The 60,948-nt window shown below is 32.8% G+C and overlaps 1 protein-coding gene across 1 annotated transcript; it reads right to left on the bottom strand.

The window, feature by feature from the left end:
• Window positions 1-381: 381 nt before the first annotated feature.
• On the bottom strand, window positions 382-60,063 carry LOC102803706 (uncharacterized). Its single transcript, XM_085495511.1, has 7 exons — window positions 59,961-60,063; window positions 42,351-42,476; window positions 32,189-32,358; window positions 6,096-6,162; window positions 5,501-5,608; window positions 4,204-4,290; window positions 382-3,437 (listed from the first exon to the last, which is right to left on the bottom strand). Exons 2-7 carry the CDS (start codon window positions 42,405-42,407, stop codon window positions 2,406-2,408), a joined length of 1,521 nt encoding a protein of 506 aa, XP_085351637.1. The 5' UTR covers window positions 42,408-42,476; window positions 59,961-60,063; the 3' UTR covers window positions 382-2,405.
• Window positions 60,064-60,948: the final 885 nt, after the last annotated feature.

Below are 60,948 nucleotides of genomic sequence, written 5' to 3'. Positions count from 1 at the left end.
AACAATATCAGGATTTCTGTTGGTCTGTGCATGTACACCAGATTGAATCATTCTAACAATTGTGAAACCACTGCACGTTATTTACATGTAATCAAACACACACAGACACATGTAAAATGTTATTTTTTTACTAAAAATTTTATAAGAAGGCCAATATAATTTTTTTTAACAAAGCAAAATCTGCTGATGCAGCAGATTTAAAACAAAACAAAACAACAATGTTATAGAGCTGGATGTTTCAGAGAAGTATAGGGATGTACATAGCAGAGTTAAATCCAGGGTCCATAAAGAGACCATGTCAATTCACAATCAAATCTTGTAATTCCATTTACATGTTACAATATCGGCAATATTAGTAATTACCCACAATGCACCTTGAACAACATTTTTCATTTGTCCAGTGACAATGTATTATTTGCATCAAAATAAAACACAATCTGCTCTTTTCATCTCACATCAAAGTTTACAATATATTTTTTCACCGTTGTTTAATCCAGACTCTCCTCAATTTTATAAAAAGCTATCTTCTAATGCATGGACGTCAATCAACAATGAAAACAAATTGACTGTTGAATAATTAAACACTGGTGATGAAAAACGACAAATGTATGACTGTAAGAGACACTCATGTGACTAAAACATTGAACGAATAAACTAAAAAGAACCTGACATAAATCTTGTCTTCATCTGAGTACCATGGCAGCTTTATTCAGTAAAGAGAATGCACAATATCTGTCCACACTGGTGAATCATGGAATTATTTCTCTTGACAAACTAAATACAGCTGCAAATATTTGCTGTTCTCAAGACGAATTGTCCTAAATTGGATCAAAATCCAACTGTGTGTTGGCTTATAACTTATACCTGTCATTATACTTCTCACAAAAATACTGCTGTGACCCCCCCCCCCCCCAACCCCTCCAAACATATGTATGTTAGATAATAAGATTCAGTTTGATCAGAGGAATCAGGTTTTTTGGAACTAGCATGGTAATACTGAAATTAACAAATACATTAGAGAATCACATCTTATAAACATGTGAAAAAAAAAATACTACACTGAAATAACTATTGGTAAACTAGGGTGCCAAAGAAAACCACTTAAGTAGTTAAGAATTAAAATTAACATTGAAATTGCATTGTAAATATTACATTTTAACTTTATTAACAATCAACAAACCAGCTGCCTAAGAGAAACAAAAACACTGATAAAAAATCCCTGATTGAGCAATTACAATTCTTACTAGTATTTTTTCCACAGAATGTAATAATATTAATGTTGTCATGGTGAGCAAATATGTACATATAAACTGGTCTCTTGATTTTGCATCCACGTGAGGTAAACACAGTCATCAGGATTTGTTTACAACCATAACAAAAAATATTCCTGCACTTGCATAAATGTATGTACTGCCACCTAGAGTTTCAATAGAACAATTCAAGCTTATGAACATGAATCATAACACCATTGTTTGGGAGCACCAACAGTCAATTCAGTACTATGAGATTATGAGTATTCACAAAGGCAGTACAGTGATTTTATCGAACGTTATGTAGCAGAAGTTGATGCAATCACGTACTGCCTGAATGCATATTTTGATGCATTCTCATAACCTTATTATTATACATTTTTTCCTGCTTGTACCAATAATTTAATAAGATATAACAGCCAAAATAGGAACAAAGAACGTTTTGCACTGTTCCTAACACTTTTCAGCACGTCTAGTGCTTTACAGACAAATAAATTCTATTGTTTTTAATGTCATGTATAGCGATGATAAATATTCAAAGCTTTGTCAAGAATTTAGAAAACACCTAATAATGATTTAAAAACAAAAAAAAACACCAAAACAAAACCAGATAGACATCAATTTGAATTATACCGGTAATTGTTCTTCTTCATAATATGTGTACCCTGTTTTTCATCATAGATATTGGCATTTTGTATCCTTCATTTTAAATGCTCAACAAGCTACAAGATAAATGTAAAATTCAAATCTTTCAGAAAATGAAATAACAATCCAAGGAGATATGAACAAAATTCAAAAGTATCCATAACAACATGTGCACAATTGAATGCAAATGAAAAAACTGAATTTGTAAATCATAACAATGACATTATGGATAGATTATTGATTTATAAAACAGATTCTGAAGCTAGAGAAGCATTAAGTGGTAAATGAAAATGAAAAAAATTTCATCTACTTCCTATTAAAATTGGAGAACCTCAATTGAGTACTGATAATTTAAGTACATGTACCGTCAATGGGTTTTATAAAGTTGCTGAAAATACATATCAAAATTATTCGATAACTAGAGGGGATATAAAAAAGTTGAACGAGGGACTTCCCACATCATTTATGAATTCAAATAATTTCTTTATATAAGTATATGGCAATATAAATCTAAACATCTGTTTGGGTACTAATTTTGTTGACTATATTAGGGTGTCCAGGGGAGGCTGGTGGAGTGTTATAATGCATCCTAACACCACCAACACCACCAGGATGATTCTGATGATGTGCAGCAAACATTCCAGGTTTCATTGGTCCACGAGCTTTACCAATCTGTCCTGGACCTCCCCCTCGGGTATGAAATTTAAAGGGTTGATAATGAGATGTGGTCGGCGGAGGGGATGCTTGGATTAAATCCGGTCCGTATTCCATTTCTCGGCTACTATGCCTGCCTATCCGCTGTTTATTAGTGTTCAGCACATTGTGGGAGTCTGACTTGCGATTCTGCGAAGAAGAGCTGCTATGGTTGGAACTAGAGCTACTACGCCTACTGTTGATCCCACCTACTATGCTATCAGAATTACTCTCAGTGCTGCTTCTACGAGATGAATTTCTGGAAGTCTGTGATGGGTGACTATTGCTAATGACACTTTCATTTACAGAAACATCATTACTTTGTGAGGAAGGCTGCGAAAAATCAATCAAATCAACAATGTCGTCTAACAGATTTGGAGGCGGTGAAGAAGGTGTTGTACGTTGAGGTGAACGATGACTGGGTGAAAGGCGTTTACCATTTATGTTGCTAGGTATATCACTATCATTGCCAGTCTCAGTCCCTTCAATACAATTTTCAAGAGACTCTTTACCCAGGTCTGCCTGAATGCCTCGATCATTAGTCACACTATTTCGCCTTGTTTTTGCAGACAGTGATCCCTGATAAGGCTGAATTGTCTGTGTTCCTATATTGCTCAAATCTTTTTTAATAATGGTTGCAGGCACACATTTGTTGTTTTGTGTATCGTCTTCTCTCATTTTCATGGCCCTCGCAATCACCGCTGTTGACACTCTGTCGTAAACGCGACCAGCTAAATTTGGTGCATCTTCATTGGGAGTATAAAGGAGAGGTTCTACTGTGTCTGGACTTGGTGTGGTGAACTCCTCCGCCATTACTTTATGAACTCTGTACTGTAGATCATGGGGTAACTACCAATGAAATAATAATAGAAAACATTTAGTATTGGACACAATACAACCATAACACTATAAACATTGCCTGTGATTACCTACAATGCTATGTGGTTTGTCATACTGTAAAATACTTTTTTAGCTGGAATAAATTTTCGCTGAAAAGACTTTTTGGGTGTTTTGTATGGAATATATTTTCATTGATTTTAGATAAGTTGAATGTAAAATATAGGAAAAAAAGGTATATTTGCTGGATTTTATTTTTACTGAATCATTCCTTTGGTGAAAATAAAGTATTTTACAGTAACAGATATTGGTTGGTTTAGTGAATGTCACCTGTACACTCATCAAAATATTGAATTCATGTGTTTTTAAAATTATTACTTTTCATACTTGTATATTCTTAAATCATCAAACTGCAAAAATTTAACATAACCCTGGTAGTTTGTAGACTATGGACACAAATGTACACAATTTTAATACTAATCACCCATTGCCAGTATGTATGTATGTATGTATGTAAGACACAATATTGAATGTGTTCATGTAATGAGATTTAATGATATTCAGAACTATTAGCCAGCCATATTCAATCAGAGCACTGAGGAAATTGATGCATATATATGCAATTATATATTGTCCGTTTTACAAAATAAGAAGTAAACTGTCAATTAATATTGGAATGACCAATAAAAATATTCTCAAATATTTAGAATAAGTACTTGTGATGATTCGAAAAACTCATGATAGCATTAGAGGAATACAATTGACCTTTGACCCATACCATGCTGACTTTGTGTGTTAGGTAGTTGGATGCAGGTGCACATTGTAGTAACTGGACTGATAATTCACAATCTTTTTTTAGACGTGCCTGTAAATAAACAAGAAATATGCTTTAAGTGAGATATACGTAATGGAATAAATTGTCTCAACATTCTGCCCATGTTTATTTCGTCTATATTGATGTTATGTACCTTCAAACTAAAAATCAACTGTAATTCCATCCACACCATCTATTACTGTGATTTTGTTCTCTTAATGTTATTGCTTTATTTGTATGTGTATGTGAAACAACAAATTATTTTTGAGAAATAAACTTCAGAATATAAAGTAAAAAAAATACATCTGGTAGGCATATAAACAGGATTATTAGAATAAATTTATATGAATTTGAAACTATAACTATGTATGAAATTTCATTTATTTGTACTAATTACTAATGTTACTTGCCTAATTAGGACTGCTTGTTACTGCCTAATTAGGACTGCTCGTTACTGCCTAATTAGGACTGCTCGTTACTACCTACCGGTAATAACCCCTATCAAACTTAAATAGCCACCTTGGGGTTCATGATCACCTCAACATTTCAAAACTGACATTCAAGACTTTGTATTTTATTTTAGGCGCACATTTTGGAACATTGTAATTTTTCCTGATACCTAAAATAGAGTTAATGCATATTCAAGAATACACAGTCTTATGTTGTGTAGCCATCAACGACATTTAAAAATTCCTGAGTATGGTCGGCTGGCATAATCAAACATTCTGATTGGTTTATAAGCAGCTTTTTCTGTCAGATCAAAAGACTTTGCTTCAGGTCCACTCGTGCATGGCGGATACCTTTTTGCATTGAGTATTTGTATACAGCCAAGACATTTGCTTTCAATGAAACTAAGTTGAGTTTTACTGTCATTTCATAAGAAATCAATGATTTGATTATTATAATCATTAATCAATCTGGTAACTTCTTGAAAATAAGTTTGTTTGCATAAACAAATAACATTACAGTAATCATTGCGTTCATATTTTTTTGATTTGAAAGTAGTTCTACACAAATCATTAGATACAAAATTAAAACCACTGTATAGTATTTTTTTGTAATCACATAAAAACACCAATATTTGGGCTATAAACTTATCAATATTTGTGACGCTAGACTTAGAACCAAACTGAAACTTTTCACTCTCACCTAAATTCGAGTAATGTCTCAATTAGAAAAGTTATGCTAAATATAATATATGCACTTGTGCTGCAGATACCCTTCAAAAGATATACTTTTCCAACCATTACTTAGATCTTACATTTTCATCTTCTTTTTGGTTAAGTTTGCATCTGACATCGACCAATCTTGATGTCAAAGTCATCATTTCTTTACCAAGGAACTGTTTCTCTTTCTCATTGGTAGCAGCCTACATAATAAATACATATATCATACAAGTTACTACCTCCAATTAATTTATGTACAATAATACATCAACATTGTTTGAGTTCACAGAATGTAATTCTGATACTCTTGACAAATGGAATTATGCAAGATGTTTGCAGGTCATCATTGAGGTCATTGTCCTGTGACACCATCTATATATGTACATTACAAGATTGTCTCTAGAACTGTCAAGCATTGAGATGCATGGATGCATACCTTGTTACATTGATGGCCAATTAGTATCCACTGGAGCATTTCTAATATCGATTGAGATCACATCAATGTACATTATTTATTCAGTTTTAAATTAACTACACATGATTGCATGATTTTGTCACACCTAGAATGCTAGCCATTAATTACAATTCTTGTATTGTCACCAACAACATATGTTACGTATTTTACAAGATATTTGATATTCTAAGAATATATTATACATGTAACAATCAATTGATTTGTGACTTCCTTACCACTTGTAGTAATTTTTCTTCTATGGTTTGGTTAGTTTTCTGTAATGCTGAATGACTATCTTCCAGTCTAAAAAAAAAATCAATTAATTAATTAATTAATTAAAGCATTGTGCATGAGCGACATTTGTGTTTACAAACATTCATTTTCCACAATCTAATTTGCTCTCCTAATGGCAAACACAGATTATACCCTGGGATTGATGTGCATGAAATATTGATTTTTGACTCCTTGGGAATATTTGTCAATGCCTTCCATTCATGACAGAAATCACCTAGCTAAACCCAAGTAACATTTTATCTTTGTACACATAGGACCCATATCTCGTGCATATGTAGTGCGATGACCACTGCCCTTTAATAAATAAATGATATACTTTTAGTCAGAATAAAATATCGCGAACAAGTAAACAATTGTAAGTATCAAAATACCACTAATGATGTCTAAACAATTGTAAGTATCAAAATACCACTAATGATGTCTAAACAATTGTAAGTATCAAAATACCACTAATGATATCTAAACAATTGTAAGTATCAAAATATCACTAATGATGTCTAAACAATTGTAAGTATCAAAATACCACTAATGATATCTAAACAATTGTAAGTATCAAAATATCACTAATGATGTCTAAACAATTGTAAGTATCAAAATATCACTAATGATGTCTAAACAATTGTAAGTATCAAAATACCACTAATGATGTCTAAACAATTGTAAGTATCAAAATACCACTGATGATGTCTAAACAATTGTAAGTATCAAAATACCACTAATGATGTCTAAACAATTGTAAGTATCAAAATACCACTAATGATGTCTAAACAATTGTAAGTATCAAAATACCACTAATGATGTCTAAACAATTGTAAGTATCAAAATACCACTAATGATGTCTAAACAATTGTAAGTATCAAAATACCACTAATGATGTCTAAACAATTGTAAGTATCAAAATACCACTAACGATGTCTAAACAATTGTAAGTATCAAAATACCACTAATGTTGTCTAAACAATTGTAAGTATCAAAATACCACTAATGATGTATAAACAATTGTAAGTATCAAAATACCACTAATGATATCTAAACAATTGTAAGTATCAAAATATCACTAATGATATCTAAACAATTGTAAGTATCAAAATACCACTAATGATGTCTAAACAATTGTAAGTATCAAAATATCACTAATGATGTCTAAACAATTGTAAGTATCAAAATATCACTAATGATATCTAAACAATTGTAAGTATCAAAATATCACTAATGTCTAAACAATTGTAAGTATCAAAATACCACTAACGATGTCTAAACAATTGTAACTATCAAAATATCACTAATGATGTCTAAACAATTGTAAGTATCAAAATACCACTAATGATGTCTAAACAATTGTAAGTATCAAAATACCACTAATGATGTCTAAACAATTGTAAGTATCAAAATACCACTAATGATGTCTAAACAATTGTAAGTATCAAAATACCACTAATGATGTCTAAACAATTGTAAGTATCAAAATACCACTAATGATATCTAAACAATTGTAAGTATCAAAATACCACTAATGATGTCTAAACAATTGTAAGTATCAAAATACCACTAATGATATCTAAACAATTGTAAGTATCAAAATATCACTAATGATGTCTAAACAATTGTAAGTATCAAAATACCACTAATGATGTCTAAACAATTGTAAGTATCAAAATACCACTAATGATATCTAAACAATTGTAAGTATCAAAATATCACTAATGATGTCTAAACAATTGTAAGTATCAAAATATCACTAATGATGTCTAAACAATTGTAAGTATCAAAATACCACTAATGATGTCTAAACAATTGTAAGTATCAAAATACCACTAATGATGTCTAAACAATTGTAAGTATCAAAATACCACTAATGATGTCTAAACAATTGTAAGTATCAAAATACCACTAATGATGTCTAAACAATTGTAAGTATCAAAATACCACTAATGATGTCTAAACAATTGTAAGTATCAAAATACCACTAATGATGTCTAAACAATTGTAAGTATCAAAATACCACTAATGATGTCTAAACAATTGTAAGTATCAAAATACCACTAATGATGTCTAAACAATTGTAAGTATCAAAATACCACTAATGATGTCTAAACTATTGTAAGTATCAAAATACCACTAATGATGTCTAAACAATTGTAAGTATCAAAATACCACTAATGATGTCTAAACAATTGTAAGTATCAAAATACCACTAATGATGTCTAAACTATTGTAAGTATCAAAATACCACTAATGATGTCTAAACAATTGTAAGTATCAAAATACCACTAATGATGTCTAAACAATTGTAAGTATCAAAATACCACTAATGATGTCTAAACAATTGTAAGTATCAAAATACCACTAATGATATCTAAACAATTGTAAGTATCAAAATACCACTAATGATGTCTAAACAATTGAAAGTATCAAAATACCACTAATGATGTCTAAACAATTGTAAGTATCAAAATATCACTAATGATGTCTAAACAATTGTAAGTATCAAAATATCACTAATGATGTCTAAACAATTGTAAGTATCAAAATACCACTATTTATGATGTCTAAACAATTGTAAGTATCAAAATACCACTAATGATGTCTAAACAATTGTAAGTATCAAAATACCACTAATGATATCTAAACAATTGTAAGTATCAAAATACCACTAATGATGTCTAAACAATTGTAAGTATCAAAATACCACTAATGATATCTAAACAATTGTAAGTATCAAAATACCACTAATGATGTCTAAACAATTGTAAGTATCAAAATACCACTAATGATGTCTAAACAATTGTAAGTATCAAAATACCACTAATGATATCTAAACAATTGTAAGTATCAAAATACCATTAATGATGTCTAAACAATTGTAAGTATCAAAATACCACTAATGATGTCTAAACAATTGTAAGTATCAAAATATCACTAATGATGTCTAAACAATTGTAAGTATCAAAATACCACTAATGATGTCTAAACAATTGTAAGTATCAAAATACCACTAATGATGTCTAAACAATTGTAAGTATCAAAATACCACTAATGATGTCTAAACAATTGTAAGTATCAAAATACCACTAACGATGTCTAAACAATTGTAAGTATCAAAATATCACTAATGATGTCTAAACAATTGTAAGTATCAAAATACCACTAATGATGTCTAAACAATTGTAAGTATCAAAATACCACTAATGATATCTAAACAATTGTAAGTATCAAAATACCACTAATGATGTCTAAACAATTGTAAGTATCAAAATACCACTAATGATGTCTAAACAATTGTAAGTATCAAAATACCACTAATGATATCTAAACAATTGTAAGTATCAAAATACCACTAATGATGTCTAAACAATTGTAAGTATCAAAATACCACTAATGATATCTAAACAATTGTAAGTATCAAAATACCACTAATGATGTCTAAACAATTGTAAGTATCAAAGTACCACTAATGATGTCTAAACAATTGTAAGTATAAAAATACCACTAATGATATCTAAACAATTGTAAGTATCAAAATACCACTAATGATGTCTAAACAATTGTAAGTATCAAAATACCACTAATGATGTCTAAACAATTGTAAGTATCAAAATACCACTAATGATGTCTAAACAATTGTAAGTATCAAAATACCACTAATGATGTCTAAACAATTGTAAGTATCAAAATACCACTAATGATGTCTAAACAATTGTAAGTATCAAAATATCACTAATGATATCTAAACAATTGTAAGTATCAAAATACCACTAATGATATCTAAACAATTGTAAGTATCAAAATACCACTAATGATATCTAAACAATTGTAAGTATCAAAATACCACTAATGATGTCTAAACAATTGTAAGTATCAAAATACCACTAATGATGTCTAAACAATTGTAAGTATCAAAATACCACTAATGATGTCTAAACAATTGTAAGTATCAAAATACCACTAATGATGTCTAAACAATTGTAAGTATCAAAATACCACTAATGATGTCTAAACAATTGTAAGTATCAAAATACCACTAATGATGTCTAAACAATTGTAAGTATCAAAATACCACTAATGATGTCTAAACAATTGTAAGTATCAAAATACCACTAATGATGTCTAAACAATTGTAAGTATCAAAATACCACTAATGATATCTAAACAATTGTAAGTATCAAAATACCACTAATGATGTCTAAACAATTGTAAGTATCAAAATACCACTAATGATGTCTAAACAATTGTAAGTATCAAAATACCACTAACGATGTCTAAACAATTGTAAGTATCAAAATACCACTAATGTTGTCTAAACAATTGTAAGTATCAAAATACCACTGATGATGTCTAAACAATTGTAAGTATCAAAATACCACTAATGTTGTCTAAACAATTGTAAGTATCAAAATACCACTAATGATGTCTAAACAATTGTAAGTATCAAAATACCACTAATGATATCTAAACAATTGTAAGTATCAAAATACCACTAATGATGTCTAAACAATTGTAAGTATCAAAATACCACTAATGATGTCTAAACAATTGTAAGTATCAAAATACCACTAATGATGTCTAAACAATTGTAAATATCAAAATATCACTAATGATGTCTAAACAATTGTAAGTATCAAAATACCACTAATGATGTCTAAACAATTGTAAGTATCAAAATACCACTAATGATATCTAAACAATTGTAAGTATCAAAATACCACTAATGATGTCTAAACAATTGTAAGTATCAAAATACCACTAATGATGTCTAAACAATTGTAAGTATCAAAATACCACTAATGATGTCTAAACAATTGTAAGTATCAAAATACCACTAATGATGTCTAAACAATTGTAAGTATCAAAATACCACTAATGATATCTAAACAATTGTAAGTATCAAAATACCACTAATGATGTCTAAACAATTGTAAGTATCAAAATACCACTAATGATATCTAAACAATTGTAAGTATCAAAATACCACTAATGATGTCTAAACAATTGTAAGTATCAAAATACCACTAATGATGTCTAAACAATTGTAAGTATCAAAATACCACTAATGATATCTAAACAATTGTAAGTATCAAAATACCACTAATGATGTCTAAACAATTGTAAGTATCAAAATACCACTAATGATGTCTAAACAATTGTAAGTATCAAAATATCACTAATGATGTCTAAACAATTGTAAGTATCAAAATACCACTAATGATGTCTAAACAATTGTAAGTATCAAAATACCACTAATGATGTCTAAACAATTGTAAGTATCAAAATACCACTAATGATGTCTAAACAATTGTAAGTATCAAAATACCACTAATGATGTCTAAACAATTGTAAGTATCAAAATACCACTAATGATATCTAAACAAATGTAAGTATCAAAATACCACTAATGATATCTAAACAATTGTAAGTATCAAAATACCACTAATGATGTCTAAACAATTGTAAGTATCAAAATACCACTAACGATGTCTAAACAATTGTAAGTATCAAAATATCACTAATGATGTCTAAACAATTGTAAGTATCAAAATACCACTAATGATGTCTAAACAATTGTAAGTATCAAAATACCACTAATGATATCTAAACAATTGTAAGTATCAAAATACCACTAATGATGTCTAAACAATTGTAAGTATCAAAATACCACTAATGATGTCTAAACAATTGTAAGTATCAAAATACCACTAATGATATCTAAACAATTGTAAGTATCAAAATACCACTAATGATGTCTAAACAATTGTAAGTATCAAAATACCACTAATGATATCTAAACAATTGTAAGTATCAAAATACCACTAATGATGTCTAAACAATTGTAAGTATCAAAGTACCACTAATGATGTCTAAACAATTGTAAGTATAAAAATACCACTAATGATATCTAAACAATTGTAAGTATCAAAATACCACTAATGATGTCTAAACAATTGTAAGTATCAAAATACCACTAATGATGTCTAAACAATTGTAAGTATCAAAATACCACTAATGATGTCTAAACAATTGTAAGTATCAAAATACCACTAATGATGTCTAAACAATTGTAAGTATCAAAATATCACTAATGATATCTAAACAATTGTAAGTATCAAAATACCACTAATGATATCTAAACAAATGTAAGTATCAAAATACCACTAATGATATCTAAACAATTGTAAGTATCAAAATACCACTAATGATGTCTAAACAATTGTAAGTATCAAAATACCACTAATGATGTCTAAACAATTGTAAGTATCAAAATATCACTAATGATGTCTAAACAATTGTAAGTATCAAAATATCACTAATGATGTCTAAACAATTGTAAGTATCAAAATACCACTAATGATGTCTAAACAATTGTAAGTATCAAAATACCATTAATGATGTCTAAACAATTGTAAGTATCAAAATACCACTAATGATGTCTAAACAATTGTAAGTATCAAAATACCACTAATGATGTCTAAACAATTGTAAGTATCAAAATATCACTAATGATGTCTAAACAATTGTAAGTATCAAAATACCACTAATGATGTCTAAACAATTGTAAGTATCAAAATACCATTAATGATGTCTAAACAATTGTAAGTATCAAAATACCACTAATGATGTCTAAACAATTGTAAGTATCAAAATACCACTAATGATGTCTAAACAATTGTAAGTATCAAAATACCACTAATGATGTCTAAACAATTGTAAGTATCAAAATATCACTAATGATGTCTAAACAATTGTAAGTAACAAAATACCACTAATGATGTCTAAACTATTGTAAGTATCAAAATATCACTAATGATGTCTAAACAATTGTAAGTATCAAAATATCACTAATGATGTCTAAACAATTGTAAGTATCAAAATACCACTAATGATGTCTAAACAATTGTAAGTATCAAAATACCACTAATGATGTCTAAACAATTGTAAGTATCAAAATACCACTAATGATGTCTAAACAATTGTAAGTATCAAAATATCACTAATGATATCTAAACAATTGTAAGTATCAAAATACCACTAATGATATCTAAACAATTGTAAGTATCAAAATACCACTAATGATATCTAAACAATTGTAAGTATCAAAATACCACTAATGATGTCTAAACAATTGTAAGTATCAAAATACCACTAATGATGTCTAAACAATTGTAAGTATCAAAATACCACTAATGATGTCTAAACAATTGTAAGTATCAAAATACCACTAATGATGTCTAAACAATTGTAAGTATCAAAATACCACTAATGATGTCTAAACAATTGTAAGTATCAAAATACCACTAATGATGTCTAAACAATTGTAAGTATCAAAATACCACTAATGATGTCTAAACAATTGTAAGTATCAAAATACCACTAATGATGTCTAAACAATTGTAAGTATCAAAATACCACTAATGATATCTAAACAATTGTAAGTATCAAAATACCACTAATGATGTCTAAACAATTGTAAGTATCAAAATACCACTAATGATGTCTAAACAATTGTAAGTATCAAAATACCACTAACGATGTCTAAACAATTGTAAGTATCAAAATACCACTAATGTTGTCTAAACAATTGTAAGTATCAAAATACCACTGATGATGTCTAAACAATTGTAAGTATCAAAATACCACTAATGTTGTCTAAACAATTGTAAGTATCAAAATACCACTAATGATGTCTAAACAATTGTAAGTATCAAAATACCACTAATGATATCTAAACAATTGTAAGTATCAAAATACCACTAATGATGTCTAAACAATTGTAAGTATCAAAATACCACTAATGATGTCTAAACAATTGTAAGTATCAAAATACCACTAATGATGTCTAAACAATTGTAAATATCAAAATATCACTAATGATGTCTAAACAATTGTAAGTATCAAAATACCACTAATGATGTCTAAACAATTGTAAGTATCAAAATACCACTAATGATATCTAAACAATTGTAAGTATCAAAATACCACTAATGATGTCTAAACAATTGTAAGTATCAAAATACCACTAATGATGTCTAAACAATTGTAAGTATCAAAATACCACTAATGATGTCTAAACAATTGTAAGTATCAAAATACCACTAATGATGTCTAAACAATTGTAAGTATCAAAATACCACTAATGATATCTAAACAATTGTAAGTATCAAAATACCACTAATGATGTCTAAACAATTGTAAGTATCAAAATACCACTAATGATATCTAAACAATTGTAAGTATCAAAATACCACTAATGATGTCTAAACAATTGTAAGTATCAAAATACCACTAATGATGTCTAAACAATTGTAAGTATCAAAATACCACTAATGATATCTAAACAATTGTAAGTATCAAAATACCACTAATGATGTCTAAACAATTGTAAGTATCAAAATACCACTAATGATGTCTAAACAATTGTAAGTATCAAAATATCACTAATGATGTCTAAACAATTGTAAGTATCAAAATACCACTAATGATGTCTAAACAATTGTAAGTATCAAAATACCACTAATGATGTCTAAACAATTGTAAGTATCAAAATACCACTAATGATGTCTAAACAATTGTAAGTATCAAAATACCACTAATGATGTCTAAACAATTGTAAGTATCAAAATACCACTAATGATATCTAAACAATTGTAAGTATCAAAATACCACTAATGATGTCTAAACAATTGTAAGTATCAAAATACCACTAATGATGTCTAAACAATTGTAAGTATCAAAATACCACTAATGATGTCTAAACAATTGTAAGTATAAAAATACCACTAATGATGTCTAAACAATTGTAAGTATCAAAATACCACTAATGATGTCTAAACAATTGTAAGTATCAAAATATCACTAATGATGTCTAAACAATTGTAAGTATCAAAATACCACTAATGATGTCTAAACTATTGTAAGTATCAAAATATCACTAATGATGTCTAAACAATTGTAAGTATCAAAATATCACTAATGATGTCTAAACAATTGTAAGTATCAAAATACCACTAATGATGTCTAAACAATTGTAAGTATCAAAATACCACTAATGATGTCTAAACAATTGTAAGTATCAAAATACCACTAATGATGTCTAAACAATTGTAAGTATCAAAATACCACTAATGATGTCTAAACAATTGTAAGTATCAAAATACCACTAATGATGTCTAAACAATTGTAAGTATCAAAATACCACTAATGATGTCTAAACAATTGTAAGTATCAAAATACCATTAATGATGTCTAAACAATTGTAAGTATCAAAATACCACTAATGATGTCTAAACAATTGTAAGTATCAAAATACCACTAATGATGTCTAAACAATTGTAAGTATCAAAATACCACTAATGATGTCTAAACAATTGTAAGTATCAAAATACCACTAATGATGTCTAAACAATTGTAAGTATCAAAATACCACTAATGATGTCTAAACAATTGTAAGTATCAAAATACCACTAATGATATCTAAACAATTGTAAGTATCAAAATACCACTAATGATGTCTAAACAATTGTAAGTATCAAAATACCACTAATGATGTCTAAACAATTGTAAGTATCAAAATATCACTAATGATGTCTAAACAATTGTAAGTATCAAAATACCACTAATGATGTCTAAACTATTGTAAGTATCAAAATATCACTAATGATGTCTAAACAATTGTAAGTATCAAAATATCACTAATGATGTCTAAACAATTGTAAGTATCAAAATACCACTAATGATGTCTAAACAATTGTAAGTATCAAAATACCACTAATGATGTCTAAACAATTGTAAGTATCAAAATACCACTAATGATGTCTAAACAATTGTAAGTATCAAAATACCACTAATGATATCTAAACAATTGTAAGTATCAAAATATCACTAATGATGTCTAAACAATTGTAAGTATCAAAATATCACTAATGATGTCTAAACAATTGTAAGTATCAAAATATCACTAATGATGTCTAAACAATTGTAAGTATCAAAATACCACTAATGATGTCTAAACAATTGTAAGTATCAAAATACCACTAATGATGTCTAAACAATTGTAAGTATCAAAATACCACTAATGATGTCTAAACAATTGTAAGTATCAAAATACCACTAATGATGTCTAAACAATTGTAAGTATCAAAATACCACTAATGATGTCTAAACAATTGTAAGTATCAAAATATCACTAATGATGTCTAAACAATTGTAAGTATCAAAATATCACTAATGATGTCTAAACAATTGTAAGTATCAAAATATCACTAATGATGTCTAAACAATTGTAAGTATCAAAATACCACTAATGATGTCTAAACAATTGTAAGTATCAAAATACCACTAATGATATCTAAACAATTGTAAGTATCAAAATACCACTAATGATGTCTAAACAATTGTAAGTATAAAAATACCACTAATGATGTCTAAACAATTGTAAGTATCAAAATACCACTAATGATGTCTAAACAATTGTAAGTATCAAAATATCACTAATGATGTCTAAACAATTGTAAGTATCAAAATACCACTAATGATGTCTAAACTATTGTAAGTATCAAAATATCACTAATGATGTCTAAACAATTGTAAGTATCAAAATATCACTAATGATGTCTAAACAATTGTAAGTATCAAAATACCACTAATGATGTCTAAACAATTGTAAGTATCAAAATACCACTAATGATGTCTAAACAATTGTAAGTATCAAAATACCACTAATGATGTCTAAACAATTGTAAGTATCAAAATACCACTAATGATGTCTAAACAATTGTAAGTATCAAAATACCACTAATGATGTCTAAACAATTGTAAGTATCAAAATACCACTAATGATGTCTAAACAATTGTAAGTATCAAAATACCACTAATGATGTCTAAACAATTGTAAGTATCAAAATACCACTAATGATGTCTAAACAATTGTAAGTATCAAAATATCACTAATGATGTCTAAACAATTGTAAGTATCAAAATATCACTAATGATGTCTAAACAATTGTAAGTATCAAAATATCACTAATGATGTCTAAACAATTGTAAGTATCAAAATACCACTAATGTTGTCTAAACAATTGTAAGTATCAAAATATCACTAATGATGTCTAAACAATTTTAAGTATCAAAATATCACTAATGATGTCTAAACTGTAAGTAAATATAATAAAGAAAGATAACATCAACCAATGTGACCTGCACATGTTACATGAAAACGATGAGTTTGATGCAAGTAGTGTTTTCTTGATACATTTCCTCCTGGAGTGGTCTATTGCATATAAAAACATAATACTGATTTTTTCTATAGCAAGAACAACTCAGACCCATTTTGCACACTAATTTACAAGTCTCAGCCTACAATACAAGTTAAGACATGGGTTAATTCTATGAATTTGCAAAAACAATCTGTGTAGTAAATATAATTGCAAAGTTATGAATTTTTCAACTTGGTCAATTATAATATTATTTTGAGTGCAGCATACGATGCAAAAAGAATTCCACCACTGAATACAAACAGATTGTAAACTAAAATTACAGGTTATTATCACTCACTAAAGTTAGGACTGCAATGAGGAAACAATATATAATAAAGTTATCATGAGGACACTGCAAAATATGCAGCCTGGCAGTACAGGATTGCATCAACCAATGTTTCATTCAATACAGTCAGCACACTGCTTTGTTGTATATTTATAACCTAATTATCTAATGAGAGGTGTACCTTATAAGGAATAAAAACTAATGTAACAGTAGAACAGACTCGAGTGAAACATAGTACATATATACACCATGATAAGTGATCTGTTATATTATCCCAAAGTCAAATCTATTTTACTAATAGTATGTGCCGTTTGATAATAGTTCGCCTAAAGCAAATAACACCATTATGCTTAAATATGCAATTAGTTAACATGGTTATATGCAACAAATATGGTCACTTAAAGAGAAAGTGCCTGAGACCATTTCAACATACAGTAGATAAGCTTCATCTGCCACAGAGCAAATAGTAAACCATAAAGTACAAGACATCTATTTTTATAGCTCTAAAACTCTAAAATTGGTTGAGACTATGTGATGAATTGCAAGACGTCCCACAGTGTGTATTTACTTATATGCTGTATCCCTTGATGGGAGGGAGATTTATAACCAACCACTATAATCACTTTATTCTGTCGCAGGTAATCTTAATTAATCATTCAGGTTTATGAGCCATAAATCATCTTTATCTACAGATAGGATGGAATTCTGCACTGATATTTTACAAGGGAATTAAGTATTACTGGTAGCCTATTTTCAGTTTCCTTAATTTGTGTTTTTTTTTTTTACTAGGATTAATTCTCACTCCACATCCTTTGAGGATTGTGCAGATAGACACAGCTGAGGTAAATGAGGCATAGTAAACAACATTCAGTCCATTATTAATATAGGCAATTCAGCAAAGGGTTGTCAGTCAGCCATCTTGTATAGGATCATGACAATGTGCAACTACATGTAGATTGCGACATTATGAATTTGAGATATAGCAGAATTATGCAAAAAAAAAGATGAAAATTATAGATTTTTGTTAAATAAAATGGCTGCCAGGCACTGAAATATAGATTAACTTCATTTGAGGTGCTAGCATACAATTGTCTACATATATACCAAATATGGACGGGACCCACTTGGACAGTGATAATTTGAAATTTATGTATAATTGTGCACAAAAAAAACTGTTGTCAAACAATACAATGCCTTTGCACCATATTTGAATAAATTTAGTGATTGTATTCTCAATCAGGCTGCTAGTCACCAATTTCAAACAAATCCTAAATAATATTACCGGTAGATACATTTTCTTGAGCGAAAATGTTCGACTAATATCAATATTCCATGTTTGAACAGATTTGGTCTGCACAACACTATTTTTAGATTAAATATGATAACCAGTCAGCCATTTTTAATCAAATAAAAAAAATGTGAGCATATGTACATTTTGTATATCATCCTGTTTCAATTATGTAACAATTGAATATTGCATGTACAGGTCCCGTAAGATGTCAAGTGCTGTGGGTGAACAGAGTTCAATATTTGAACAAGAATCCCCACAACCTGATTGGTTCATTTAAGCAGATTGACCTTTTGACATCATGGCTGACTATATGTCAATATCTCAAGACGTTTGTAGTTTTACACAATATTTCTTAAATTTTTATGAATATTTCTGGTAGTTTCAGATGTCAATTAAAACATGTATGCATATATTTGACAAGTCATTTCAAATTCTTCCAACCTTACCTTCTTTACTAAGGTATATTTTCCAAGAATTTAAAAATATGTTAAAGGGATGATTTTGGTCATTACGGTATATAGAAAATTGCCAATGAACAAAGAAAAAATAATAAAATGTTGTCTGTCAAAAAAATAGTTATCTGTTAAGTTGATAGGGTAACTGGTAGCTTACTAATACACTGTCACTCACAGAATTTCACAAATTGTAAAGAGATCACGGTTTGAAATGTGACACCAAAATTAGTAATTATGTTACCAATGCAAAGGACACTCTACTGAGATTGTGGGTGAAATGACAGTGTGCAGGTCCTATACAATTTAAGATGTACATGTACATGCAAAGCACATTCCAGTACATGTATTCATGGAATATAAAGTGCAGCGTACTGCCACTCAATGTATGCTAGACAAAATATCAATGAACACATACCATCACATTACATTGACCCAGTAACTGCAGCTCTCACGACACCATCACATTACATTGACCCAGTAACTGCAGCTCTCACTTACGACACCACCACATTACATTGACCCAGTAACTGCAGCTCTCACTTACAACATCATCACATTACATTGACACGGTAACTGCAACTCTCACTTACAACATCATCACAGTACATTGACCCAGTAACTGCAGCTCTCACTTACGACACCACCACATTACATTGACCCAGTAACTGCAGCTCTCACTTACAACACCATCACATTACATTGACCCAGTAACTGCCGCTCTCACTTACGACACCATCACATTACATTGACCCAGTAACTGCAGCTCTCACTTACGACACCATCACATTACATTGACCCAGTAACTGCAGCTCTCACTTACGACACCATCACATTACATTGACCCAGTAACTGCAGCTCTCACTTACGACACCACCACATTACATTGACCCAGTAACTGCCGCTCTCACTTACGACACCATCACATTACATTGACCCAGTAACTGCCGCTCTCACTTACGACACCATCACATTACATTGACCCAGTAACTGCAGCTCTCACTTACGACACCATCACATTACATTGACCCAGTAACTGCAGCTCTCACTTACGACACCACCACATTACATTGACCCAGTAACTGCCGCTCTCACTTACGACACCATCACATTACATTGACCCAGTAACTGCCGCTCTCACTTACGACACCATCACATTACATTGACCCAGTAACTGCAGCTCTCACTTACAACATCATCACATTACATTGACACAGTAACTGCAGCTCTCACTTATGACACCACCACATTACATTGACACGGTAACTGCAACTCTCACTTACAACACCACCACATTACATTGACACGGTAACTGCAACTCTCACTTACGACACCACCACATTACATTGACCCAGTAACTGCAGCTCTCACTTACGACACCACCACATTACATTGACACGGTAACTGCAACTCTCACTTACGACACCACCACATTACATTGACCCAGTAACTGCAGCTCTCACTTATGACACCATCACATTACATTGACCCAGTAACTGCAGCTCTCACTTACGACACCATCACATTACATTGACCCAGTAACTGCAGCTCTCCCTTACGACACTACCACATTACATTGACCCAGTAACTGCAGCTCTCACTTACGACACCACCACATTACATTGACACGGTAACTGCAACTCTCACTTACGACACCACCACATTACATTGACCCAGTAACTGCAGCTCTCACTTACGACATCATCACATTACATTGACCCAGTAACTGCAGCTCTCACTTACGACACCACCACATTACATTGACCCAGTAACTGCAGCTCTCCCTTACGACACCATCACATTACATTGACCCAGTAACTGCAGCTCTCACTTACGACACCACCACATTACATTGACCCAGTAACTGCAGCTCTCCCTTACGACACCATCACATTACATTGACCCAGTAACTGCAGCTCTCACTTACGACACTACCACATTACATTGACCCAATAACTGCAGCTCTCACTCACGACACCATCACATTACATTGACCAGTAACTGCAACTCTCCCTTACGACACCACCACATTACATTGACCCAGTAACTGCAGCTCTCACTCACGACACCATCACATTACATTGACCAAGTAACTGCAGCTCTCACTTACGACACTACCACATTACATTGACCCAGTAACTGCAGCTCTCACTCACGACACCATCACATTACATTGACCAAGTAACTGCAGCTCTCACTTACGACACTACCACATTACATTGACCCAGTAACTGCAACTCTCACTTACGACACCACCACATTACATTGACCCAGTAACTGCAGCTCTCACTCACGACACCATCACATTACATTGACCAAGTAACTGCAGCTCTCACTTACGACACTACAACATTACATTGACCCAGTAACTGCAGCTCTCACGACACCATCACATTACATTGACCCAGTAACTGCAGCTCTCACTTACGACACTACCACATTACATTGACCCAGTAACTGCAGCTCTCACTCACGACACCATCACATTACATTGACCAAGTAACTGCAGCTCTCACTTACGACACTACCACATTACATTGACCCAGTAACTGCAAATCTCACTTACGACACCACCACATTACATTGACCCAGTAACTGCAGCTCTCACTCACGACACCATCACATTACATTGACCAAGTAACTGCAGCTCTCACTTACGACACTACCACATTACATTGACCCAGTAACTGCAGCTCTCACTTACGACACCATCACATTACATTGACCCAGTAACTGCAGCTCTCACTTACGACACTACCACATTACATTGACCCAGTAACTGCAGCTCTCACTTACGACACCACCACATTACATTGACCCAGTAACTGCCGCTCTCACTTACGACACCATCACATTACATTGACCCAGTAACTGCCGCTCTCACTTACGACACCATCACATTACATTGACCCAGTAACTGCAGCTCTCACTTACGACACCATCACATTACATTGACCCAGTAACTGCAGCTCTCACTTACGACACCACCACATTACATTGACCCAGTAACTGCCGCTCTCACTTACGACACCATCACATTACATTGACCCAGTAACTGCCGCTCTCACTTACGACACCATCACATTACATTGACCCAGTAACTGCAGCTCTCACTTACAACATCATCACATTACATTGACACAGTAACTGCAGCTCTCACTTATGACACCACCACATTACATTGACACGGTAACTGCAACTCTCACTTACAACACCACCACATTACATTGACACGGTAACTGCAACTCTCACTTACGACACCACCACATTACATTGACCCAGTAACTGCAGCTCTCACTTACGACACCACCACATTACATTGACACGGTAACTGCAACTCTCACTTACGACACCACCACATTACATTGACCCAGTAACTGCAGCTCTCACTTATGACACCATCACATTACATTGACCCAGTAACTGCAGCTCTCACTTACGACACCATCACATTACATTGACCCAGTAACTGCAGCTCTCCCTTACGACACTACCACATTACATTGACCCAGTAACTGCAGCTCTCACTTACGACACCACCACATTACATTGACACGGTAACTGCAACTCTCACTTACGACACCACCACATTACATTGACCCAGTAACTGCAGCTCTCACTTACGACATCATCACATTACATTGACCCAGTAACTGCAGCTCTCACTTACGACACCACCACATTACATTGACCCAGTAACTGCAGCTCTCCCTTACGACACCATCACATTACATTGACCCAGTAACTGCAGCTCTCACTTACGACACCACCACATTACATTGACCCAGTAACTGCAGCTCTCCCTTACGACACCATCACATTACATTGACCCAGTAACTGCAGCTCTCACTTACGACACTACCACATTACATTGACCCAATAACTGCAGCTCTCACTCACGACACCATCACATTACATTGACCAGTAACTGCAACTCTCCCTTACGACACCACCACATTACATTGACCCAGTAACTGCAGCTCTCACTCACGACACCATCACATTACATTGACCAAGTAACTGCAGCTCTCACTTACGACACTACCACATTACATTGACCCAGTAACTGCAGCTCTCACTCACGACACCATCACATTACATTGACCAAGTAACTGCAGCTCTCACTTACGACACTACCACATTACATTGACCCAGTAACTGCAACTCTCACTTACGACACCACCACATTACATTGACCCAGTAACTGCAGCTCTCACTCACGACACCATCACATTACATTGACCAAGTAACTGCAGCTCTCACTTACGACACTACAACATTACATTGACCCAGTAACTGCAGCTCTCACGACACCATCACATTACATTGACCCAGTAACTGCAGCTCTCACTTACGACACTACCACATTACATTGACCCAGTAACTGCAGCTCTCACTCACGACACCATCACATTACATTGACCAAGTAACTGCAGCTCTCACTTACGACACTACCACATTACATTGACCCAGTAACTGCAAATCTCACTTACGACACCACCACATTACATTGACCCAGTAACTGCAGCTCTCACTCACGACACCATCACATTACATTGACCAAGTAACTGCAGCTCTCACTTACGACACTACCACATTACATTGACCCAGTAACTGCAGCTCTCACTTACGACACCATCACATTACATTGACCCAGTAACTGCAGCTCTCACTTACGACACTACCACATTACATTGACCCAGTAACTGCAACTCTCACTTACGACACTACCACATTACATTGACCCAGTAACTGCAACTCTCACTTACGACACCATCACATTACATTGACCCAGTAACTGCAGCTCTCACTTACGACACTACCACATTACATTGACCCAGTAACTGCAGCTCTCACTCACGACACCATCACATTACATTGACCAAGTAACTGCAGCTCTCACTTACGACACTACCACATTACATTGACCCAGTAACTGCAACTCTCACTTACGACACCACCACATTACATTGACCCAGTAACTGCAGCTCTCACTTACGACACTACCACATTACATTGACCCAGTAACTGCAACTCTCACTTACGACACCACCACATTACATTGACCCAGTAACTGCAGCTCTCACTCACGACACCATCACATTACATTGACCAAGTAACTGCAGCTCTCACTTACGACACTACTACATTACATTGACCCAGTAACTGCAGCTCTCACTTACGACACCATCACATTACATTGACCCAGTAACTGCAGCTCTCACTTACGACACTACCACATTACATTGACCCAGTAACTGCAGCTCTCACTCACGACACCATCACATTACATTGACCAAGTAACTGCAGCTCTCACTTACGACACTACCACATTACATTGACCCAGTAACTGCAAATCTCACTTACGACACCACCACATTACATTGACCCAGTAACTGCAGCTCTCACTCACGACACCATCACATTACATTGACCAAGTAACTGCAGCTCTCACTTACGACACTACCACATTACATTGACCCAGTAACTGCAGCTCTCACTTACGACACCATCACATTACATTGACCCAGTAACTGCAGCTCTCACTTACGACACTACCACATTACATTGACCCAGTAACTGCAACTCTCACTTACGACACTACCACATTACATTGACCCAGTAACTGCAACTCTCACTTACGACACCATCACATTACATTGACCCAGTAACTGCAGCTCTCACTTACGACACTACCACATTACATTGACCCAGTAACTGCAACTCTCACTTACGACACCATCACATTACATTGACCCAGTAACTGCAGCTCTCACTTACGACACTACCACATTACATTGACCCAGTAACTGCAACTCTCACTTACGACACCATCACATTACATTGACCCAGTAACTGCAGCTCTCACTTACGACACTACCACATTACATTGACCCAGTAACTGCAGCTCTCACTTACGACACCACCACATTACATTGACCCAGTAACTGCAGCTCTCACTTACGACACCATCACATTACATTGACCCAGTAACTGCAGCTCTCCCTTACGACACCACCACATTACATTGACCCAGTAACTGCAGCTCTCACTTACGACACCACCACATTACATTGACCCAGTAACTGCAGCTCTCACTTACGACACCACCACATTACATTGACCCAGTAACTGCAGCTCTCACTTACGACACCATCACATTACATTGACCCAGTAACTGCAGCTCTCACTTACGACACCACAACATTACATTGACCCAGTAACTGCAGCTCTCACTTACGACACCATCACATTACATTGACCCAGTAACTGCAGCTCTCACTTACGACACCACCACATTACATTGACCCAGTAACTGCAGCTCTCACTTACGACACCACCACATTACATTGACCCAGTAACTGCAGCTCTCACTTACGACACCACCACATTACATTGACCCAGTAACTGCAGCTCTCCCTTACGACACTACCACATTACATTGACCCAGTAACTGCAGCTCTCACTTACGACACTACCACATTACATTGACCCAGTAACTGCAGCTCTCCCTTACGACACCACCACATTACATTGACCCAGTAACTGCAGCTCTCCCTTACGACACCACCACATTACATTGACCCAGTAACTGCAGCTCTCCCTTACGACACCACCACATTACATTGACCCAGTAACTGCAGCTCTCCCTTACGACACCACCACATTACATTGACCCAGTAACTGCAGCTCTCCCTTACGACACCACCACATTACATTGACCCAGTAACTGCAGCTCTCACTTACGACAACAAGAACTAATGAATTACACCTAACAGAGCTCAACATTTACAAAAGTGGATAGTTGCTCTAGTACAAGAACTTTCACTTTAAAAATATGCATTGCTTTGTAACTCATTTTATTGTTGAATAAGCTTATAGTGGGATATCTCGAAAGCGTAGATTAGACAACACAAAATATTCACACGTTTTCAGTTTTACAGCTTTACTTCCCCAAAATCAAGAAAATAAAAACATACTAATATTTAATGTTTTTACAGTATTTAATATATATTTTGTTGAATATTAAAATTTATTACACAAATTATTTTCAGTGGGTATACCGGTAGCAATAATTAATATAATCAACCTTATAATCAAAAGAAATTCACTGTCAAGTAATACACTCAAGACAAAACACAGCAAACCATAAAAACTCAATTAATTCTTGCTATTTGCTTATTCCATTTTTCACAGGAATTTTCTAGTGTTAACTAACAATGCTATGAGATGAATGGTGGAAAACATCCATAACTACTCCACTGAGCACAGTTTATACAGTTACATGTTTGGGGTCTGAGTAAACACCAGAGGCACAAAAAATAATAATATAATAAGAGTAATTATTGGTTTTCCATAAATATATGTAAAAGTTTAGTTTAAGACTTGTTTTCACAAATGCAGAGTGAAATGTAATGAATTCTACCCAACAGTGAAAAAAGAAATATTGATTCTTTTCACCTTATGAATGTACATCCATGGTGTTACAAACACAGTTCTGAATGCTATGCATATATCATTGAAAGCCTTAATTTAATAACAACATCTCACATCAAGGTACTTCTTGTACTTTGTATAGTAGAATGTCTACAACTCAGGGAAACTTTTAACTGATTTAGAGCAGTAATATTAGATAAGTGCTCTTACAGTCAACCAACATGTACATTACATGAACAGTACACATTCCACAGGGAATCAACCTCTAAGGTAACTGAAAACCAGCAATAATCCATGCAGGAAATGTTCATCACAATGTGTCAAGTTTTATTCACTGTATTCACTGATGCATGTCACAATGCTCAAGTAATAAATAAATTCAATGCCCCGTGTAACCAAATACGATGGTAGCTATATTCCAAAAGGAATTGAGAGAAATTTGAAAATGTTTTTTGAAAAATGTTATATTATTTATAGTGTTCACATGGCTAATTAGCAGGTAAATACCACTGGTTCATACAGGTTATATTGTTTAGTGTTCACATGGCTAATTGGCAGGTAAATAACACTGGTTCATACAGGTTATATTGTTTATAGTGTTCACATGGCTAATTAGCAGGTAAATAACACTGGTTCATACAGGTTATATTGTTTATAGTGTTCACATGGCTAATTAGCAGGTAAATAACACTGGTTCATACAGGTTATATTGTTTATAGTGTTCACATGGCTAATTAGCAGGTAAATAACACTGGTCCATACAGGTTATATTGTTTAGTGTTCACATTGCTAATTAGCAGGTAAATAACACTGGTTCATACAGGTTATATTGTTTATAGTGTTCACATGGCTAATTAGCAGGTAAATAACACTGGTTCATACAGGTTATATTGTTTATAGTGTTCACATGGCTAATTAGCAGGTAAATAACACTGGTTCATACAGGTTATATTGTTTATAGTGTTCACATGGCTAATTAGCAGGTAAATAACACTGGTCCATACAGGTTATATTGTTTATAGTGTTCACATGGCTAATTAGCAGGTAAATAACACTGGTTCATACAGGTTATATTGTTTATAGTGTTCACATGGCTAATTAGCAGGTAAATACCACTGGTTCATACAGGTTATATTGTTTATAGTGTTCACATGGCTAATTAGCAGGTAAATAACACTGGTTCATACAGGTTATATTGTTTATAGTGTTCACATGGCTAATTAGCAGGTAAATACCACTGGTTCATACAGGTTATATTGTTTATAGTGTTCACATGGCTAATTAGCAGGTAAATAACACTGGTTCATACAGGTTATATTGTTTATAGTGTTCACATGGCTAATTAGCAGGTAAATACCACTGGTTCATACAGGTTATATTGTTTATAGTGTTCACATGGCTAATTGGCAGGTAAATAACACTGGTTCATACAGGTTATATTGTTTAGTGTTCACATTGCTAATTAGCAGGTAAATACCACTGGTTCATACAGGTTATATTGTTTATAGTGTTCACATGGCTAATTGGCAGGTAAATAACACTGGTTCATACAGGTTATATTGTTTATAGTGTTCACATGGCTAATTAGCAGGTAAATAACACTGGTCCATACAGGTTATATTGTTTATAGTGTTCACATGGCTAATTGGCAGGTAAATAACACTGGTTCATACAGGTTATATTGTTTATAGTGTTCACATGGCTAATTAGCAGGTAAATAACACTGGTCCATACAGGTTATATTGTTTATAGTGTTCACATGGCTAATTAGCAGGTAAATAACACTGGTTCATACAGGTTATATTGTTTATAGTGTTCACATGGCTAATTAGCAGGTAAATAACACTGGTCCATACAGGTTATATTGTTTATAGTGTTCACATGGCTAATTGGCAGGTAAATAACACTGGTTCATACAGGTTATATTGTTTATAGTGTTCACATGGCTAATTAGCAGGTAAATAACACTGGTTCATACAGGTTATATTGTTTAGTGTTCACATGGCTAATTGGCAGGTAAATAACACTGGTTCATACAGGTTATATTGTTTATAGTGTTCACATGGCTAATTAGCAGGTAAATAACACTGGTCCATACAGGTTATATTGTTTATAGTGTTCACATGGCTAATTAGCAGGTAAATAACACTGGTTCATACAGGTTATATTGTTTATAGTGTTCACATGGCTAATTAGCAGGAATACTTTCCGGGATGATTTCTGCGTATTTGAGACATGTGTATAGCTTCACATAAATCCTAAATGATCAAACTGACCTACTCGATATAAGGTAATATCTAATTGGAGCATCCCAGCCTACAAACGCATTCTGGAAATCCTTTGTAGTGTTTCACTATACACAGCAACCAAATCAAATATTGTTATTTAGAATAACACTTGAACAACACTCAAACAAGCAAACAGAGATTACGTTAAACATGTTTGTACAACGTAAGTGTGTCATTCTATGTTGGCAATTCAAGGTTTGAAAACAGTTTGACTTTTTTCAGTGATTGCATATGCGGTATAAATGAACAATAAATCTTCAGGATTCTTTTACAAATGTACGCATTCTAAAAATGTTACTGCACAAATGTGAAAACGGTCACCACATTGTAGTAAAACACAAACTTAAACAAACTGTTAAACAAACCAGAAAAGTGATACAAACTCGTTTTGACCTACAAGTATCTTTTCTAGTGTTTTATTCCACAATTTTCAATGAACACATTTTCAATACTGATTCAGTCTCAGTAATGGATTTATTTACTTAACGATTGGGCGACTGAGGGTTGCGTCTGATATTATAAAATTGTTTTTATTTAAGATGAAGTCTGAGCTTCAATAAAATATATAGGTTGAACGGTTTAGAATAACTCTTCTGGGAATATAATTGATAAGTATTTTACTTCCAGGAAAACTCTACTACATTCTTAATTCTCTGAACTCAGATTTCATTTTTGATGTGTCCAGGGTATGGTCCTACATGTCCTTGTCCAGATTAAGTGGTGGGGATGATGTTGGCTTTCCTTTCAAAACTTAATTGTTCCGCAAATAGAGAAAACTGTGATAACAAGTCCTCAATTTCCCCTGATGATTTTTACGATTTGCAATTTCAAAATAAATTGCAATTACTTAAACTCAATTTAAATGCAATCTTATATGGGAATCCAATTTATTTATAGTTTTAATTAAATTGTATCTATTGTTACAGCACCTTAAATTTTATATTTTAGTGATACACAATTCCAGTTCTGTTTTTGCTTTATACAACGAGAGGGTCAAAAAATTGTAAAATGCAAATCACAAATCGGAAGTTACAAATCACATCAAAGTGAGCATAAGAGCATCATCTACTACTGCCCTCAACATTCAGTTTCTGTGTGTACTGCCTATATATGCGTAAGAAAAGTAGATTCAAATTGAATCTATTTTGGTTTGCTGTCTCAATAAACCCTGTTAGTTAATTTGGATTTGTTAAATCGTTTGAAACCAACCTCTGGACCTGGCTTTTATCCAAATTAGTTAATATAGCTCAAGTTGGTACAGCTGAACCAAAATTGGATTCAAATTGAATTCAAAATAAAACTACTTTGTGCAGCGGGGACAGGGCTATTCTTACATTTTGTATGGTGGGAAAATATTTTCTGTTACATTAGCTACATTTTGAAGTTACAGATCAACCTGAGCAGGTACTACCACATGCATGCAATAGACTTGTAACGATTGTACCAAATCATTGACTTAAATCCATTTACCCATGGTATAAGCGCAACTACAGACAACTGTGGCGTAATAATAATTATTGAATATGTTTTGAGGCAATGCCTTGATGAAAATCTTGCATCTATTAATACAAGAAAATGAAGAAAACTTCAGGTCATCTGTACCATATTTGGATACACTCAATGACCTGATACGTGAATTGACAGTTTTCATTGGTCAATCAGTCACACAGTATCATAATCAATGCATAATTTTGCTAGCTTCTTTTGGAAAATTAGATTTCCAATTTGATGCAAAAAGTGATGCATTAACGGCAGACAGAAATTCAGGACAATTCGTTTGAGATGTCACTGGACTTTTTGTAATTATTTTTTAATTTCACCTGCCAGGGCTAATTAGTAAGTGGGGATCATATGTTGATGATCTTGTATTGGCATAGGTGTGTAGGATAATGCCATCAGAAAATTAATTGACTGACATTTATCTCATATTCAATCAATTTTCAAATATTCCATTAATTCCTAAACAACAAAAACATGATTTCATTAGCGTGCAAGTAATTCACACACTAGTAAAAGGAATTGTTTTCAAAACTATTGAGTTTTTATAGTTTTCAGTGCATGGCATAGGAATTTCTTTTTTACAGATGTCTATTTCAGAGCAACAGAAACCAAAAACGTAAATGTGTAGGTGGGCACTGAAATGATGTTCCAAAATACTTAGCTAATGAGTTGATTTTGTATACAGATGTGTGTTATCACTGACAAGAAATATGCATCTATATCCAGGTGTATCTTTCAGATATACACAGTACATGATTACTATGCAGCAGTGTATTTGGTAATAAACCTGTTTACTTTTTGGTTGATAATGAAATCGTGATGTAACCTGACAATAATACCTATATACCGGTAATACTAGTATACATCTTAACGTATTTGTTCTATTACAAGTTCATGTTCAATAGAAGTATGGTCCATTAGAAATGCATCTTCAAGTACATGCAAGGTCAAAATACGTTTTTTTTTTTGTATTTTGAAAGCAAAACTGACAAAAGGATCAAGAAATGCTGGCGTATTTAATATGACATTTACATATTAGAGTGCATGGGATTCTAATAGCAAATAGGGTATCCAATTGTTGTCTAAGTGACTTGTTCTGACAGGATGTTGGCAATAATCACGTTATAAAGTTCAGCATGCAGTGTGATTTGTCAGGGTTAAAAGAAAACCTACTGTAACATACAGTGTAGGATTACTTTATCAAGATTAAGAGGTTCAAATTTCTTGAAAAACTTTTTAACCAAAATTAGCTTTTCTGCACTTGATTGGTGTTCATCAAAATATAATGTGGAACAAAAACGATTTGGCAGAATATGAGTAAAACTAAATCACATGGACACAAGCATTGAGATAATGATCAATCTTTTTTTGAGGCAAAATCGCTCAGAGATAAATGGCGCCTGTCAAAAAACCAGAGTTGAAATCGATAATCCGGATTAAACATGAAAGAACTTATCTAAGGATTATCCATCGTTTTCCATTGGAGTTCATTTCCTCACCTCAGCCTGTAATAACCATGGCATTGTAATACCTACCTTTTGTGTCGTTCTCTCAATACTCTCAATTCTTCTTTACATTTAGCCAAGTCGTTTTCTGCTCGTAACGTGCTTTGCAGATAATCCGTCTCCATCATTGTGATTCGTTTTTTACTGTCTTCTACCCGTTTCTTGAGTTCCTCATATTGCTCTTTACTGCAGCCGCACAACTACGAAGTACAAACAGAAGTATACCGCTTAGTAAATTTACATGGAAATAAAATAACCCTTCTACATCATAGGCACTTCCCTATTGTCACAGTTCATGAAATATCTTTTTCACCAGACTTATGATCATGTTGTGTAAATATATCACAGTGAATCAGCCTGGTAGGAGAGAAATATGTAGAAAAATATAATGTTTTCACCATTAACAAAAATAAACCACATAAACACAAGTAATGCAAAGCAATGTAACGTAACTACATTTGTATACCATCCAATAATGAAGACACAGACTGATATACGAAAGACACAAGAGGAAATAACAGTAGTGTGGTTGTAGCACTGAAGAACTTCAGGCCAGCTAGGCAGACAGTATGAATAAATTATGAAGAACAGTTTCAAGTGAAGCAGCTCATTAAAATCCTTCAAAGTAAGAAGCCATCACAATGTATGCAGATATTGAAACGTTTCTATTAATCCCAGTAGGGTAAATTGAATTGATTGGTTCGGGTGAACGTACATCTTTTCCAGACAAATTATTCCACCTATATTACTTTTAAAATAATCAATTATGAGAACAACTCCATCTACTTCTCAATTGCAATCTTGTCAACAGAAAGAAAGGTTGAACATTTGAGATTTTGCATAAATTACTGATTTTACTATCCATGAAACAATCCATTAATAAGCAAATTAAATGGTATTATGTAAATCAGCTGTTATGCAAATTAGTAACCATGTTGTAAGGTTCACTGGGATCTATGTATACATATAAGTGTTGGTACCAGTACATCATATATATTAACTATATTCACTAAGGTTTTATTTTCACTCATAGCTAAATCAGCTAAATCAAACCCAGGTATATCCAACTCCATATTTGGTGAAATTAAATTCAGTGAATATTTTGCCTACAGAAGATGCATGTCTACAAGATAACAGTTGCATTGTGTATTCACTTCAGACATTTTTGAATACATTCAATGTTATTGGCTACCTCATTTGGTCTCCTAATTTTAATCAAAAACGGCTTATTTGCAGCCATCTTGTTTCGGAATTACATCTGTCTGCCTGTATCAATTTGAATGAATCACAGTGTATAGACATGCATATCAGTAAGTCAGTAATGTGTACATCATGTCTGGCAATAGGCTGACCTCACAGGGGTCACACATCCTGGTAATTTCCAATGTTAGACAATTTTTTTTCTCATGAATTTCAATGCTTGCATTAGGAATGGTGTGACATTTTGGGGGCAATGCATACAGTTGTAAGTAAAGCTAACTCAATAATCTAACAACATCATACTCCCATAATATTTTTCTATATTTGAGATCTGTATTTGAGTGTTGTTATATGATCTTGCACCATGGCAACGTGATCTATCAGACAAGATTTAGCAGCAACCAATTGAATTTGTTCAGGTTTGGTGTTACAAATTCCATTTACATTGCAACAGTCCTGTAATTTATTGTAAAATAGTTCAATGTTATTGAAAAGAAGATTCACCCTCACTATTGTTTTACAAAATAAATCACCCACAATATCATTGTACTCATGTAACATTTTGCATCATGATTCACGTTTCTACATAATTTGCATGGTACTCAATAATTAGTAATTATTTAATACATGTCATTTTTTAAAACTAGTTATACTGGTAGTTGTTTTGAAAATCTTGTATGTAAAGTTTGCCTATTGATCTGTGTAATAGATAATAGAATAGAATTCATAATATTAGTAAGGCTGTACAGATGCACTATATACATGTATGATATATTTTCAATGGAATGAAAGGTCAAACCAGAATTTATTATATTTTGAGAATAAAAGGAAATTTATCCATCAATTGTCATTAACAATAAATAAACAGAGCACAATGTTATATTTTTAATCATGAAAAAATTCAGAATTGATTTAAGTCATGAGTACAACTTCTAGAAATAAATGTTTAACCATGGAACTATAAACTATATTAACATACAAGGCAAAGTCTATATTTATGTTATTGACTGTCTACACTGCACATATGCTGCCCATTCCACAAATACTCAAATTAGTATCCTATGTTTGCACAGTGTACATTGACTTAATACCCAGGGTAAAGTACAGAGATGGGTAAAGTACAGGGGTAAAATAAAATAAAATAAATTTGGATCAGTTAGATCAAAAGATGCAATTTTATATTTCTTGAATTTGTTGTTGTTATTATTATGTTTTCTTTTTTTTATAGAAATTTAATTGTACTTTTTAGGCCAAAAAATACTTTGTTTCTGGCACATACCTGTAACTTTAAAAAGCCACTCATAACATTGTCCTGGTTTCTGCCAAAATATTGAAAACAATGAAAAACAGACAAAACCAAGAAAAAAGGTTCTGAAATAAATTACTTTTTTCACCAAAAACCAGAACCAGAAACAATATTTTTTCGCCTTACATGTATCTAAATTCTCACAAAAAGCTGACATTATGGTCATACCCCCGGTAGTTAACTGCTGCAGAGAGGTTGGGCCTAAAATCTACAATAGAAACAAGTGATTAATTTTAGAATTTGTGAGTACAGATTTAATCCAGGTTAGATGTACAATGCCAATCACCAAAAATAGTGAATTTGTGTTTTTTATAGTTTTTAATTGCCGAGGCAAATTCTACTCATTTTTACGAGGAGTAAGATTATGCACTTACATACCATGACATAGAAAGCATAGCTTGAAGTGATTAATATAAAGACTTCCAATTAATGGATGGTGATGATGATCAAGTTATACATATAAGTGTTTTTTTAACTGTTTCCTTCACGTTTCAGTTGTTTTATATACTAGTATATTTAAATAAAGAAAAAAGTCTTTGGTTAAGCAGAAAATACTGATCATTAAAAACCAAAATCCGAGAAAATACATTTACGTGAATGGTTTCCAAATTTGATTCCAATGATCAAATTATCTTTCATTTGTCTTAAAGTAGGTATTCACATTCACAATAAATTGTACAAACAGGGAGGTTTTAATGATCACAGTTTGTCTTCTATAAGAAGTACCTGCACTGGTTGTTGAATGATGATGGATTGTACTCCTATCCACAGAATGAAAGCTTTAACGATATATAAATTGTACACTCCATAAATTGTTTGCTCTGTAATTTAAAGTTGCTCAAAGAAAGTAAATTGAATGAAAGTAGTTAAATCGTAAACCATATACCCATAAGCTTGATAGCTATTAGCTGTGTGCTTTGAAAGAGAGGAATTACTTTAATTGTGAGCTGATCAACAAATCAGTTCTTCATGCTGCATACGTTATTTAAAATTTCATATTTTACATTTCAACCTTTGATAAAAAACATTTATTTGTCACTGGGCCAATAATATAATACTTTAAAAAAAAAAGAATTCCAGTAAAGATTTAAATCCCAGATATATTCCCCAGTGACACATATGTACATGTGACATTTCACTACAAACAATTCAACACATCCAGACAGAAATTCCAATCAGAGAGTGCAATCACCGTAACACATTAGAACTTTTGCAACAGCTAGACTGTGTTGATAAATACTCAACAACATCAGATTGGAAACATCAACGACCTCTATGTCAGTACAGTATAATACTGTGCTGAATACACAAATTCTACCTGTTATCTGAGTGATGGGTACAGAGAATATTGCATCAGAGAGAGAGATAATGGCCTCTAGTTTCAGAGCCAACTGTTTATTCTGGAAATGCTGCTTGGCAAACAAATATTTAGTTGCTATATATTAATGGTGTATTTAAGTTTTACAACTAAGTATAATCCACACAGCATTAAGGATGCCAGATTTGGAATTTAGACAATGGTGTTAAGAAATTCCACTTCACCCAGGTCAAGAAAAGTTAATGCATTCCATACAATATCAGGTGTTCAGCTAAGCCCCAAAGTCATACAGGTGAAATATGTAGACCATTAATACCAATTTCAAGAATTTCAATGCTTTTTTTAACTTTCAAGTATATGCAGACATGATTTCAAATAAAAATACACACTGGTAGGCTGGCGATCCGCTGGGGAGTGCAAACATTGCCATGGCAATAGTAGAGCAGTGTTTCAGGTCAATTTTGTCTACATACCCCCGGTAACTGCAGGTGTAACCTCTGCCTGTCAAGTTTGAACAAATCAAATTCACAGAAAAGTTAAACACTGTTTCTGATGTTACCCATACTTCCAGGTCAAATGTCAAATTTCATGGCAGTGAAGAAAGATGTAAAAAAACAAATAGTTACTTTGAGCACACTCAAGCAGAGAAGAACAAGATATGCTACAGTCCAGGTGTGACCTGCCTGTCAAGTTTGAACGTTGACCCAGCCCCAAAAAAACCATAGAAGAGTTAATACATACATGTACATTATATCTAAGGATCAAAATAAGATTATTTTTATTCCTTAACAATCTAAGAATGGGATACTATAAACCACCAATATTTTGTCAGAGACTAATTTTACATGGGAAAATCAGGAATTTTGAAGCAGATAAAATTTGCTAGGATCCTAATGATACATGGCTTCATATCCATCTTTTAAAGTGTGCAAAGTGTGGGTGCCTTCCCCTGTCATGTGATATATCAAACAAGTACAGCTTTCCCCTGCCATGTGATATAGCATACAAGTACAGCCTTCCCAATCTTAATGAAATAATAGCATATATACTAGTAGACAGCAGTAAAGAATGGGTAATCGGTGGATCAGTAGTCAGATACTCAGGGTAAAACAAAAGTCAACTTCCGTAAAAATGTTGTCCCTTAAATAAAAAAATCATAAAAGTTTGTAACAGTGAAAAATTAACCAGTTTACAGCACTGTCTCTGCTCTATTACTGTAAACACAAACTAGAATTATTATGTTGTACCAGTGCTATGAATACATACCAGTAATTGTAATTTAACAATACCATGTTTTAATTCATGCATGGTTCAATCACAGTCCTTCTATGCTGAGATAAATAGAGCATTATGCACTATTATTCATGAGTTATGAGTTTCAAACTTACGCTCCAGAATATGAATAGCAAATATTGTTACTGAATAAATATCTTGAGTTTAAATAAATTGAGTTTTATTCTGAGTCATGCTTGGAAAACAACATTATGATATATAAGATTTTAAAGAGAAAGGTCACTTTACCAAAAAAGGGAAAAGTCTCATCAAAGTCTCATATACATGTAATAGCAATATACCCCACCCATCAAAGTCTCGTATACATGTAATAACAATATCCCCCACCCATCAAAGTCTTGTATACATGTAATAGCAATATCCCCCACCCATCAAAGTCTCGTATACATGTAATAGCAATATCCCCCACCCATCAAAGTCTGGTATACATGTAATAGCAATATCCCCCACCCATCAAAGTCTGGTATACATGTAATAGCAATATCCCCCACCCATCAAAGTCTGGTATACATGTAATAGCAATATCCCCCACCCATCAAAGTCTTGTATACATGTAATAGCAATATCCCCCACCCATCAAAGTCTGGTATACATGTAATAGCAATATCCCCCACCCATCAAAGTCTGGTATACATGTAATAGCAATATCCCCCACCCATCAAAGTCTGGTATACATGTAATAGCAATATCCCCCACCCATCAAAGTCTGGTATACATGTAATAGCAATATCCCCCACCCATAAAAGTCTCGCTCGTATACATGTAATAGCAATATCCCCCACCCATCAAAGTCTCGTATACATTTTGTACCACTCAATATTACACAGTTCATTCCATTTTGCATTATATTTAATATATATAATATAATATATTATACCAGGATTACAAACACCTGACTCCCTGAATACATAGTTTTTGATGCTTTAAAGTTATTTCCATGTCTCAGAATTTCATTTAAAATGAAGTTGATAATGATATAATATAATGTGCAAAATCTTGTGGTATACCCACCTTGAGCAGTGACTTATTGCTTAAATAATGGATAGTTATGCAGGGTATCATTATTGTCATAACTGCAATGTGTTTGTAATACAGTATTTCATCTCATAAATACCAGCCAATCAAGAATAGCTCACAGTTTATTAGAATAAAATACCATGTCAGTTTATCACTTGTCAGTTTTGAAAACAAACATGATTCATCAATTGTCTATTCACTGAAATATTAAAGCAATGCATGAAACCTAATAGAAGTCAGCATACAAGCACTAATACAGCAAGTCTATTATAAAAAAAACTTAATGATCTCCCATAGGGGGTATCATATAAATAACATGAGGTCAGTCTATATTAACTCGTATGATCTTTTTACAATGAATTTATACGCAATATTTTTAATATTGTGTTAATGTTATTAAAACATTAACACAACTTTTGTATTTCACAATATTCAATAAAATTGTACATGTAAATAAATCAATAATTACATTTCTTAATGCTGGATCATCAAGTTACTTTGACCATAAGACATACCTTTGACATTTATGTAAGCGCATACATGTACTGGGGAAGTCTATGTGATGTAGGTGTTTGTAGGTGTTCCCAGGGAATGCATTTAATCCCCATAGTTACATATATTGTACATACATGTACATGTATCATCATTTGTCATTTTTTGTTTTTTCCGCTGCTTACTTGCTTAAAGTGCCTGTGAAATGGCTGCTATTTTTACGCCTAAAATTATCCATTGATACATAAATATTATTAATTTTTATGTTTCTAAGCATGAATTATTTTTTTAAGTGAAAAAATGTGTTTTAAACTCAGTCTACGGCAACTTTATTTTTGTGTATTTTAAAACGAGGCTCCTCATTAGCTTCTCATTTGCATACAGAAATTCCCCTTGTGACGTCAGAAGGGGAAGTCGCATGGCAGCTTGCATTGCCGATACGTGTAAATAAGGTAAATTTCTGGTGCAGTTTTCTCGTCTTTGACTAAATTTAAACTTATGTACTTGTTCGTTGAGGAAGAATGGACCATAATTAACACATAGTATCAATTTTTGTTGCATGGGGTTGAGTTAGATGCGAAATATGTCCATTCTGGTGTAGCTGGTCACCGTGATCGTCACCGACACCGGCGCACGTTTGTACACTGTCGCTGGACAAAATAGAATTTGACGTCGGAATTATCTCGTTATTTAGCAGGTTACTAGACACGTCACTACACTGTTTTATTAAAACTTTCAAAATTAAAATAAAAGAAAACATATTTTGACATTTCTAAACCTTAGACTATAGTGATCACTATAAAATAATTAAAAAAACGACAAATCACAGTTACTAAATAAATGACAGCCGCGTGGAAATAAATTGACATTTTGTTGAAATAGGTGAACGTGTCGGGTCACAACGAGGGCAAGTGCGTTAAAAGCGGCGTTTAATTGGATAACAAAAATAATCGAGATCGACACACATACAGATAAATTCAGAGTGGATTCGAGTTAGTGTGATCCATGGCGTGATTGTCTTAATTATAACATCGTATTAAAACTTTATTTGGTGGAAACACATTGACCAAGCCCGGATTCTTATTTCATAAATTATTACCCAGATCAAGCTGCAAGCATGGAGGTAAAAAAAAAACAGAGGTGTGAATTCGACATTCAACACCAATCACCAAACAATTCAGAAACATTTAGCCTTCGAAAATGAAAACAATTAGCAGTGTGTAAGGCTGTGTAATTTCCTGTTTGTTCGACGCTTCGTTTTCGTGTCACTGTCAAAATTATTGCTACCTTTTACTTAACAGGGACTAAATGGTCTCTATAACGATTATCAGGATCGCAGAAAAAGTCAACTCATTTGAAACACTTGCCGGACGTCTCTCTCTCTTCTGAAATCCGCCTCGGTGATCATGGGCTGGTACGGAATCTATTTCTTTCAAAAGTGTTGTGCCAGGTTTACGTTGTCGACGTTTCTCTTTAAACCTAGTCGCTTTTTTTCATGGACGAGGACAGTTTTTCCAAAAATGTGTGTATATCGTTTAAAAGTATACTGAATGAACAGTGTTATTATGGCTAAGGGGTATGACTTCCTCTCACATTTTGTCATTTGGTGGCGCACTTTTGGCGAGAGTTGGAAATCCGGAAACAGTTGACCGTTTCAGGATAGGTGGGCGTGGCTACAACACGAGAAATATCCCAAATTTACTTGGATACGAGTAATCATTTTCAGCAAATATATCAATAAATACCCATTTCAGTGGGACACAGATCTAAAATGGGAAACGTGAGGGTAGGCATTGCACAGGCACTTTAAACTAATCATGTCTGTGGACTACCTCAATGAACCAAATCAATTATTATAAACAACAAAGCAATTATTATGCATATATTTAGGTCTGTATATTATTTCAGGGCACACATGTACAAAGTTTCATTATAATGTGATGATTAATTCTAACTAAATTAGTGGAAAGCTGAAAAGTAATTATAATAGATTTGTATAAACCTAAAACTAATTTGATCATCACATTGTGTTAGAGTACATATGTACCAAGATTCATTGAATTAAGACAAGTACTGTCACAGACCATCTATATACGAAGTTTTATAGAAATGTGATTAGAACCAACAATTATGATTTATTATGCAAATTTGGTAATTAATAATTAATTAATTCATCACCCTATGTATCTATGTAAGTTTCATTGAAATGTGATGATTAGTACCTGAGATATCAGTGGAAAAGCTGAAAATTGACTAATCATTATGCAAATTAGGTTAATTATATGCATGGATTTTTACCCAAAAGTCCAGATTATCTACACACCAAGTTTCATTAAAAACCAACATACGGTTCTTGAGATATCCGTGGAACACACACACACACACACCCACCCCCACCCCCACACACACAATTATATTAATATAACGTGAACCATACCTTCCCCCGATACTAAACCTAAGCTACGCAAAACATATTAATAGTCGAATTAACTGTTAATATAAATTATGTTTTCCGAGGACTATGAAAAAGGTCCTCGGAAGGTGTGTATGTCCTCGGAAGTAGCTATATATCTGTATTTTTGTCCTCGCAACATATAGCAATCCAAGTACACACACACACACAGACACACACACACACACACACACACATACACAGACAAGGTAACTGCACACGAGAGTCAAAAAGTATGTGGCTTTGTTTTTCTAGTGTCTTCTTGATTATATCTGTTACCACAACTTATAGCCAAAACGTTCTGAGCGTCATCTGAGCGCCATCTGAGCGCCACTCAAAACAAGCAGCCTCTCGGCTGAGATAGCTCCGCTGTTAGCAATGCATATTTCAATTAAAGAACAGAAGATATCATTAGAAAATGAACAATATGCATAGTATCAATGCAATGAGACTTGCGGTTTTTAACAAGTAGTCAAAATATAACTTTTTACCAAAAATGACAAAAATATTCACCAAATTTAGAGAATTAAAGATATCATTACAAGTTGAACAAATCTGAGAGAGGTCCACATGTAGTACCTATATATGTAATATCAAAGCAATTGGACTTGCGGTTTTAACAAGAAGTTGAAAATATCACTTTTTACAAAAAATGACAAAAATATTCACCAAAATTAGAGAATTAAAGATATCATTACAAAATGAAAAAATCTGAGAGAGGTCTACATGTAGTACCAACATATGTAATATCAAAGCAATTGAACTTGCGGTTTTTAACAAGAAGTCGAAAATATCACTTTTTATCAAAAATGACAAAAATATTCACCAAAATTAGAGAATTGAAGATATGATCATGAAATGAACAAATCTGAGAGAGGTCTACCAAGGTACATATACACCAAGTATCAAAGCATTCAGGCTTGTAGTTTTATGAAGAAGTCGAATAAGTAAAACATTGACACGGACGACGGACGCAGGACGACGACAAACAATCACTCATACGATAAGCTCCGCTCGACAAAGTCGACAGCGGAGCTAAAAATTATTATTATTATTTAATTCAGACCATTCATCACTACTAACACACATATGGATAATATTTAAATGTACTCACCACACACTTCTCAAAACTTGCTAGACTGTTACGGTTCTCTAGTGGACTGCTTGCCATATTAGTTTATTATCAGACTAGATTGTAATACTATAAGCAATAATAATCGGCTTCTTAGTGCACCGATAGCTGCAGAGAAAATCATAAGATATTACCATAAAATATTAATATCTCATAATCCTAGATATGACATGCACACAGGTAGAAATGCCAAGTAAAGCGTTTGGGGTAAATGATTGGTAATTCAGTCAGTGAGTAGTTAAATACATGTACATCACGAATTGTAATCAATATAAAATGGACTCAGCAGAGGAAAACAAGCTACAGTATGGTGTAATGCTGAAGACATCAGGAGTTCTTACTTTCTATTCCAGGCATTTTAAGTGAACGTGAATTACCCCGGTATACTCAGTAAACCCATTAAGAGTTATCTTTGTAAAATGATTTCTGATGATTTCGTCTCTACAAATTACTGCTGAACGTTATTCAAAGTGAACTACATGTAATTGTAACAGGGACACAAGCATATCAATCTGAAGATATGCAAATTTCCTAATTAATATGCACATTTTAACAGTAAAGAGTAGGAATTTTGTTTAGAAAACATAGCTACACACACACGCACACATACACAGGAAGACCTAATAATAAAGTAATTTATAAGTGAAACAGGATCTGAATTTCACTTGAACATTACATCACTTATTGTACATCCATGTGAACATCCTGCAATTTTGTGTGATAACATCAAAAAGTAAAAATTTTCTCGAGTTCAAAATTTACTGATTTTATAGTATAGTACATGTAATAATAAATTATTGATATTGCATCCTTTATAGGATCTTGAGTTACATTACAATAAAGTGGGGATAAAAATAAATAAATAAAAATAAATATAAATAAATAAATAAAAATAAATAAATAAAAATAAATAAATAAAAATAAAAATAAATAAATAAATAAATAAATAAAAAGTAACAATACAAGAGATCAATATATTATACACTACCCGTAAATATAATTTTTGATAGAAACTGCAAAAACCTTGCAAATATGCCTTGATTTTAATATTGTGGTTTATTGAGATGGCATTGGAGACTTTCTCATATTATTTTCTCTAATTTTGAAACATTCATATATGTATTTAGCTAGTTTTATAATTGTTTTATTTTCAGTATACACAATGTAGGTCTAATAGACATGCTAAATTACTAGTTTTACAGTTAACTTGTAACACATATTTACAGAATTTGGTGTGTAGCTTCTCCATAGGAAGCATATTATTATGAAGATCTTTGGATTGTAGTATGCAATCACTAGCCCATACTTCACTGCAATAGAGTAGGACTGGTTTGATTATGCTGTCAAATAGTTTCAGGTGTGTTTTTATTGGGATGTTATTTTTGGAGTATAATAGCCGTTTCATTTTGAATAGTGCTTTTGTTGCTCTGTGTCCAAGATTTTCCTGTCCTTTGCTGAGTTTACATGAAGATTTTACTTTTAGTCCTAAATAGGTACAGTATATGGTGAGACATTTTCCAATTCTTGTTCATGTATTTTAAATTAGTTTTTTTCCCAGATTTGACTTTGATGCACTGACATCCAGCTTCCACTGTTTACAATATATGCCTAACGATGAAAATTACAAATTTTCTATAGTGGCAAAAATTCATTATAAAATGAAAACCGTGAAACAAATGATCTTAATAGAAAAAAGCTTTTTAGGGGTTGTTACTGGAGATTAGATTTCATTGTAGATGTAGTATAATAATACATTTCAGGAATCACTGAGTATAATCTTAGATTAACTTTGAACCACATGGTATTACTATTAATGGTGTTTTAGAGCAATCATGAGAACAATTATGACTTTGTAGACTTAAACTTAAACCGCAATATATCATCTATGACATGTAATCTTTATTTATGTTCACCTTCAGCTACAGTAACATTTTAAATAATCTCACCATTATCTTGTGTAGATATTAAAAAACAAATGTAAATGTATGTAACTAATTGTAAGAGTTATGAACATTGAGTTACAAACATCAAGTTACAAAAATGATCACGCCCACTTTTGAGAAACCACGCCTACTTTTGAGAAACCACGCCCACTTTTGAGAAACCACGCCCAATTTTGAGAAACCACGCCCAAATTGTAACATTATGTTCAATTAAAAATAACAGAACTTATGAGTTACGACAATATACATTTTTATTTTGTAATGAACATTTAGTGACTCAAATTTTAATCAACAGTTACCCCAACTTCGAGGTACAAGCAACATAAACCGAATGTAATCGTTAAAATGGATTTCTAATAAATGCTCTACATGAAATCTATGTTTAACATCATAGGTTTCTTTTACGAAAACCAAAATCTAAAACAAGCAGCCTGTCGGCTGTCCGCTGTTAGCAATGCATATTTCAATTAAAAAATTGAATATATCATTACGAAATAAACAAATCTGAGAGAGGTCCACATGTAGTACCTATATATACATGTACTAGTATGTAATATCAAAGCAATGAGCCTTGCCGTTTTCAACAAAAAGTCGAAAATATCACTTTTTACCAAATATAACAAAAATATTTACCAAAATTAGAGAATTAAAGATATCATCACAAAATGAACAAATCTACCTGAGGTACCTATATATATAATATTAAAGCAATCAGACTTGCTGTTTTTAACAAGAAGTCGAAAATATCACTTTTTACCAAAAATATTCACCAAAAGAATTAAAGATATCATCACGAAATGAACAAATCTAAGAGAGGTCTACCCAAGGTACCAAGTATCAAAGCATTCAGGCTTGTAGTTTTCAAGAAGTCAAAAAAATTAAAAGTTGACACAAAAGACAGTAACTGACGGACAATCACTCATATAATAAACTCTGCTCAACAACAGCAGAGCTAAAAAGTGCAACAACAACAATTTACACGTACTGTATATGTTCCACTTGTACTGTATTTTGTTGTAATGCTCTTACATGTACATAAATGATACTGTGGATGTATTTATAATTAAAATATTTCATCCAATACACCCCAATACAATAAATGCAATATTTAAGTACTAGTAAAAAATAAAGGTAGCCCCAATGGAGTAACTGTGTTGACAGTCTACTAAATTTTGCCTTTATATGCACATCAACATATTTTAGCCATACATTGTACATTTTGCAGACAGTTTCAGGTTCTAGAGTCAATACATATTTGCATAGTGTGTATAACTTATTTCTACGTATCTCTATTTCTGTATGTGTTCATAGCATTCAGTGATATCATTGATCACAACGAGATTGATTGACATACACATGGAACACTAGGGGTTTACAATATGGAATGGAATGACGTTCATCACATATTTTTATCTTATAATTATATCTTTATTTGTAATACAATAGATGAATGGCATTTACAAAAACATTATAAAACTGTAGTTATGCTGAATACTGTTTGAATACCTAAGCTGCCATTTTTAACAAAAACAGAAAGTAAAAATTTGACTATACATAAAACAATGGGTAGTATATTAACAAAGACGGTAACCATTCATGGTGATCAAGTTCACATATATTACTACGCAAAAAAGTCTCTGAAAACAGATAAAATGATTGAAAACCAAATAACATAGTTAACTTGTCTGTTTCCATCAGCTGACATCAAATCACAGCTGTTTACTGTCACCTTGTAATCTATTTAAACTACACTCTGTGGAAATTAAATTCCCCTCAAATAGACTTGTACATACAATACCCCTTTAAAATAGTTTATAAACCAAATACCTTGAGAAAACGAATATGTTCTCATTTCCTTTTAAATTAGTATTTAGTTTAGACAGGATTTAAATACATAGAATCTTAGTATAATAAATGTATACATTATAAAGTGGTTTATACATTTACATGTTGTAATAGAAATACTGAACCATGAAATGAAAAAATACTGAATACATGAACATTACTGGTAAACAACACACACTTAAACACAGGTTACTCTTCAGTCTATAATAACATCATTTTACCTACCCCATTTATAATGCAACAATTCCCTACTCAAGTATTTAGTGTTACAACAAGTTATTTATGAACATAAATCAAATATACATTTGTGTCAATATCAAAACATGTGCATTCATGATCCACCCACTTCAAACTTAGCCTTGAATTTATGATATTTCACAACAGAATATATTACTAATATGAATTTGATTCTAAATTATATTAATAAAATAGAACTAAAGACAGCTAAGACAAGCCACCAAACGGTTGAAATAGCTCCAATGTCTTTGTAGAGTGTCTTCCTGAAAACACAGTTGAAATGTTCTGTACGATGAGATATTAATTATTTGCCATGGTTACGGCAAATAGTAGTACCGGGCCTGTACCGGGTATATTTGGTTGTCATTATTGCAGTTACCATTGCTATCTACACTACATACCAAGTATCAAGGCAATGCAGCTAGTAGTTTTCAAGAAGAAGTTGGTAATAAAATTGTTGATGGACCATGACGGACAATCACATATATAAGCAGCTCCCCTCTGACTGCCTAAAAAACTTTGTGCTGAGGGTACTAGAGGCATAAATGCATGAAGCAGAAATAGGAAATATTTAAATATTTAAATCAGAGTATTATGAAGCACAGTGAAAAGAATCAGATCCACAGTATTCAAGTTTTTAATACTAGAAGAAAATTCAATTTAAAGCAAAAGAAACAAATTTGAATACATCTGATATCATCATTCTCGTACTTCTCCAAGAAATCCTATGTAACAAGTTTCATTTAAATTCAATAATTGGTTATTGAGATACGAGAAACTTTATGCTAATTAGGTCATTAATATTGATTAGATTTCAATCATAAACTTATAACATCAGTGGATTACCCCAGAATACCTACATATCTGTACCAAGTTTCATTGAAATCTGTAATTTATGTAAATTAGATAATCAATATGCACAGATCTGAACCAAAACATTAATCAGGCAAGTGGATTATCTCAAAGGACCTGTATCCAAGTTTAAATGAAATTTGTTGAGTAGTTTTGAGATACAGTGTACAAGTGAAAAAGTTTGAAATTGTCTATTTTAAATGAAAATTAGATAACACAAATATCAACCACAAACTAATCAGATTCACTCAGATTATCTCAGAACATCCATGTACACAGTTGCAATTGCAATTGGTTGTTGAGAAATCAGTAGCACAGACACAGATACACACTGCCTGCAAAGACTAACTGTGTGCTTGGCAACGTTTTATATTCGTATAGGATAAATTTAAAGCTCCATGTTATTTTCAGATTAAATTTAAAACATTCATCCATGAATTCACATTACATTTCCATTACAAGGAAAGAAAGTTCAGAAAATGTGGAAATGAGTCCAATCATTAATACAAGTTAATATGCATTCATTGCCTAAACGTAATACCTCACAATGGGGTAGATTTTACCAATAATATATCTTTGTACATGCACGCACAAAGCTATTACAGATATAAAAGCAGTTTTATAAATAAGTAACTATGGGATGATTATATTTTTCAATTACTTTTAATTGGTTTGGCACCAATTGTGAACACCAACAGGAAAGCTTTAACAGTGACCTGTAGTCGAGGTCATTTAATCTGTAAAAGTGGTCTGGACAACAGTAAGTTGGTTTTTCACCTGAGGGTATACCAGCAATGCACACAGTCACCATGCATAAGCTGTTATAATACACGGTGCGGCAACAAGGTACAGTCAGATTAAGTTTCCTTGCAAAAGCTTTAACTAGGTTATAGCAATAAATGTCAGCGTGAAATCATCAACCAGTATTTTGTTAAGGCACGCTAGTATTTAGGTATGTGTCACTTGGTTTGAAACAAGCAGGTGTGCATTAAGTATCAAGATGACACTTTAATACATTGAAAACATCATTAAGTATCAGTTATGTGACATTTAGTGGTGACTCCCATTTACAGGTGTACACTAAAGCCTGTATGTTAGTTGAGGTGAACTCAGAAGCAGAGAGATGGAACTATGTAAAATTATTCTTTGTCTGAATTTGCAAAACTTAGCTGCTGTATACCTTCCTCTCACACTGCTAGATTTTAACAGCAGCCTTATTTTTAGCCATTAGTTGTACAGTACAAGAGCACACATGATACAATCTATTCAGTAATAGTGGGTATTAGTCAAAGTGTTTTTATGTTTCCTTTTAGAGTCTACAAGCAAACTGTAAGATTACACAGATGGGAAATGATTACATATTTCAGCATTCATAGTGTACATACAATGTACAAGCAATTTATATCTAAGAAATGTTGAATATGACTTCAGTTTTATTACTGTTGACAATTTACACTTTTATCAGATTCACCTTCAAAGAGTCGATGTGAAACTACTTACAAGAACATGCCTGATTGGCTACCCAACTCTAACCCTTAACAATCAGACCAATCAGAGTGCAGCTTTCATTGTGACAAGATTGGCTACCCAACTCTAACCCTTAACAATCAGACCAATCAGAGTGCAGCTTGTTTGTTGACAGGTTTTTTTCAACGTATCAAATTCTGCCTTGTATATATGCTTCAGCTCAACAGCCTTCAAGAGATAGAATGTGTTGCTAAGAGCTTACTATTGACAATGTAGGAAACCATGTTGTACATGTCTGTATGCATCATATGTCACAACATACAGGGATAACATGCAAAAATAACTTCTTTTAAGAAATATCATGGTTTTGCAGCAGTCCAAATGCTTCCATGCACATAAAAACACATTTTAAATTTTCTAACATAATTAGCTTAATTCAGGTATAGTCCCTGTAAATATTCCCATAGCTCTGATGAAGAAGCATCAAAATATGCTATCATTAGACTGTCAATAAAAAACTAATAGGAAGACAACCATATATGCTGTGACGCGTTACAGAAGCCATGTGGACTCTGAATGTTATAACAAATTCATACATAGAAATCCACAGCATCAAAATGGCAAATATGATAGCAATCTGACCTCTGAGAAGTCAGCAATACCAACGCGATTCTGACAAATGTATTCACCAAAAATAGAACAGAAATATTGACATGAACAAATCAAAGAGAGGTAACTGCAAACAAATATGAAAGATGAAAATATATTTATAAAATATATTTATGAAATGAACTATAGACAGAATCCAATGGGCTATCTAAGTTACAACTATGAAAGCAATCCGGGTTAAAAGAGTTGAAAAATGAGTTCAAAATGTAAAAGTTCACAGGCGAATGCAGATGAGCGATCAATGATACTGCATGAATACATGCAACTTGAATCACTTATCTTTAGTAACAGTGAGCTAAAAATAACCAACTTGTGCTACTATAATAGCAATATTACATTTCATATGGTGCACCTTACTGGCAGGTTAAGTAATTTATGGACACCTACATGTGGATTGAGATGATAAATGGCTTTCTATAGGAAGAAAAATGTCAAGCGTTATTCCCATTATCATTTAATTCAATAGCATATAAGACAAATGCAGGTTGGAAAAGTTATTTACATACCATTAGAATTGCAACAATGCCAAACATCATCTTTTTGGATTTTTGTTGTCTGAAATATTTACAATTTTACATTTGTGAATCAACTGATTAAAAAGCATACAAATACGAAAATAAAAAGGTGTAAAAATTATCTCCAATACAAGTCATTGAAAATGACACAGTCCCTGTTAAATTTTTGAAAGGTCCCTTTGTGCTCGCCATATTAAAGCGGAGGGGTTGTCACGAGCGTGTTCTTGAAACATGAGTTCCAAGTGGCGTATACAACAGATTGTTTATTTACATCAAAACACGTGTTCTGTGTAGTAGTAATATGGCCAAAATAAAACAGCCGTTATTCAGCCATCTTTGATCTAATTATGAAACACACTGATATGTATGATGTATGTGCCAAATACAAATGAAGATGGTACATAAATTGTGGAAATATAGTAGTAAGGCCAAAAAGTCAGATGGCTGTCAATCGGTCATCCTTGACCAGATTTTGAAACAAATTGTCATGGACATGCATCCTAACATGTATAAAGTACATGTATGTGCCAAATTTGAATGAAAACTGACAGAGCACGACAAGATACCGCATAAGAAAAAAAGCAAGATGCCTGCCAGTCGACCATCTTTGATCCAATTGTGAAATAAATCGTCATGGACATGTATCCTAACATGTATAATCTATGTACCAAGTTTGAATGACAACTGACAAAGCATGTCCAAAATACAACATTTTCAAAAAACAAGATGGCTGCCAGTCGGCCATTCTGAATCGAATCGCTTAACCACTGCATGTGCATATGTCCCACATAAGGTGCTAGGCACATGCAAGGAATGAAGGGAATCGGTCTACAGGATTCTGAAATATTACTCTGGACAGACTGACGCACGGACGGACGAACGTACAGACGGAGACCGAATTATAAGTCCCCGTTTTCGGACTTGGTCCGAACGGGGACTAACAAGGGCACCAAAATGTTGACATAAACACATGTACCAATACCGATAATAAACAAACATGGCATATTTCCACCAAAGACCTGTACAGTCTTGTAAATTCAACAATGTGCAAAGGTTAAGATGTGTGTATTAAGCTGAATAAATGTAAACAAAAAGCACATTTACCTTACACGTATGCTTGAGAAAAGAATATTGGGGTAGGGTATGATTTATATTTGGAAAGAGACAATAGACATTTCTAATATTCCCGCTTTAGATATACATGCATGGCTAGATTGGTTGCTTCTTATCTGGTTGATATAAAAGTAGCCGATGGTAGTGATTTGGCATTCCAGTCTAGATTATTAAATAGATACATGTACATGTAGGGGAAAGATAACGTTCAAAGATAAGTAGCAAGGCAGACTGCTGTATGCTGATAAAGATGGAAACTATTAGGAAAAATTATATATTACTTGTCAAATAAGGAACTATTTACCCATGAACCTAGAAACAATTTTCATGTTTTTAGAATTTTATTTGTTTACAATTTTAAAATATCTCTGTATTTTCGTTGCCACAAAATTTAAAAATTTCTTCATGAAAATGTATTTCTTGACACCTGAAACAAACTCATGTCATGAGAAATTAATAATAATACATTATTAATTAATTGATATACAACTACCCATTGTATATAATATCATCTAAATAAACTGTTGCACAAAACTATAAATTTATTACACCGGAATATTTTTACTTTAAGCCTTTTAATTCAACCAATTTTTAAAAAAAACATTGTGTGATTTCACTGAGATTATCATTCAAGACACCCCATTACATGAATATTATTCACCTTTGCTAGAAATCATTTCTAATTTTACTGTAAAACCAATTATGATGATAATATAAATATAAAATATCCAATAGCAATTTGATTTAATATTTTTTTTCTGATCAAAATTAATCTCCACTGACTTGTAGCTGGCATATGAACACCATAGTATGAAATAATAGTTTTTAGTTCACAGGAAACAATTGCACTGTCTGTCATAATATGATAAACCAATAATGAACCATATCAAGATATGTATTTGAAATCTGGGTAAAGTTACACAAGACAAGAATTAATTACTAGTCTACTGGGAACTGCTCAATTACAATAAATCATAAAATAAATAAATTATACTATGAAACATAATGTGATAATATTCTGCATTCTATTATTCTCATGACTAAGAATGACAATTTATGAACGTTGCAATCCCTGCATTTTGAGATACCAGTTTTTGAGTGAATTTCACTAGAGGGCATACATAGTTGAGAATTGAGATAGTGAATTGAGACATTTAGATAGAAATATTACAGTATAATGCATAAGTGTCACTTGGAGACATCAACACAAAAAATATATAAATGCAAAGACAGTCAGTCAATATTATGAAATGGGGCTATGTATATAAATTCATTTGAAATCACAAAATCAATAAGTTTCTCTTTATGTGAATTGCTGTAATTCGGCAATCCTGAAGCTATGCACACCGCTGCAACTTTAAATCAACAGTAACAATAACACAGCTACTGAATACTTAAGCTACCCTACTCAACAGTTCAGTCTCCTACATTTATGTTTAAACCTTTAAAACATGTCTTCTGGAAAAGCAGGAATTAGTTCTGCATGTCCTTTTTCATCATCGCATGTCTCGGTATGCGGCTATAAAGGCTGCATACTCTTACATCAATATCGGCTTTGGTTAAAGTTATTAAATGTTTCACGCTAACCTATGACAAGAGCAGTTTTTGAAGCCGGCAAAAATAAATTAAATCAGCACAATACTGAGTGATGTTTCAATTGTTGACTTTCGCATCAATTCTCATTAGACTACGAGTATAAAGGAAAATCGTGAGCAATCACCTCAAACATGCAAATATGAAATGACATGATAGGATAATCTCAAGCTGTCATGCAATGCAAATAAATAATATAGTGTAATTTGTGTAATTAATCATTCTTGTTATCTCGTTAGATGAGTTCTATGATATGTAACATTTAATTACTGTCTGATAGTTAAATGTTTTCTGTAAATTTTTTACAAAACAGCACTGAAAAATAGTATTATTTCCTCCCAGGAAATACTGCTTCACACAAGAACGTAATGGTTTAAACAACTTAATTGTATGCAAATTATTATGCAAATTGAGCTCTATACTGTATATGACACTATGATGCTCCCGAAGCAATAAAAAACAAAACAGTTGCTAACTTGCTACAGTACATATTCTATAATCGTAAGTATCTAAATATCTAACAATAATAAGTTATTTTAAAATTATTATTAAACTCAGGAAGGCACTTAAGATCATTAGACACTAATTAGGTGTTTCATCTTTACCGTAACATTCTATAAACGATTCACATGTGCAGTCACATTTTAATCCTTTGAATGACATTATTTGTCATGCCTTCATTCGATGCAACATTTTTTATTATTTTTTTTATGTCTTTTCATTTAATTTCTTTGTTAATTTTGATACAAATAGATACAGGTCTTGAAAAAAATGGTGGAGAGTTATTTTGTGAAATGAGATGCAGTGAATAAGGGAGAGGTGAAATCTGCGTAAGAGGTCAAAAAATCTGAATCAAGTCGGTTCCAATCAGTCAGAACAAATTTTGCATGAATGCTCCAAGAATAATTAAAATACTGATATAATGTTTGATTTGTTTTTATCATAAATATAATTATTTGCTTTACATGACTAGTAGCGGCACAGATCTAGAAGCAGTACCTACACACGAATTGGTGACGTCATAAAATACATGACCTTCAATCGGGGTCGTTTCCTCGGTATATACGAATTGGTATATACAAATTACAATAAAGATACTTAAGACATTACACATAAGGTAAAACAAATCACGTGACAATATAATGATAATAACGGTAATAAATCCTACTAGCTTAACAGTTGAAGAGAACGCTCATATAGTCAGTCGGGTGACGCCGAGGGTCACGAACTGTGTTGCAAAATGGCCGTGTGGTTGAAACTGGGTCATGGCGTGACGCGTGAGGAAGACATCATTAAACACTCAAAATCACAATAAAACGGGGAAGTGGTTGCATATTACGGCGTAGCTAACATGGGAAATAAAAAAACGCCCAATACAAACGACATGGGTTCGAATCACACTAGATACACACTCACCAGAACCGAAGCAATCAGAAACCAGCAATCGTTTTGGCTTTTCCGTTCAACTCATCGGAACACTGGAGTAGTTAGAAAAATGAACACCACTTAACGACCAACGTCGTGGCGTGGTACACAAGCGTGCCATCAAAATAAAACAAAATTAGCTTGAAAAGACAGTGGGTTCGAGTCCCGCTCAGAGCTACCGTAAAAACGTAAATCAAATAAACTGAAATCTCTCAAACCGTAAACAAGTAAACAAAGAACGTCGCAAAAAAATAATAAAACTCCACCATACAAAACTGAATGAATAAATAATAAAATAACTAACGTCTTAAACTGGACGACGCGCAATTTGTTCAACAGTTTCCAGATTGTGACAAGAGATAAACAAGACCCAAGTCAAGGTAAGTTTTGTTAAAGTGTCGATGGCGTTCCCTATATTACGAAAACAATTCAGGCAACAGACGAATATTTTCTGTGGTGTTGTTGAATTTATACCGTGTCTGCGGAATTGTTGATTGAGGGTTCGAAGCCAGCTGTTAACATTTTGTTAGAAAGTTTCACAATTAAATCAAATATCCAATGATACCAGTATATTTATTTCATTATTTTAACAACTTGCAACACGAGTTCTTACACCTAAATAAGTATCAAATATTTGTCGACACATTTATTCTCTCAACCTTGTAGAGGTGGAAATTAATTAAACAACAGGTATTTACTCACAAATATAATGGTCAATATTTGTCCATACATTCATTCTGTCAATTTAAGAACTTGTAATTGTTGGAATTAATCAAATGAGAGTTGTCTACACCAAAATAAGTTTCAAATACTTGTCCATACATTTATTCTCTCAATTTAACAACTTGTAATGGTGTAAAATAATTAAATGAGAGTTGTCTACACCAAAATAAGTCTAAAATATTTGTCCGCACATTTATTCTCTCAATTTAACAACTTGTAATGGTGTAAAATAATTAAACGAGAGCTGTCTACACCAAAATAAGTCTAAAATATTTGTCCGCATATTTATTCTCTCAATTTAACAACTTGTAATGGTGTAAAATAATTAAACGAGAGCTGTCTACACCAAAATAAGTCTAAAATATTTGTCCATACATTTATTCTCTCAATTTAACAACTTGTAATGGTGTAAAATAATTAAACGAGAGTTGTCTACACCAAAATAAGTCTAAAATATTTGTCCGCACATTTATTCTCTCAATTTAACAACTTGTAATGGTGTAAAATAATTAAACGAGAGCTGTCTACACCAAAATAAGTCTAAAATACTTGTCCGCACATTTATTCTCTCAATTTAACAACTTGTAATTGTGGGAATTAATCAAACGAGAGCTGTCTACACCAAAATAAGTCTAAAATATTTGTCCATACATTTATTCTCTCAATTTAACAACTTGGAATGGTGTAAAATAATTAAACGAGAGCTGTCTACACCAAAATAAGTCTAAAATATTTGTCCGCACATTTATTTTCTCAATTTAACAACATGTAATTGTGGGAATTAATCAAACGAGAGATGTCTACACAAAAATAAGTCTAAAATATTTGTCCGCACATTTATTCTTTCAATTTAACAACCTGTAATTGTGGGAATTAATCAAACGTGAGTTGTTTACATCAAACTAAGTATTTAATATTTGTTGAGACATTTATTCTCTCAATTTAACAACTTGTAATGGTGTAAAATAATTAAACGAGAGTTGTCTACACCAAAATTAATCTCAAATATTTGTCCACACATTTATTGTCACAATTTAACCACTTGTTAATAGTGGAAATTACTTAAATGCGACTTGTTTAATCAGTTGACATCAATGCACCTTACCCGCAGACAGTGCACAACAGAGTATCATTATTGAGCAATTATAAACAAAAACGTGTCTTGGCATTAGGGTTAGGGTCGGGTCAGGTATGGGCAACGGAATTATTAACAGGAATGTGTCTTGACATTAGGGTTAGGGTCGGGTCAGGTCAGGTATGGGCAACGCAAATGGCAAACACCCAATTGGCAAGATGTACACTAACGGGTTATGGCATGCATATAGTTTACACAAGTAAAAACACAAAATTGGCAATTTTTGGACAATTGTAACTCAATAATAGAAATATGTTGTATTTCTATATATATACACACTATATAGTCTTATCAAATGCAAACACATCCAGTCAATCGAATGTGGTCTTGTGGGTCAGTTCTCTGCATAGTGATCAGGAGGACCTGGGTTCAATTCCCTTGCCTGCCCATCTTTTTCTCGCAAACGCCATTTGGCAATAAAGCTAAATATGACAACAAATTATTTAATTTGCATGACTACCCACATAGCTCAGTTGATTTGTACTATGTCAGCAATGTGAGCGATCGCTGGTTCGAATCCAGTATGTTTAGATTTTTGAATGCTAGTGAAGACAGTGCTCCTATGAATAGGACTTAAATCCTATCTCTTGTGTGAAGACACTCGTGGTACAGAGGACAAGACAGTGCGCTGGGAACTCAAAGATCGCAAGTTCGAATCACGGATTGGACACTCCTACAAAAGACATGAAAGACGTTAAAAACATAAACAGCGGATTCAAAAACTCAAGTCAAACAGAACACAAGAATACTACCCCACATGGAAGTCCTCGAAGAACGAACACAGTTGACAGCTGTAGTTCACGTGCAACAACAGACACGAGGAGCATGGCTGCTCTCCAAATGGGTCCCTTCTTTTGTATTGACCCCCTAAGGATTGCTAATCCCCCTTTCTAACTCTTCCCCCAAAAATAATATATCGCCCCTTTTAAAATGTATTGACCCACAAATTAATGAATATTCATGAGCACAGAAACTGCTACGTCATGAATAAATTAGCATAATTTTAAAAAAAAATTGCATAAAGTGTAGGTACTCCTTCTGGAGCTCTGCCCTAGTAGCTCTTAACACTAAATATCAGCAGGTAAATTTGACAATGATTATTATTTTGTTGAATTTTTATAAAAATATATTCATACTATAAAAATTAATTCATATACAAAATGAGTGAGAATTTTAATTTTCTATTTCTGTGGGGAATGCATACTTGTAAAGAAAATGCATATTTTTTCCAGTGAATCAAATGAGGTTCACAATAAATGCACATGTGACAGCTTAGACAGCTTGGTGACATCCATTTTAAATAACCATATTCCTTTTTTCATTTGTTATTCTCTACTACACTTTTTTTTATTATAAAGCTTATTTTTAAATAAGTTTCAAAAGCTTGTTGCTCATTTGATTGAGAAAACTGATCAATTAAAAACCTACAAGCTAAAAGCCAGTTACTGAAAGAAAACTAAATGGGTGGAGAAAATAATTTCCATAAATACAGAATGACTATTTAAAACTCTGCATGAGAAGATTGTAAAAAAACTATGCAAATTATTTTATTCCTCATTCCTAGATTGTTTTTTTTTCAGGATGTAGAATTTCTTAGCTACCAAATATTTATTTTAATAAAAATTTAATAAAATTAATTAATTTAATAAAATTGTTTGCTTTGCAGGTATTATTTTCTAAATCTATAATTTCCCCCTCCCCTTAATTGGCAACCCCATATCTTACAGAATGATACAGTATTTAACATTACTTGATGTGTGATTATTATTCACAGTAAATTGATGCCAACAGTCAGAACAATAAAACTAGCAATTTGATTCAACAGAGAAATATATGGAATGAGACAACAATATTTGCTTTACCAACAATCCATGCAGCACTGAACACACTTCTCAATCACATTACTATATATATACTAGACATATACAGTAGATTGGATTGTCATTTAATATTACACATTTTAGAGTTGAATTAATAATGCATACAGGAATTACCGAATTCGCTCCGGAGAATTTATCTAATAAAAATATTTTCCAAACTCACCCACGTAATAAATTTTCCCCTCATTGCAAATTTAAGTCTAAACAAGTTTGAATCTCAGAATAATACAATCTCACCAGTATAATTGTACATTCATCTACTGCTGCTCAACTGGCATCAATTGGATCAAATCTTGTTAATCTTGGCTAGTGGTAAAACCAATCTATATGTCATTCAGTGCACAGATGACAGACTGCCTGACTAGGCCCAGAAAACTGAAACGAGCATCTTGCACTGAAAATTCATAAACCATGAAGCTAAAATATACATGTATTCACTCACTCAATAAATTATTGGAGAGAATATCATATACTACATGTATAAAAAGTACACATTTGTACTCTTCCAATATGTGGAACGTTGTATTCATCAAAAGGTCACAAATCCATGTAATTTCGGGGGGGGGGGGGGTACCAATTCACTGGCAAGAATTTTTCAATTACTGTCAATCTCAGACCACTCAAAGAATTTTGTTTTTCTTGGTTTTACTAAAACGTTAATGTTCTAAGTATAAACACATTATTTATTAGCTTGGTTTTAATTTTGCTAATAACTGAAATCCACCAAATTAAATCTATGTGAGCATTAAAATAATTATTTCTACAGGATTTTTCCTCAAAAATGCAAGTAATTGTCAGTAAAGTTATAAAACATAGCAAAATTTGCTATACACAGTAATATGGGTAATATAGATAATAATAAAAAAATACAAAACAAAATAAAAGCAAAGCAAAAATATAAAATAAAAAGAAATCCTTATGTTTAAGTTGGCCTTGCTGTCTTGTGTCAAAACTGACCTGAATTAAGCTATGGGTAATGAATGCTGAAAACAAATCTATCACTGTCAATACTGGTTTTGAAATTGTTAACAAGTTTATCTGCTTTGTATAAGTACAGTTCTCTGTATGCTGACTAAGTATTTTTCATATTCGACTTTGTTTTGGTACATTTTATTGGAAATGATTGCTTTTATAGTGCAGTAATACCCCCTAGTAAATACTAGGATATGTGACATGCATGTCAACAATGTATGCAAAATCAAAACAGAAAGTAAATTAAAAATTTCTACTCCAACAAATGACATGCTTGATTCAAAGGGTTATGCTTTGAGGTGAAGGTATTAAACTAGACATGTTCCTCAATATGAACTTTGCCCTTCTAACAACTACCAATAAAATTGTTACCTTTCAATTCAAACTACATTGTTATCAGCTGTCCAATAGACGTTTTGTGGTTGAAGTGTTGTTCTGTAAACATAATACAACATCATACCACTTTTTAGAACAATACCTACGGCTACAAATCAGGGTCATTTGAAAGCTTAGGTCAAAGAATCATAAAAGAAAAACAAGTGAGTCATACCAGGGAGCTTTGTAGCTCTGGTCATTCTCTACTTATTTTCAGAAATTATTCAATTACAATTTTTGTCTAAGAATATCAATATTAATTATGATGTTGCTTCCTGTATTTACAAGCAGGTGACTAATTACTAAGTATAACAAGATCAACAAAATGTTGATAGTAAGTCAGTTTACTATCCACGCGAAAATCTGTAACTAACTAAACAATTAGAGCAGTGATACCAATTATGATGATTTCACTTCAAGGCCAAAGGCTGAATACAGAGTGAACACACCCCGGGTAAACACAACATGTGGGAGTTGACAACATCAGCTGGTGACCGACTAGTAGAGGGGATCCTGAAACAAACTCAGTCATTATTTTCAAGTTTGAGGTTCTGCGTAACAGCGAATTCCTATCTTTCACTCAAGGTTGTTTACTTCAGAAAGCTGGACTAATCCTTCTTACCAGTACTGGTCATGAAAACAAGAGACATGACCCGTGAAATTCTAAACGTACTCCGAGACGCAGCTAAACAATAGAAACCCATTTCAATTTGTTCATAACTATACTATACAGTACTCGTCAGATGGTTTCGTGCAAATCAGTGTCACTATAGCAACCTAATAATAAGATATTTCATCACTACTCACAAGTAAAAATAACGTAACTATATATTAGAAGAAATGCATACCTGAAGCGACTTGGTGATTGTTCCAAGGTTGTTTTCACCTCGATTCATTCCAAGTCAAACGTACACAGTCGGCCATATTGGTAACCCTTTCCAGCTCCCTAACTTTGTGTAAATTGTCAATGCTGTACCACTTGAGTGACTTTGACTCGACTTCAAGATAATTTCAATGATTCGTCGATTCCCGGGATAATTCCCGAGTGAGAATGTTTCATAATTTCTGTATCCAAAATCAGTTTTCAATTTGTAATATTTTAATAATAATAATAATAATAATAATAATAATAATAATAATAATAATAATAATAATAATAATAATAATAATAATAATAATAATAATAATAATAATAATAATATTTTGTAATAAGTTATTTTTTATACAAATATCCGCCAAAGATTGTTTTTGATTTGCGTTCAAGTTGGAACTGACCAAATTCATGATATACCGATCGCTCACCTTGAATAATATCAAAAAGTACCATTAGCCTGGTTTCCCAAAGTAGGCATAGATGAGTGTTATATTTATCCAACATACTCTTTCCAAATTTCAGAACATGTACATGGCCAGTTGCACACTTGATTGGTTCAATTTAGCCGTACGAGCCGAGGTCGCATTAAATAACTTATAAACGTTTTCGCAATTATGTAATATTATGAATACTCGGTGAGTGTGAAATACAAACATCTACGAACCGTTACATTGTAACCCTTGTCGTTACTGCGACATAGCTTAGTGTCGAAACATTTTCAGGCGATTCTCGTGAATTGTCGAGTGATTTATTCAGACTATAGTCATTGATTCGTAGGTATTTGAGTTAAACTCACACCACTAAAACAGTATGAAGTTAGAATTCATTCAGTTTATATGGTCTAAAATGTAGTACTGTTGAAATAAACTAAATAAATAAATTTGTATTTGTAAGACACGTAATTATGAAATACGTTCAATTACCCTGTCATGTGCAGTGGGATGGGGCGAACATTAATTAAT

The sequence above is a fragment of the Saccoglossus kowalevskii genome, chromosome 2, assembly GCF_978046115.1.
Source record: "Saccoglossus kowalevskii chromosome 2, keSacKowa6.1, whole genome shotgun sequence".
Classification (NCBI taxonomy): domain Eukaryota; kingdom Metazoa; phylum Hemichordata; class Enteropneusta; family Harrimaniidae; genus Saccoglossus; species Saccoglossus kowalevskii.
Note: the sequence above shows the minus strand (reverse complement) of the source record. Positions and strands in the feature narration are given on the sequence as shown.

Coding starts and splice junctions, on each gene's coding strand:
- LOC102803706 (XM_085495511.1), bottom strand. CDS start 42,407: ATGGCAAGCAGTCCACTAGAGAACCGTAACAGTCTAGCAAGTTTTGAG. Junction 32,359..42,350: donor CAAGTTTTGAGAAGTGTGTG/GTGAGTACATTT, acceptor TGTACTTCGTAG/TTGTGCGGCTGCAGTAAAGA. Junction 6,163..32,188: donor TTGAGAGAACGACACAAAAG/GTAGGTATTACA, acceptor TTTTTTTTTTAG/ACTGGAAGATAGTCATTCAG.